At 34.6% G+C, this 72,089-nt stretch overlaps 1 protein-coding gene across 1 annotated transcript; it reads left to right on the top strand.

The window, feature by feature from the left end:
• The first annotated feature begins 19,387 nt into the window (after positions 1–19,387).
• LOC129234480 (leucine-rich repeat-containing protein 20-like) lies at positions 19,388–40,365 on the top strand. Its single transcript, XM_054868481.1, has 4 exons — positions 19,388–19,493; positions 32,688–32,831; positions 35,637–35,804; positions 39,727–40,365. Exons 1-4 carry the CDS (start codon positions 19,388–19,390, stop codon positions 39,921–39,923), a joined length of 615 nt encoding a protein of 204 aa, XP_054724456.1. The 3' UTR covers positions 39,924–40,365.
• The last annotated feature ends 31,724 nt before the right edge of the window (positions 40,366–72,089 follow it).

The raw sequence follows: 72,089 nt of genomic DNA on the forward strand, positions 1-72,089 counted from the left end.
GATTCATTGATCGAGGGCGGAAAATTAAACAGTAGATATTTTCCTCTCAGTTTATTTTGTTACTCAGAAAATTGATTTTTCTTCAACACTAGTGTAGCAAACTTTCAACAACCGCCGTCCAAATTGCAAAGGGATTTTTTTTTTTTTTTGCATATTAAACATCAGGGTCTAAGTATGGGAGCTCAGTTCATGCACTTCTTTTTTGCACCGAATTTTCGCAATTTAGTAAGGCAAATCTCATTAATATTGCTCTTCGGAGCTAACTAGTACGTCAAATCAGAAATTGATGAATTACTTCCTTCCCACAGAGCCCTTACCTTATCGAAATGTTCACGCATGTAACAAGAATTGATTCTCAACTGAGAACTTCCTTCTATTACATGAAGTTACACACGCAATATTTTTCTCTTTCAGACCAACAAATTTGAACCAAAATGATTTGTTCGTACATGTTCGGGTACATGTACGTCTGGAGCAAGTTTTACCCAAAATGCGGTGGTATACAACTTTGTACGAACAGCGTTTACTATAACTACACTTCTTGACTCAATTTTTAATTTTAGCTTTATTGGAAGCTTTAGAATTAATCTTAAGAAGAAGATTTTAGGATTAACTACAATTATTGAGTGTTGTAAGCAAGAAATCATGAACTGATTTTATTTTGAACTTTTTAGTGATAACAAAGCTTTCTTAGATAAAGTCTTTAGATTAAAAAAAAAAAAAAAACATTTTATCGGATCTTTTGGATTTGCGATTTCGGACCAAGCCAACACTTATTTGAATTCACCAAGCACCTTCAGTAGTTTCCCGACTTGCTCAAGCGATTCATACATTTCTTTTACTATTTTATAACTGAGATCGAGTTAAAAAATATATTATTATTTTTATTTGAAAGTGATTACTTAGGAAATGTTAGGCAACAAACTGTTTGCTGACAGTTGCTATCACTTAAATAAAGTTAAATACAAGCAAACTAGGAGACGGCGTAGGTAGCTGTTACAGAAAGCTTTATAAACAATCAAGCCATCTGGTTGCCACAATGACAAGCATTTTCTTATTAGTAGTATGTAATCAAATCCGTAGGTAGTCAGTTTTTTAAAAAATGCAAGGAGAGCCAGTGAAAATTAAAGACATTAAAAAACCCGGAGTCGGAGTCGGCACGTTTTCGGACTACTCCAACTCCAACTCCTTTACCCCAAATCAGTCCGACTCCGACTCTACAGCCCTGATTCGTACAGAGCTATAAAACCGCCTATTTTTTCTCTCAAATTTTTAATTTTAATTTTATTGGTAGCTTTGGAATTAACGTAAAGATACATATATTAAGATCAACTACAATTTTTGGGTGTTGCAATTAAGAAATCATATGCATCGTTTATTTCCTATACGAAGAGTCTTTAGAATTTAAAAAAAAAAACATTTTTACATTTTATGAGAAATCTCTAATTTTATTTCATTCTTATTGTAGTTCAAAATAAGACCTTTGTTTTCCAAACAGGGTCTCGTTTGTTTTGCTGAGATTATTTGGTTATATCTATTTTTTCAGCAAAAGGTCACCCTAAAAAATGACTTTCAGCATAGATATGTGAATGTTCCCATCAATGGGCGAGAGCCCAACATTTACGAATCTTCACAAAAACATCTTGTTTGGCCTTCGCGTCGGACAAAGAGCCTTGAAATGAAGACGCATCCCAATGCTGGTACAAATATTGGGTGATAGAATAGTTGTTAAGAAATTACGCACATAAACGTAACGAGAAAAAACACTTCCACTTCCACCCGAGGTTTGTTTGGCAAGGGTCCACAGTGCTGTTGCGATTTATTGAAGTTTCGTTCTCCAATTGCAGGACTCTGATTTTGTAAACATTTCAGCTTAAGACACTGTTAAACAAGAGAAGAAAAATATTTTAGAAGGAGATTTAATTTTAGAATATTTTCATGCATATGTGAATCTATTTTCAACTTTTGGAAGACTCAGTTGCTAAAACATCAAAGCTGTTTCACTATTTTCGAAGGTTTACTATGTTCGCACACCTAGTACAACACTGCTACACCTGCAAAAACTACTTTCCGAGAAAAATTAATTTAAATTTAATATGTGCCTTAGCTGAAACTCTTACAGTAACACACTGACACATCTCAAAAATGAGGTTAGGGTTTGTTTTTTTTTTCGTTTGTAGCAGTCTTGCGTTTTAATAGAGCTAATAAAAAGGCACCAGGACATATATAAACTCAAAATCGACAGTTTTTGACTTGTGGCGGTGTTGTATTCTTCTTCATCAGCACAACAGCCTGGTGCAGGCCAAGCTTTCTCCGTCTGCTTCCTCCAGGCGGTACGATACATTACCAGGTTTCTCCACCTGTTCACTCTCAAAATTTCTTGGTCCTTCTCAACACTATCCAGCCACCTTGTTGCTGGTCTTCCCCTTTTCCTTGTACCCTCAATCTTCGAAATAGTTAGCTTTTTAACCGGGTCCAGATCTGCACGCCTAAATACGTGTCCCAGCCATCTGATTCTGTTGGCTTTAATTCCTCTTAAGATGCTGTATTAGGTGTGCAAATTATGTTCACATAAATACACTGTAACATGAATAGAAACATTTAGCATGACACCATTTTAGCTGTCATTGGTGCTCATACAGTTCCTGACTATTCTTGACGATGATTTTTTAATCAGAATATAATTTAAAACCCTATTCATTGTGGATATTGAGATATGTGCGGAGATTGAGATATGGCAAGTTGGCTATTATCAAAGGTACCTATTTTAGACCTACGAAGAGCTCGTCTTAAAAAACGTATGTCATTAAAGCTTGGTATGGATGTTAGATGGAACCCAGAAATAAATATATACAACACAAAATACAGTAGAACTTCGTTTATCCGGCTCCCGTTTACCCGGATTTCCGGTTTATCCGGATCAAATTTAAAGAGTTTCAAATAGTTTTATATTCCCACAAATAATAATTTCAAATCATGATAGCTGAACTATTAGTGCACCAAACATTTGATTTTTATTTTGATTAAATGTACAATTTCTGCAGAGATCCCGCAATAAATCATCATGGCGTACTTCGGAGCGTCAGCCCGTCACCACTGAACCTGAAGTATAAATAATAGTAGGTTTGCTTGAGCAAATGATCAAGTGCGGATTGTGTACGAAGCAATCCTACTACACTTTGTTACACAGCATTGTTTTTTATAGTTATAAAAGGTACGTCTGCTCAGTTCAGAATTTGCTTTGCTTATTTTTCATACCACTCAGATATTTGTTTATTCGAAATGCCTTTAGTCCTAGTTAGTCCGGATAGATAAAATTTTACTGTACGAGATCAAATTTTTACTAACAAGTGGGGGCTTCTTGTCTCCTTTAACAGTAGCAATTACAATCTCAAAGTTGTTGCAATGAATCAAGAAAGCTTTCGCAGTATTATTAATCACGCCATAGCAAGCTTTGAACATGTTAACGGAAAAACTTTTATGTACTTTAAGTGGCAAATCTGTTGGCCAAGCAGCTCGGTAAGCATACCCTGTGAATTTATATAGTGGGGCCGTGGTAGCCCGATCGGTAGAGTGTCGGATTCGGGGCCGGAGGGTCCTGAATTCGAACCTCGATGGTCGAAGACCCACCGTCGTCATTAAAGGGGACTGGGCGACGTTAAATATGCTCGTGGTCCCAATGTCCTCCAAGTGAAACGATACCTCTGGGGGTGCTAGCACCAGGTAGCTATTAGCTCCTGGACTAGTTCTAAATTCTAATTAACTGTTCGATCCGGTGATGGTGCTGCCATCTATCGGTATAAAAAAATAATGGAGGCAAGGCACTTATTATGCAGTCCTCGACATAAATACAGTTGTAGTCAGATGTGACTCGAAATCGAATCGAACTTTATATAGTAAGTTCTGTTACGTTATGTTCTGATTCTAACTTTAGCTCGTTCATTCAACTTATCATTTAGTTCATGCTTTTTCTTTAATAAATGTTAGGCAGTTAATATTGGTTTCATGTGTCTGTTCTCACCGCGTGGCAGAAGTTAGTTTAAAATTAAGTTTCGCGACACATGTATTGATGCAAATAGAAAGCACGTTGAATAAAGATTGTGGTAGAATTAAGTTTATGTTCCTAAATGGCGGTTTTTCTTCATGCAGGGAAGTTAGAGACTTTTGTTTTTTATGTTTTTAAAAAAACATTTTCAAAGAACGCCAAAAGTAGTGAATGAAAGTAAAAAATTCATCCCTTGTCCAATCTTTTAGAATTATCCTTCTGACATTAGCCACAAGGGTAATTGTGTCATTGTGTGGCATTTTGTACTTCGGAAAAGTTTAAAATCAGGGAAATGCTTTCGTGAATTTCACTGCAATCATTGGTTTTAGAATGCAAATTCAGGGTCTCCCCCTTCCCCACAAAGCGATGGCGCACCCCTTAAGTGTGACGAAGTGCCCATCCAGAATAAAAGCCCTCAAAAAAGAAAGTTGAAAAAACTGCCATAAAAATTTCAGTGACGCAATTTGCGCCATTGACCCCCCCCCCCCTCCCCGTCTGTGCACTCCAGTTAATTAGATTTTTTTCTGTGAGAGTTTATTGTTTTACTATTATAGAGTGTGGTTTCTGCGAGTTTTGAATATTTTTTATTAAGTAATAGAAATTATTTTTATTTAAAAAGAGGATTATCTCGCCCCCCCCCCCTTTTATCCCAAAACCCGACGCACAAAGTGCTGGGACTTTTTACCCCTTTTTGCTGGAAGGGTAAGAAGTAATTTGCAACAGGTTTCAACTTTTTTTTTTTGATGTTTGAGCTTGGACATTTTTTGACCTAATTTTATTGTACTATATGCATTATACTCCAAATTTTTGAGAAAAATATGTAAAGTATAATGTACTTACTAAAATGATTGTTAAAAAAAAGCAATAATTTTATCATGGAAATACTCCTTTTTTTTTTTTTCTTTACATAATTGCGTGAAAATTTCTACTTAATAAATTATTTTTCATATATTTTAAAATTAAAATGAAAAAGTAGTTAATCGACTTACCTTTCATAACATAAATATTTTGATTTCACTCTATATTCTTTATAGCAAGAGGAATGATACCCGATTATGTCGTCATTCCAATTTTCCGGGAGTGCGACATTACAATATTTGTGATTATGATGCTTTCGAGCTGATAGAAAATTTCGACATGAAAGCAAAATATCTTGAGAAAAGTTCTTGATTTCTTTGCGTTTCTCTCGAAAGCGAGGGTTGTCGCACAATAAATTGCAAAAAAAAAAAAAAAATATTTTGTAGCAGTTCCCAAAGTAATTGAAATTATTTCAGAGCGATAAACACGTGGTCAACATAAAATAACTTAGCACGGTTATGGTCGACTCCAACGTAAAATACCTAATACACAGTAAACAATCATGTGCGCACGCGGTACTAATATAACTGAACTCCAATAGCAAAATGTAGTGAATGAATCTATTTTCAGTTGTATGAATTTAAAATTACATTGGAGGAGCGGCAAAACGTACCACGCAATTTGTAGGACAATGTGGGTGTTAAATCATATAAATATTAACTAACTGATGAAATAAAATTAAGCTGGTTAGTAATTATATTTCATGACCTCGTTAATGACACATGTTAGAAAGGGAGGACCTCGTTGATAAAATCTTGAATTTTGTAGGACAAATATGTTTTCGGCTAATATCAATAATTATTTTGAGAATTAAAAAAAAACCCAGTTAGTAATAATTTTTTTATTATCATCAAATCAACATATTATATACCTGCTCCTCCTCTTAGTTACCACAATCGAGCATTTTCGCAAAGGAGACTGTTGGGCGTCTCATTGAAACGTAACTACTCACGAAGATTCAACTTGATAGTAATTATTTTTATATTTGGGACTTGTACTACAACTGTGGAGTGTCGGACCAGAAAAAGCATACGACGCAATTTGTAAGACAAGGTGTGTCTTAAATTACATAAATATTAACTAACGCACCAAAAAAAATTCAGCTGGTTAGTAATTATATTTCATGTCTTCGTAAATAGTACATGTTGCAAAAGTGGGACATCTTTGATCAAATCGTGCATTTTGTAGGACATTTTTTTTCGGCTAATTTAGATAATTATTATGAGAATTGTAAAAAAAAACCAGTTAGTTATAAATATTTGATAACCGCCAAATCAACAAGCCCCTATTCCCTTATTACCTCTGTTAGCTACCACTTACAAAATTTTTGTACTGGCTAATGTTGAGCATCTCGACAATATGAAGCTACTAACGGAAGATTAGCTTGTTAGTAATGAATAACGAAAAAGGGTGAGGGATCCCGGTCTAAAAGGTTTCGAAATTGAAAAACATTTGCGTTTAAAAGTTACGTTTTCTGAAGAATGACCCCTACAAGCCACGATTCGTTTAAAGAAACGCTTATTTCAAACTTAAAGAGTAATTAGTAAAGACAATCCAGTCTGATAAATTTGGGCGAAAATATATTTTCTTAATTAAACCTGTAGAATGAGTTGTTCAATTTCATTGTTGACGGGTATGAAAATCTAATTTATTCAATCATTAATTTCAAGCATTTCTTCCTTAGCTTTCTTCTTCAATTTTGAAATCTCGTGTTTTTCCATCTTGCTTTTACACAATCTGCTTTTTTTCTTCGTCCTTGCTTTTATTGGATCTTCTTCTTACTTGTCAAGTTCATTTTTTGGCAAAGATATAGAAGGTTTTTGAAGCCTTGTGGCAATTACTGTTGGCATTTTTTATTGCACTTTTTAAAAAACTTTAAAGTGCGCATTTTTAACTATGAGCCAATAACCATGAGTTGTTTTCCTGTGTGTGTGTGTGTGTGTGTGCAACGTCTGCAGTTGGAAAAGAAAAAGTGTAGGAACTCACCTTAGAGTTTGGAGGGCGGGAAGGACTCACGAAAAAAAATTTTTTTTTGAAACCAATTTACATTAAATTTTTATTATTTTCACCAATTATTTCAAAGGCAGTGTTCCCCACGTTCCATAACGGCTGTAGCACTGGATATATATATATATATATATATATATATATATATATATATATATATATATATATATATATATATATATAAAAGACAAAATACAATAGTAGACCCTTGTTTTACGCCGGGATTACGTTCCACGGAAGTGCCGCGTAAATTGAGATCTAATACTAGTGTTAAAAGAGGAGTTTGGTTCCGTAGATGATCACTTCCTATGATCACTTGCGTCATTTCCGTGATAGAAGCTTCCTCCACTAACAAATCAGAAAGATCATTTCTATTGTCTAGAATGGCTCAAAATTTTCATTGTGAACGTTTTTGGTTGTGCGTCACCGACGTCGGTATCCTCATTGATTTTGGTCTCCTTTGTCACTCCTAAAAGCTCTTCTTCCAGTAAGTTCTGAACTGTGTGAGTTTAATAACTTTACTTCTGGAAAGAGCTCTGGAACCAATCGCGTAAAATGTCTCCAGGGGCCCAAGCTCGATTATTGGTACTCCGAAATGCATTTGATTACGCGTAATCTGCAATCTTTTGTTGTGAGTTATTGTGAGTTTAAATTTTGAAAGAGGGGGAAATTTTATCTGTTTGCTTTACCACATCTACGTAAAACCGAAACTCATCCGCGAAAAATAAAATAAAGGTGTCAAATCTTAAACCGCGTATAATCGAAACCACGTAAAATAATCCCGCGTAAAACGAGGGTTTACTGTAATAGGAACACCCAGTTAAAATGAAGTCTTTGTTCGACCATCCACTAAACAACCGCCACGTGTTGCAACAGTTTGCCACCTAGTGCCGATAGTAGGGAAGGTATCAACTAAGCATTTGGCAGTCTGAGGATTGTATAGAAAAATTCTGTATTTAGCAAAAACGTGATTATGTCCGACCTCTCCGACGTGAAGAAAAAACATGATAATTGGAGCTCATCTCGGTGGAGCGTCAGTGTCTATAACAGCCAGTCTTGTGGATGTTTTAAGGACCACTGTATCAAGGTTTATGACAGCCTATACAAATCTGGGGAGATGTCTTCTGCAAAGCTCAGCAGCGACCAAAAGTCGAAATAGAAGGATCGTGATAGACAAGTGTTGAAGAGGAGTGTCCCTCGAAAACGCTATACTACACTGCCTCAGATAACGTCGAAAAGCATACAAACCTTCAGAGCCCCCTATCAATGAAATTTTATCTACAGGAGTTGCATGATGCCCCGCATTCATGGCAGAGTAGCTATTTCAAAACAGCTAGTTTCGACGCAAAGTGCTATGAAGAGACTACAGTGGTACAGAGACCACCTAGTGCCGATAGTAGGGAAGGTATCAACTAAGCATTTGGCAGTCTGAGGATTGTATAGAAAAATTCTGTATTTAGCAAAACGTGATTATGTCCGACCTCTCCGACGTGAAGAAAAAACATGATAATTGGAGCTCCTCTCGGTGGAGCGTCAGTGTCTATAACAGCCAGTCTTGTGGATGTTTTAAGGACCACTGTATCAAGGTTTATGACAGCCTATACAAATCTGAGGAGATGTCTTCTGCAAAGCTCAGCAGCGACCAAAAGTCGAAATAGAAGGATCGTGATAGACAAGTGTTGAAGAGGAGTGTCCCTCGAAAACGCTATACTACACTGCCTCAGATAACGTCGAAAAGCATACAAACCTTCAGAGCCCCCTATCAATGAAATTTTATCTACAGGAGTTGCATGATGCCCGCATTCATGGCAGAGTAGCTATTTCAAAACAGCTAGTTTCGACGCAAAGTGCTATGAAGAGACTACAGTGGTACAGAGACCACCTAGTGCCGATAGTAGGGAAGGTATCAACTAAGCATTTGGCAGTCTGAGGATTGTATAGAAAAATTCTGTATTTAGCAAAACGTGATTATGTCCGACCTCTCCGACGTGAAGAAAAAACATGATAATTGGAGCTCCTCTCGGTGGAGCGTCAGTGTCTATAACAGCCAGTCTTGTGGATGTTTTAAGGACCACTGTATCAAGGTTTATGACAGCCTATACAAATCTGGGGAGATGTCTTCTGCAAAGCTCAGCAGCGACCAAAAGTCGAAATAGAAGGATCGTGATAGACAAGTGTTGAAGAGGAGTGTCCCTCGAAAACGCTATACTACACTGCCTCAGATAACGTCGAAAAGCATACAAACCTTCAGAGCCCCCTATCAATGAAATTTTATCTACAGGAGTTGCATGATGCCCGCATTCATGGCAGAGTAGCTATTTCAAAACAGCTAGTTTCGACGCAAAGTGCTATGAAGAGACTACAGTGGTACAGAGACCACCTAGTGCCGATAGTAGGGAAGGTATCAACTAAGCATTTGGCAGTCTGAGGATTGTATAGAAAAATTCTGTATTTAGCAAAACGTGATTATGTCCGACCTCTCCGACGTGAAGAAAAAACATGATAATTGGAGCTCCTCTCGGTGGAGCGTCAGTGTCTATAACAGCCAGTCTTGTGGATGTTTTAAGGACCACTGTATCAAGGTTTATGACAGCCTATACAAATCTGGGGAGATGTCTTCTGCAAAGCTCAGCAGCGACCAAAAGTCGAAATAGAAGGATCGTGATAGACAAGTGTTGAAGAGGAGTGTCCCTCGAAAACGCTATACTACACTGCCTCAGATAACGTCGAAAAGCATACAAACCTTCAGAGCCCCCTATCAATGAAATTTTATCTACAGGAGTTGCATGATGCCCGCATTCATGGCAGAGTAGCTATTTCAAAACAGCTAGTTTCGACGCAAAGTGCTATGAAGAGACTACAGTGGTACAGACACCACCTAGTGCCGATAGTAGGGAAGGTATCAACTAAGCATTTGGCAGTCTGAGGATTGTATAGAAAAATTCTGTATTTAGCAAAACGTGATTATGTCCGACCTCTCCGACGTGAAGAAAAAACATGATAATTGGAGCTCCTCTCGGTGGAGCGTCAGTGTCTATAACAGCCAGTCTTGTGGATGTTTTAAGGACCACTGTATCAAGGTTTATGACAGCCTATACAAATCTGGGGAGATGTCTTCTGCAAAGCTCAGCAGCGACCAAAAGTCGAAATAGAAGGATCGTGATAGACAAGTGTTGAAGAGGAGTGTCCCTCGAAAACGCTATACTACACTGCCTCAAAAAACGTCGAAAAGCATACAAACCTTCAGAGCCCCCTATCAATGAAATTTTATCTACAGGAGTTGCATGATGCCCGCATTCATGGCAGAGTAGTTATTTCAAAACAGCTAGTTTCGACGCAAAGTGCTATGAAGAGACTACAGTGGTACAGAGACCACCTAAACTGGACACAACTGCAATGGGAAGAAGCCATATAGTCTGACTAGTCATCATTTACACCATTCCAAGACCACTGGACGTGTGTTCGTCCGGTGAACACCGGCGAAAGCATATCATATTGGCAGCTTGGTTCCTACCGTAAAGCATGGAGGGGGTTCTGTGATGGTGTGAGGAGCAATATCTTCCAGTGGATTTTGGCTTCTTGTTGCCCTGAGATAGAGAATCACAGGTGAACACTATCGAATCATTCTCGCCAATCATCTTCCCTCTATGCTTCAGACTCTCTTTCCGGAAGAACGTCTAATGTTCCGAGATGAGAACGCCCCTATTCACAAGAACGACTCTGTTCAAACGTGGTTACATGAGTATGACGTTGAAATGGAGCATTCAAAGTGGTGTCTCCAGTCGTCTGATCTGAACATCATTGAGCTTTTGTGGGTTTTATTAGAGAACTAAGTCCGTGCCCGGTTTCCTCCTCCACGCACTCTATCTGAACTCGTGGCGATCTTGCACGCGAATTCTAATGAACTATATTTAAGGCCTTTATTTGTCAATCACACTCCGAATACAAGCAGTTATTTAGGCAAAGGGTGTCCCAACTCTTTATTAATGAAAGATTTTCATTTTTTCGCAGGTGTTCTTATTATTTTGTCCTATAGCTGTATATATATATATATATATATATATTAGGGGTGGTTTAAAAATACATGTAAAAATAAGTTTCTCTTAGATAACAGGACTTCCCTCAGTACTATTTATTATTAGACTTGTGAATTGTAATATACTGGAAGAATTTTAGCTTCCTATTTCAAATGAAAGAGGGTGCTCAACCCCCTCCCCCAAACTTTACAAGTATGGGGAGTGGGGTTAAAAAATACATTGAACTGAAAAAACAATGCTACATATTATAACATACACGAGTAATATGCATATACGTTGCAATAAAATAATTTTTTACAAAAAAACAGCTGGGGAAATTAAAAGTTTCTAAATATGTGACATTTTCTATGATATGGCTAATGTTAAATTAAGGGGTCATTAAGCACCCGCTTAAAATTTGAGTAAGAAGTTAAAACTTTTACAGCATAATACTACTAGTAAGTCTAACAAAAAATAGAGCGTGTCCTGAACTATTGCAGAAAAAAAAAGTTTTTTTTGAATCACCCTAATAATTTATATATATATATATATATATATATATATATATATATATATATATATATATATATATATATATATATATATATATATATATATATATATATATATATATATATATATATATATATATATATATATATATATATATATATATATATATAGTCAGGCTCATTTCTACGCTTTGTACCTTATATCGTCGCCTCAGAGCAACAGTAAGATATCTTAGTGTTATTTCTGGGATTATTCATCTTACTGTTGCTCTGAGGCGACGATATGGACATTTTGCATTGTTGAAAATAAGGAAAAAAGCAATTTTCGTTTCAAAAATCCCATTTGGATGTTTTTTTAATTTCGTTAAAACTTAAAATATAAAACTTTCTAAAGAGTAAAAAATCATAATGCTACACATCTTTTCTTTCCCTCCCATCTTCCGTCTCGTTCTTAGAAAGCGAATTTTATGAAATTGGTCACTATTATGTTCTTTACTGCTTTCGAGGATTTCTCTCCTCCAAATTGAATTTCACTCCTATGAAAAATCTCATGGGTTTTTTCTCACCAATATCATTTCCATTAATAAAACTTGTTCAACAGAAACCAATAATGCATCGAGAGTTAACAAACCCATTACTATTTTTTCAATTAGCTTTTAAAAGAAATAAGGAAAAATGTGTGCCTCATGAAAAAAATTTTCAGTTAGCCAGTGGAAAAGTAATTTTTCATAATCGCTAAGCAATATTTAAATACACTTAATGCGTCAGAGCACATTGAAAGGAATTTAAAAACACCAGGCGGACAGTTGAATGCTTAAAAAAAAAGAAAAAGAAAAAGAAATTGATTAAAATAGATTTAAATTTCATTCTGGTTCTTTTTTTTTCTTCACAATTTCTTTGACGCTTTTTATTTCATCGGTTTTTCAAATTCATCATTTTTAATCTGCGACTGGAAATATTTTCAAAAATTATTTTACCGTCGTTGCCGAAGAATGAGGCGTGAAATATTTTAATCCAAAAAACTGTAAATAAAAAGTGGAGAATTCGTTAGAAAAATGTTTTTACCGCTAAGTTTTTATTTTTTATGTTTTTCAATTGGTAACATTTTCGCATTATTTACGCTGATGAAAGTGAAATGCATGTGGATTCGCTTAGAGAAAAAGGTATGAAATTTAATTAGATTCTAAAAGAAAAAGCTTTTTTAAAGAATTTTAAATGGATCACCACTTTTTAAGAGTGTTATATACTCATTAGAAAAAGAAGGTTTTTAACACCTAAATCTGTTTGTACTTGTATTCTCTGGTTTAGAAATGGGTTATGTAAAATAGAAATCGTTTTGTTAGCTGGTAAAGCAACTGAAAAGCAGTAATATTTTCCCCTGCAGTTTTAGTCATAGTTTCGTATCGGCACCTCATTTTTGCAAATTATTCTAGGAATTGAAATAAATGATAAAATAAAGAACTTAAATAAGAAGAATGTTCTTCCGTTATATCCAATTCCCAGGAATACGAAATGCATCACACCATTTTCTGTATTATTGCACAATTATAAATAATTATTTATTGTTGACAAAAGATTTTTACTTCCTGTATTTAGACCAGAGATAAAGAAGTTTCTCTTGAAAAAAAAAAAAAAAAAAAAAAAAAACATGCAGCCTTCTTGAAGTTTGCTCTTGTATTGATACGAAAAAATGTTATTGCATTTTCTTTTCTCTAGTGTTTTGTTTATTTTTAAGTTCTGGCTTTGCAAAAAATTTAGTGCCGATATTTGATCAAAAGATCTCGAGTTCTAATCTTAAAAATTTATTCAAAACATTTGCTCGTAAAATACGTATCTCGCGTGGGGGGGGGGGGGGGGTAGTAGTACTCGTTCTCTTTTAAAATTCAACCAATATGTTACTATAAGCAGAGTCTGAAGGCTAATTTACAAAAAAAAGGGGGGGGGGGAATAATAATTATTTAAATATTGTCATTGTTTTCTATTTGATTTATTTTTGATAAAAATACTTTTTAAAATCTGACTCTTACTCAATTTTTTGCGAATTCTAAACAGCTGTAGAACATTCTTCCACACGTAATCATACCGTTGTTTGGCTCCTATTTGTTAAAAAATAATATGCTATTGAAAAAAAATCATTCATTTCAATAGTGTTTTTTACTCTGTTAGTTCCTGGGAGAGGTATTTAAAAGGTGAAGTGAAGGTGTTCGGAAATTTGTCCATCCCCCCCTCCCCGGAATCCCTTGGTTTTTCATTTTTACTAGCCGAGTATGCATAAATGCATGTAGGGACTCTATGAACAATTGCCCCCCCCCCCCCCTTAAAAAAGCTGACTGCGATGTTTCGCCGGATATATTTTAATGTTTCTACATCGATATTTGTGATGAGCTAATAACCCATTCCTTACTCACAATTATCGAAATAAGTTCATAGAAAATATGCAAACAATTTTAAAATGAAACTGATAACGGAGAATATTTATAACTTACCACTGCAAAGGAATCGCTTGACAGCAATTAATCGATTTTATAGCGATGTTCAATGGTACTCAAAACGGTTTTGTATTTCGCATTCCTTAAGTGACGTTTCTGAATATAGCGATAGTAATTTAAGACATTCTACGAGAAAAGGTTAAAGCACGCAATTCTTCCCGAAGCAGCACGTAATCACAATTAGCGAATTGGAATGCTGGGAAATTATTTCAAGTCATAAATCGCCCGCTTTTATGTAATTACATTAGCAGGGTCGGATTGCAGTTTTTGATTCAGACTTTAACGAAATTAAGATAATGACATACCTGCTTTAAAATGCTAAAAGTATATTCCTGTAATGGGATCATTAAGGTTCGCAGCGTTGGTTATTGTGGTTACAATGATTTTTATGTCACACATGGAGCGAATAATTTTTAAACATTCTTTTTAAATACTTTGATTTAAAAATGATGCGTGTAGTACTTTCTCATTCATCTAAGTAATTATACGTTACGGTTCTAATTTAAATCAGTGGCTAGATAGGTAGAAAATTTCAGTGCAGCAAAAACGCTAGGCTGAACAACCAAGCTTGATAATTGAGTGCCTTTCCTCAAAAGCAAGACGTCAATATTTTTAATGAAGATGAAGATCGCCACATCATTTTCCAAAAGAGAACCTCAGAATTTTTTTTAATGTCCATCAACTAAATAATAAATTTAAAAATTAAATAAATAAATAAATAATAGTAAAATAAATAAAACAAAATTAATTAAAAAGAAAGTTTTTTTAAACGTTTGCTTCTGTTGATGTTTACTTTAATGAACCTGCATACCTTAAATAGTTCATAAAATGTACGTTATCCAGTTTTAATCTGATATTTTGTGGAAGGTTTTTATTACAATTACTGGATTTTTAAGAGTAACAAAGGAAAAGCCCGCGTAATAGTTCGATAATACTAATGGAAAACGTCTATGAAGTATCAGTTGATCATCGATTCCAAAATTTAAACATTTTCATAACGTGAAATGTAAATAACGTGTTCTACGTAGACAATGTTAAGCAGGCTTGCCCACCGGGGGTGGGGGCGTTATGGCGCAAGTTGCGCCATCGAATTTTTTCAGGTGGATTTCTTCAAATTATTTTATTTTATTTATTTTAATTCATTTATTTTTTTAATTTAAGTTATTTATTTTATTTTATTCTATTTAAATTTAACTTCATTTATTTATTTAGTTTTTTTTGTGTATGTAATTGACGTAGCACAGAACTTTTCAAATAAAATAATAATAACAATAAAAAATTAAAAAAAAATGTTTTTATAGAATAAATTAAATAAAAAATATTTAAAAAAAAATCATTAAAAAAAGAGAGCTAAAAAACAAAAAAAGGGAAAGAGGGTTGATATTTGGGGGGGGGGGGGTTGGAGGGGAATTTGCGCCGTTAAACTTGGGGGAGGGAGTACCCCTAATGGTAAGTAAGTCAAGTAAGCATTTCAGTATAAAAATATGCATTATACACGAACTATAGTGTTATATAATGGGGCACGACTATAGATCTATATTCACGTGGTGTGTCCTGGGCAACATTTAATACGGCTAAAAGATCTATAACTTTTTGGCATGCGACTTCTTCGCGTTAGCAGTAAGTGGCGACTCCGCTGAGTTACGCATCTTGCAGTGGAATGCTTGTGGGTTAACCCAACCTAAGAGACTTGAAGTTCTTCATACGCTCTCTTCCCATAATATAGACATATTTGCAACACAAGAGGCAAATCTTACGAAAGAAACTCTGAAATATACCCTTTTGCGAGGTATAGCCTTTATCTCCTCCTTAAATTCAAGCAAACTGCCAGTGGCATTGTAACTGGTATAAGAAATCATTTAACTGCCGATTTCATAATTATAAAAGAAATGGGAGAAAGTGAGGATAAAACAGAGATAGGTTAATTTGTAGAAAACTGGGCTTTCCTATACAATTTACTCGCTTTACATCCCTCCTGCCTCCAGGTCTAATCTCTCAATTCATGTGTCGATGGTAGAACAATTTTAATTGGTGACTTTAACCCATATTTTACTATCGTCCTGTATATAGGACAGCTCATATTTATTGCATTTTGGCAAATGCTATCACGATTTTAACTCCTGGTTTGGTACTTTCATAATCCCTAAGTTTGATAAGTGCCATAGACAAAATTTGAGAGTTCAACTATAAATATTTTTATTTTATATTTATTTTTGAACTTGGCGATTTTTTGCAGTTTTATATATACATAATTTAATATTTAATTAAAATAACAGCGTGGAATGTATGCCAAAATCCTTTTTCAATTTTATCATTACTAATCATATACATTAGTACTGAGTAAAATTTGCGAAGATAAAACCACATTTATATAGATTTTATGAAGGTTTTATTAGCCGTCCTGTAAATAGGACAATGGTAAAATCCCCTGCTATGCGCGCTCCATACAAACCTATTTGAACTTTTGGAAAATAGAGTGAAAAACTTGATTGTTCTCTTTCAAAACTCAATACTATGTAGTTTTCTCACAACAAGAGTTGAAAGAGCAGGTTTTTGGGGGTTGTAGAGAGTTTTTTGTTGACTAATTTATCATGAGCATTTAATACGTTGTGATTATATTCTGGAGTGAGTAAAAATATTTGCTGCTCTAAGTGTGAACGCTGATCTCAAAAGCAAATAATGTAAATGAAGAGTACATGTGGCATATTGAGTAAGAAATTATTAAAAACTGAAGTAGCTGTAGAATATGTAATGTCTTAGGAGGATGAAGCCATGAGAGTGCCTTGAATTGAAAATATTGCCACTTGATCTAAATATAGTCACTGATGATGAAGAAATTCATGAAAATAATTCTACCATTCTGTATTGTCACGCTGATTTTGACGAAAAACTTCAAGACTCCTTGAGCAATAAACATTTCAAAAGGAATCAACACTAATGAAGAAATGAATATATTAAAACAAAAACGGCCCAAGTGTGTACCAAAGTTTGCATAGGTTTGTGAGTCATTTTCAAATGAAAATCGTCATAAGATATTGTTGGGCATAATTTCAGGAAAAAACTCATGAAACTTTTTGAGATTGTGGTCGAAAATATGATGAAAGCAGTAAAGAAAAGTAATAAGTATTCCTGTCCTAAGAATAACCACAATTTTTGTTTGCAAACATCAAACGTGAAACACTTTTTGGGCATACTGTTATGTAGCGGATATTATATAATGCTCAGTGAAATGAGGAAGATGGTCCCGATAAAGGAACAATTTTTGTTCGCTAAATTATATCATGAAAATAGTTCTTTCATATCAAGCTATTTTTACATTTTGATGATAAATCTACTATTGATTTAGATAGCTACTGTAAAGTTCGCCTAATTTATAATTTGTTGAATGAAGCTTTTCAAAAAATTGATGCGTTTTTTGAGCATTCAATCATTGTTGAAATTATGGTCTTTTATTTTAAAAAATAAAGATGAAAAATTTACGCCAATGGGGAAACTCGTGAAGTTTGGTAGTAAGCTCTCGATAGTAATTTTTTTTTATGGCTACCCCTTCCATTTAATACTTTTAAAAAAGCATAAAAGAGGTCCGATTCTGGAAATTGTTTTGTCTGTTATAATAAAGCTAAAAGGATGAAAAATGAAAAGAATTACACTTGGGGTAACAACAGTTAGTAAATAATACAGTTGTTGATGATTTGCTTTCCATTATTAAAAACTCCAGCAAGGCACAAAACATACATTTTTTAGTCTTATAATATTTTTGTTCATCTCAGAAACAAACAACTATTTGCAACAGAAGCAGTAAGGGAAATTGGAATGAGAAAATGTCCCTTAGAACCATCCGAAATCTTGAAAATTATGGGATCTAAACATTCACATGAATCAAAAGATCGCAGCTGTTCGTTGAGATGATGACAAAGAAGTATCACTCATGAGCCATTTTGAAGATACAAAGTTTTTCAATACTGGATGCTGCTTGGAAAGTATCGAAGCTCTTTGCTTCGGAAGAAACCTTGACATGTATTGAAGCCTGTAGAAAAGTCACTATAGCTAAAATGGGTTTGTGTGTACCTCTAAACGTTGCAGAAAAGCAACTGTCTGTTCATCAAAAAAGAACTCTAACCATACAGAAGAGCCTTTTGAAGCTGCAGACTGACAACGTTATAGCAAAAACTTCAAATTGGAAATAACACCGATATAAGTTGAAACATTATGCTAAGAAAAACAGTGGTAGTTCATGAAAAAGTGTTTTCTACCATTTCACACGTACCAGAAAGCTCGAGTAAAAAACCAACTATACAGTAGTGGATTGTACCATTGTCCTATATATAGGACAGCTTGTATAATGGACACAAACGCATATTTGGTAATGTTTAAAATTTTATGTGCATTCCTGAGATCTCCTTAGTCTGTAATAGTAATTTTTATGAAAAATATTAAATTTTTCATAATGTGGTAAAATATGGGTTAACGCACATTCAAGACGAAGGGGAAAAATAGGAAAACATTTATAATCATTAGTAAAAGCAATCTGATAATTTTGCAGCTCACACTAATCAGACTTGAAATGCATGCAGTTCTTGCAGTTACATAGCTTATACTTTTGATTCATCACATTTTACTCAGTGGGAAGTTAAACCAGGTTCAACAATTTTGTTGCAGATCCGACACAGCATGAAACTAAGGTTCAGTTTCAATGAAGTCTGCCGATAAGGTTGTCAATTTCAATAAGGTCGAAACCTTAGAAAATGTACTGTAAAGATGTACTTTTCAGAAAAATGTCCTTTTTTAGATATAATGACTGTGACGTAGCAAGAAAAAGGTGCTCATTCATTTGTAGTTTTTTAGTTTATTTCTTTTAATCCCTCAATCTTATTAATTAATCAACTTTCATAATCATAGACACTAAATGTTCATGTAACAGCAATCACTGAATATGAGCGATGGGAATTCATTGGAATTAGCAGATCTTGCGAAGAACCTCTGTCGCTAACTCTCAAATAAGAAGAAACGAGATCAGACTCCGATAATGATCACGTGACACTGTCGTTCCCTCTCTGTCTGGTTTATTGAGGGTTACTGATCTCTTTAAAGGTAAGTTACGAATTGTGCTTCATCCTTTTCCTGAAAGACCCTACCTGAAGAGCGAAGAAAAAAAAAAAGGAAAATAAAAAAAAGTGCCAAAAGATACTATTCTGGTCGTGTCGTAGCAAGTACCTTAACCCTCCCAAACAACCCCTTTCTCTTTGTTGTCATCGTCACTTTCCAGAACCACGGGCTTCCTGGGATATATTTTGGCGAAATACTGGACACGTGGTCCCGGTGACGATTCTAACGCACAGTATTTATAGATCCGATCCGAGCAGCTTCTGCAAAACTTCAGACTCTCCAGACTTGCCCGAAATAAACTCGGTGTTCTGTTTGTTGCTCTTTTTTTTTTCATCGGAGGAAGAGTCTTCTATGATGTGCGAGGTGATACCTACGCAGATGCTGGGAGTTGCCATGGCGGGAAAGGCAGTCACCAAAGTGGTCCACAGGTGCTATTCAGCTAAGGAGGACAGAAATCTAAGTATGTACATCAATATAAGTCATGATTTTGGTTCAGGATGGAATTTACTTAGAAATACAGTGAAATCCCGTTACAACGAACCTCAAGGAACCACAAATTTTCTTCGTTGTGACGGAAATTTCATTCCAATGGAATTCAGGCAAGGTAATGGCAGTTAAACTGGAACTGAGCATTTATTTCGTTGAAACGGACATTTCGTTGTTACAGGATTTCACTGTATTACATTTGTCGTTATGAAAAAACCAGGTACATAAACTGCGATCGTCTTGATCAAACTATGAATGAAAATTCCGTCATGGTTTTAACAGGAGTGCGAAAAACCATCTCTAGCTTTTACAGTCAATTCCCTAATTACTTTTCAATGTAGTAGCAGTGGTCGGAGATCACGCTAAGAAATTTGAAAAAGAGTAAAAATACTTCTCCAAAATTTTTGAAAGAATATTTTTCTTCTCAAAGGAGTAAAGCACTTGAAAAAGAATTATTGCATTAAATTATATCATTTTGCATTCAAATGCATTTGTGCCAATTAAAACGATAATTAAAATTACGTTTCCCATCAAAGATTATATAATATTGAGCATTCGAACTTTCTTTTTGTTGGCTTGCATATAGTATTTAGCTATCAAAACATGTTATTATTTTTTTTGTTGAGACTTTTGATTTTTCTTAGTCGACTCTCAATGAAGATCGCTTATTCACGCACCTCTAATCGATCCCTTATTTATTCATCCAAATTTTAAGTGAACCTGGTCTTTGGTTCTACGGTAATCGAGTATTATATCTATGTTATTGTGTTCGAACCTACGCTTTTTTCGAATGAATATGCAATAGATACCTGAAATCTAGAAGACAAAGAGGCAGTGAGAAGTAAAGGGATGTAAGTGAAACTTTCAAGTTTTGAGTAAAACGCGTGTAAAGACAAGGTCCTAGATAGGCTTTCATTTTAGTTTTTCAAAATCATGTTGTCTAGCAGAACCTGCCAGGCCTATTAGTACTATCCCTAGCCCCAAGACAGAGGAGGGGTTCACTTACCATTTGTACTGGTTATCTCCAAATTTTTAATTTTGCCACTTACATCCCTTAGCTTCTCACTGCCTCATATAATATAATAATAATTACCTAGTTTTCCTTGACTTAGTTTCTGTTCTCATAGTGTCTAAAGGCATTACAATATGTATTGATTACCAATTTGTAGTTCATAATAGTGAAAAAATCCTCTATATCAATTGGTGATTAGAAATTATCATTATCCAGTAGGAAAACATCACAGGCCATTGTATAATAAGATCCATTGCGACCAGATGTATAAGCTATTTTATAATTTATTTTATTTTAATGGTTTTTATCGAGTAAATTTTGACATTCTTAACTGCAAAATTTTTCATTAACACTATTTTTTAATACAATACAATATTTATTTTGTAATGAACTTATATATTTTTTTTATTATTAGTCCAGTGATATTAGACATTAAAATCGCAAAGTGCGATGTTGTTATGGTTTTTCAATATGTTTTTTAGGTCAGTTAGTGTAGTGTAAATCTAAGTTTGCAATTTTCAGAAACCTGCGTTCGCTGCGCAATTCGCGAAAAACTGCGACATTTTCCGACCTCTTTTACTTTTTCTTTATAAATCCTTAACTATCCAAATTTTGATACTAAATGTGTGTACCCCTTTTAAAGCACATTAAATTTTAAACAACTTAAGCTTAAGTGGCGTTCAGTACGACCAATAGTTTTAGAGGTATCGTACTTCAAAAATTGGACATTTTTTGCGAAAAAAAAACATATATATGTTTTGATCACGTTTCTCGCAAATATTGACATGAATTTCTACTCTACTAGAAAAAACTGGATATAATGCTTCAGAAAATGAAATTGGTTTTCATTTAAGCTAAAAACGAAGTACCTTTCATAGTTCTTTTCCAATCGCAAAACAGACAAATAATCGGAAAATTCGATTTTTGAAAAAATGAGACAAAACACTTTTCAAAACAATATGGAAGGCCCTATTAAAAAAAATGTGCAAAGAATGATATCATAAGACTCTAATATTTGTTTATATAAGTTATTTGTGCTAGCAAAACAGGGCGGCTATAAAAAAAATAAAAATAAAGAGGCTAATAGTTGATAGCCCTATGCAGGTAAAGCAGAAATTCCTTCCCCTATGAATTTTCGGCCGTATTTCATTTTTCGACTGGAAAGTTATCTACAGAGTTTGATTTTGAATAGATAATATTTTTGAACAAAAGACTTCCAGTACAAAACACTTCCCATTAGAATAAGAGAGAAGGGACAAAAGAAAAAAACCAAATGATATTTCGTTTTTCAAGTGGAAAGTTATGTACCGAGTTTGATTTTGAATAGATAATATTTTTGAACAAAGAAAAAAACAGAAAGATATTTCGTTTTTCCACTGGAAAGTTATTTACCGAGTTTGATTTCGAATAGATAATATTTTTGAGCAAAAGACTTTTCAGTACAAAACTCTTCCCATTAGAACAAGAGAGAAGGGACAAAAGAAAAAAAAACATAATGATTTCAAAAGAGTGAAACTGTATTTACATAATAGTTTTATCACCAAAACGTATCTTAAAAATTAACTACACTTAATTTCTTGGTTTTTATGATGTATTTGATGAGCATGATCGTACTCTCGAACTGAAAAAAGAAGGTGGTGATAGGTCGATTTTTTCCATTTTTCTTTTTTTCATTTTTGTCGATTAGAATGGAAAAGATGTTGTGGGCTTTCTTTTCGAAAAGCAGATTGCACAAAGCTGAGCAGCTAAGATCAGTTCTACAACAACAGCATACTCTCATATATCCCTTCTTGCACTAAAATGAGAGAAATCTGAAAAGGAGGGGTGAGGCGGGATCGTTTAATGTAGTGATTGGTGACCAACCAATCTCAAAATTTATGTTGATCTTCGACCAACTACGCTTTGAGGCATCATTCTCCTCTACCAACCATTTGATTACTTTTCGGTACCTGCGATACGAATGGAATGAAGCTACTATTTTCGTTGAAGACTAACTGAAACGGTTCACTGTTGCATCACTTGCTGGTTTTGAGGTACAGCTGGAACTAAATACTTTCGCTGGATTTCGGGGGATGCCTAATTTTCATACAGAGCAATCAGCTCCATCTCTACAGCTTTGGGACTCACTTTAGGAATTAAAGCTATGGTGGCCTGGTCAACCTTATACCAGATAGTTTGAAAAACACCGCACAGTTTTGTTTTTCTTAGCCAGACATGGGAAGATGGGGTATCACATCCACTAACTGCGTGAAGAAAAAGTACGAATCTAAGAGTTATTCCATTTTTCCTGGGTTGAAAAAAAAAAATTATAGAGCTGAATACGGATTAACTGGATTTTGGCACTTTTTTGGAAGGAAATGTTTTGAATGTTTGAGACAAAACAGTAAAAAAAAAAGTAAATCTACATCCTATTCATCATCGATCACGATCTGTTGAGATGTACTTTTTTCGATGGCGGTTCGGATAATGTTTCAACCAGTTTCTCAAGTTGCTTTTTTTTTTCTTCAATGCCCTCAAGTCGAAATTTAGGGAGCAACTCGCCATTCTGGTGTCGTTTACTACACGATTTGGAAAATAGTTTTCTCAGGAGCACTCTGATGTTAAGAAATCAAATATAATCATATTGCTCTAGCGCGCAGTCGTTCTCATGTATATGAAGACAGTAAACACGTCCCAGAGTCATTCCTGTTCTCCAGTAAAGTTTAACATGAACTTCATTAAATTCAAAGAAAAAGCACACAGCTGAATTGTTTAATATGTTACAACTATAGATTAGTTCCTTCAGGCTCTCCTTTAGTTTCATTAGAATCAGTTCATTCAATACACAAGTATGCTCACAAACTAGGCGAAAAATTATTGATTCGCAAAACAATGAAGTTTCTTCCAGTGTACATAAAAATATAATTCATTCCGTTTTTTTACATCTCTTTTAAATAAAGGCGAGCATTTTTTTCGTAGAAATCGAGACCTGCTACGTGAAAAAATGGAAGCATTTTGGTTATTGTTTCTAGGTGCATCCCTATTTTCCATACTTTCTACTTGAATGATTTTTCAATAAGTATAATTATTTGATAATATTGTGCTTAAGGTGTACATGGGGTACATTTTTCATTCTCGGTTTCCGGCTGAAGCTTTACGTTTGATATGATGAACCTGGATAGTTTAATTTGCTTTTGCAAAAAGAATGAGTAAACTTTCATTTTCATTTACTCTTTGCTTCTCTTGCTCGTTCGTCTTCGGTTAATTGAATCTCATTACAAGTTCATCTGATAACAAAACTATTCTTTATTCAAAATAAACTCGGTAGGTAACTTTCCAGTCGAAAAATGGAATACGGCAGAAAATTCATCAATGTTAAAGGCAGAGATACGTAGGGGAAGGAATGTTTGCGCTACTTGCATAGAGCTGTCAATTATTGACATATTTAAGTTTTCTGTAACCACCGTTTTTTGCCAGCACACATAACTTACATAAACACACATTAGAGTCTTATTATATCATTCTTTCCCCCCTTTTTTAGAATAGGATCTTTCATATTGTCTTGAAAAGTGTTTTGTCTCATTTCTTCAAAAAATCGAACTTTCCGATTATTTTGTTTGTTTTGCGATTGTAAAATAACTAAGGAATCTCGAGACTTCGTTTTATGGCTTAAATGAAAGCCAATACTTCACATTAGACGTAAGGGGGTGTCATGTAACTGTATGTATGGAGGCACCCTCTCTTGGTAGAGAGACTGATGCATGCGTAACGTTTGATAGTGTACAGCGACAGTGTAGTTTCACGCCGAAGAGAAGGTGGTCAAACAAGTTATCGTCTGCTACGGAACAAGCAGGAGAGTAAGCAGGAACAACGAGGAGGGATTCAATTTTTAGCTGTGGAGGGAATCGGAGGCTATGAAATGTATTGACGAATGAGGGCTGTGTACGGTGAGTACAGTCTGAATCAGTCAACTGCTGTGGAATGGCGCAAAATATGCGCACGAATGACGGTGAAGATGACAATGCAGCAGTTTCGGTGGGAAAATCTGAAGCATCCAACGTGCAGTCCAGACCTTTCAGGATGTTACTATCATGTTTTTAGACCTCTAAAAAACTATACACGGACATCGATTCACAACGAACGACAAAGTGTGTGACTGGGTCCAGGCCTGCTTCTGTGTGATTGCAGCCTACTAGCTCTTTCAAAGTGGAATCGACCGACTAGTGCCGCAATGGGATAAATGTGCCAACAGTTTTGGCAACTATTTTTGAGTAAATAAAATCGTTACCGTTTCTTTACACTAGTGACCGGGTTTCATTTGAATGCTCCTTATATAATAGGCTATTTGATACATATAAAAAAGGAAAAGTCAGAGCACTCTAATTAAAATTAACATATAAGATACAGAAAAATTATTGGCTGCCCTTCATAATGAAGAATTGGTAAATTTTAAATAAATTAACTCAACCTAACTAAATTTTTCCTTGAATAAAATATACGGGAGTAATAATACGTATCCATGATAAATTAGTATGAATATTAATAATTTAATTAGAATAGATAAATTTGAGATTTATAATCAACTTCTACTGATCATGTTTTGTTGATATCCAAAATTTTCAGAAGCTAACAAATAATCTTTCTGACAAGTTATATATTCCGAATCTATGGTTAAGGTAAAATCTTTGTTTGGTTCCTTTTATTTCACTGGCACTCAGTAGGGTTTAAAGTTGCTCCTATTATTATTGTTGGCCCTGTTTCTATTGTATTTGGGTAATTAAAGTACTGTAGGGCTGACAAAGGATAAAATTAACGTTAATCTTAAGAAAGTTTTCGAAAACGTCGCATTGCGCGTCGTTTGCGGTTACGAAGAACCTCGTACTCAAATTAGAAAATGACTTGCGCTTACAAACAGCAATCACAATGAATCGTTGTGATTCGTATTTATTTTTAATTACAACGTTTCATTGAATTCTAAACTTGTTTTTAATGCAAAAAATTGTCTTTTGTGATTTTAAGAAGCAATCACAATAAGGCGTTGTGATTCATTTCTATTTTGAAATTGATGAGATATATCTTAGTGCCCCCAAAACTGACAGCTCCAGAAAGATATAAAAATCTTATTTCTGATTAGATACGCAAGCTCAATTGAAATAAATGTTTGAATTGAGGCAATGAGGAGCAAAGGGATGCAAGTGACAAAGTTTTGAAATATGTAGTTAATCAGTGCAAATAGTAGGAGAATGGGGTCGTTTCCAAAATTTTAAAAGTATTTTTTTCTGAAAGAGCATGCTTAAAAACATAGAATCTGACCATTTTTTAAATAATTTCTTTAAGTTTAATATTTTTTAAAAAATACTTTAATCGGTGCGCTTTCATTGTCTACGCTTCTGCTGATGACATCACAAATGATGAAATGCCATTCTGTGTTGCCATTCACGGTCCAAAATTTTTAATTCGCATCTTTACTCACGTGTATTGGCAACGATATGGTTGATAGCAAGCGTAGAGCGCAATTGTAATAGGCTTCTTCATTATCATAACGTGGAAATACGGTAGAAAGATGCGCCACATAGTGCATCATTTGTGACGTCATCAAGACCACGCCTTGTTTGAAAAATTGGACTTAAAAAAATAATTAAAAAAAACTGTTGGAAAAATGAAAATATTTTCTGGGTCGATGTTTTTTTTTTTTTTTTTTTTTTGCTCATTCTATACATTTCAATGACTAAAAGTAATACTTTTGACTGAAGGAAACCACCCCATTCTTATCTGCTTTAGAGAAAGAAATAGTAGCAGTAACTTTGGCAGGTGCTGTTATACAGCGTGATTTAGAAAAAAACTCAATGAAAGCCTTCCTAGGACTTGAACTTCTAGCACGTTTTACTCAAAACTTTAAAATGTCCACTTACATTAACTTGCTTCTCACTGCCTCAATTGTTCAATGAAAAGGTTTTTGCCTCAATTGTGCAATGAAAAATTATTCAATGCAGTTTACATTTCCTATAACCATACCAAAATTCCTGCTAGAATATTGAAATAAAGAATTCATTTCTTGAAACGATTTCTTTATCCTTACATTATGGGTACTGGTGAAAATCGAATTCGCATACTCTCCTTGCTTTTTAACCCATTCAACTTCACTCAAGTTTGACAAATTTCTCATAATTGCAACACTGTTAAGAGGACATGTCCCCCGTCTTTTCGGGAGAAGAACTCATTTCTTTGAATACGTAGAAAACGTCGAGGTTCTTGTGCGCAGCGTTCATCAGACTCGACTCTTCGGCTCCTTGCCAAGCAACACAAGCAACTTCACTGACGTGTTGACTTGTGACGGATGTTTTTTGAACTTACGTAATCACTGCAGTAAAATTTCGACACATCGTGGATGTTTTCGTTTCTGAGTTGCCCTTTCATAAACGACGTCTAAGTTTCTTTTCGCCGTGAAATGAACCGCAATGCCAGAAAAACAAGATGTGATGACTTGTTTGCAGCTAAGAGGACCCTTGCGTTGCTATCCACGACATTTTCACTTTCTTTTGTAGCTTTCAGATACCTCTCATTATTGCTATTTGTCCGTCTGTTGAGATAACATTAAATATAGTAACATATTTAATCGTTAGTTTAGCACTGTACTAGATCTGATCATAAAGTTTCAGGGAAGAGATGTTTTTTTTTAAATAATTTATTGTGGACTATTCAATGTGATCTGCTTCAAACAGTGGCGGCAATTCAGAGGGGGGGGGGAGAGGGGTCTCCCCCTTTCTGAATTGCCGAATGAATGAAAGTGGGGTCCTCCCACTTTTCATAGTTCATTTATGTATTTTTTTTTTCAATTTAAAACTCAAAACTAGAAATCATAAAAAAAGCAGAAATGTCAAAATTTTCAGAACATAATTATTTTTTTTTTCCCACGGAAATATAAGTTTGTTGCTTGAGGCACCTTAGTACGTTATTGGTTGGAGGGTTGCAACCCCCCCCCCCCGAGCAAAGGCGCACCCCCTAAATATCGCGAAGACCCCCAAGAGTAAGATACCCCTAATACCCTAACCCAGCCGTAGGTGGGGTCTGGTCTTTAGGGGCCAGGCCCGTCCCTATGCCGGTCCCAAGCCCGGGTAAATGGGGAGGGTTTTACGATGGTGTAGCATCCACGTATGTAAAACGACCACTCTTTACTTGCGTGTGAGCAGATTTGTATCTGCCCAACGGCTATCGAGTGGGACAGTGAGTAGGCAATGGGCACCACCGGAGTCAGGTCCGTACCTGGGTCCACGGTGTCTAGAGTCGTAAGTGGTTTAGATCTCGTTCCCTTACGGGTAAGGGGGCCCCGGCCGAAAGGTCAGTTCTCTGGAAGCCACAGATGGCATAGCAGAGCGGGGTTCCCTGTTTCGTACCCCTAATACCCTACACAACAACGCCCCTAAAATTTAAATGGCGCAATCTTGCGCCATGAACCCTCCCCCCCTTCCGCTCTAGGTGGGCACCCCAGTTGGTTGTGAATAAAGTGACTAAATTCGCCCTTGTTTCTTTACTTGCTGTTCATTATTCCATCATCAAAACTTATTTTCTTTCGCAGGGTCATGACTGGGCTATTGCAATATGACGTAATATGCGTTGGTGCGGTAACCATAGCAAGAGTGTATTCCAATAGACAGTAGGGGAAACCCGGCTAAAGTGGATACCCCGGGCAAAGCGAATTTAGCCTATAACTCCTAAATAATTAGTTGGCCGGCTGCCGCGTTGTCATAGCAACGGTCGCCTGTTGTCGCTCCGTGTGGGGCAAACACGTCGGGACGAGTTCCCCTCACGCGACGCCAGTGAGTGAACAAAATATGTTTTGGGGAAAATAATATTAGTTAACAGAGGTTAGTGTTTCATTTATAACTTTAATACTATTTGTGTCATGTTCTTTGTTATGAGTAGGATTTGATGTACGATTATGTAGCTTTCAACTATCCGTAGACGACTAGTTTAGATGCTCTGGTTTGTTAGTAATTTTTAGTAACCTCAAAAATGTACCTGAAGGGCAAAGCGGATTGGGCAAAGTGAATACAATATTCACTTTGCCCGGTCATAACCATACTTCAACTTCTTTACTAAGTTAAGTATACTTCTTTACCAAGTTACTTCATCCGAACCTGGAAGTTCCTCAATATTAAGATCCGAAGACAATACTACCATTGAAGACCGTCCTTATACTTCCAACGGATCTGAAACAACAGAATAAATCCAAGGCAATGATGTTCCCGCCGCTTCACCCAAATCTGGATGTTCTACGAACTGCTACAGTCATTCAGTTTTACTACCTATTCCTCAGCCTGTTAAACCAATAACAACACGTAAACAAAAACTACAGATATCTACACTTCAGACAAGTACTCCAGTAAAGGACAGTCAGAGACAAAAATTTGAAAAATCCAAAAAGACTGTCATGAAGTAACTAGATGAAGTTTCGACTAAAGCTTCTCAGAAGACTATTAAAAAGACCAAGTACCAAAAAGACTAATAAAAAATCTCTGCTACAAAACATAGGACTGCATAAGAGAATGATAAGAATAAGGAAGTATAGAAATTGGATGATGTAAGGTGCATTTTCTGTGATAAAATGTTCATTGAAGATGATCAGTCAATGGAAAACAAGATACAATGTGTTTGTACTCAGTGGTGTCATAAAGAGTGTTCAGCATTCGAATATGGTAATGATTTTGTTTGTGTAACTGCAATAATTAGTATTGTAGATGAAAAATGTTTTTTTTTTCTTTTTTATATGTTTCTAAATTTTAGATATTGACTTTTTTTAAAAATTTCTTTGCTTGTTACAATAATTATTGCAATAATTAGTATTGTAGAAAATGCATTTTAATATGAGCCTTTAGTTTTCAATGCTTATTTTATTCTTAATTTTAGTTTCTTTGTTTGTAATAACAACAATAATTAGTACTGCAGCAAAAAAATGTTTTTAAATATGTTCCTTATATTTTCGGCGTTTATTTTATTGTTAAATTTAATTTCTTTGTTTGAAATAACTACAATAATTACCATTGTAGCAAAAAAATGGTTTTCGGATATGTTCCTTTAATTTTCGATGGTTATTTTATTTTTAATGTTTAGTTTCATGACAAATAATGTTGCTGTTCGCTTTGCCCTAGTAACGAATCCACTTTACCCGGGGTGTTGTGCAAAGTGGATATTTATGCCATCGTTGAAAACTGGCCTTATATCTAATAGCGTAATTAATATTAAGGACAACTGTTATTGCATTACGCAAGTTCATTAAATGAAGACTGATTATAAACATTTGTTTCAATTTCTAAAGTTATAACTAAACGACAATAATCAAGAAAAGCTTAAGGTATTCACATTGCCCAGGTTTTCCCTAAATGTCTTAGTTATTAACGTGTAATTTTCAGTCATCGAATGTGTCCCTTAGACACTTGGAGTTTCACATCAGTCCCGAATATTTTTACTTTTACTGCTACTTGCCATTCAATTTCCAATTTAATTCTTCTGTAATGTTACAAAATCTGCATTTTTGTTGCATAATTAGAACCATCAGTAGGTTGCTTTCTCTTTCTACCATGTCTATCATACTGAAGGTGATAAAAAAGTAAGAGTTTTCAAATGTATAAAACTTTGCAAGAATATATTGTCAAACTTTCAGCGAAAAATTCCGATTAATTCCGATGCTAAGAGCACTTACAGGGACTGTGGGGACTCGGAAACGTTCACAGCATTTTTTTCTCGAACGCATTTTTCTCGAAACAATTTTTTTTTCAACTGGTGGGCATTCTAGCTCAAAGAGTTATTGACCAATCGTACTGAAAATTTGCGTGAATATTCTTTATTCAATTATACTCTATATGAACCTAATTCGTTGATGATATTTTTAATAAAAAAAATTTTTAATGCAAGAAATGTGAAAAAAATGTTATTGTAATGACTACAGACAAAAATTTTGGCTTCGAAAATGCACACCAGCAACGACCACTGATGGCGACCGCCAATAGACAGCAGTTTCTAACTCCACTAATTCTGATAGAAATGATTTCAAAAAATTACAAGGTGTACTTCAAAAGATGAATAAAATATCCTCGAAGTTTAAAGAAATTCTGATTATTTGTCTCCTGTTAAAAAAAATCACGAAAAACACTAAAATTTTGGCCTCCTAAACTGGTTTCCTCCCATAAACTTCAAAACAGCTTTTGGTCACTAGATTTCTTTTTTCGTTGTTGCTCATAGCTATCATGCTCAGTGTTCTGCTGTGAAGAAAGAAAGCATGACAATATGACTGTTCAAAATCCGAGCTGGCAATACGACGTGAATCAAACTATTTTACGTCATGTTACAAAGAAAAAACAAAGTGACGCAAATTAGTTTTTAAAACGTTTAGGATGGAAGTTTACTTTGCTTCTCCTAAAGAAATTTCTAGCTCCAACCCCTATTGCGCCCATCAATAAAAGAAACTATCAACGAGAGACCTTTCACTTCCTGCGCTTGAGGTTTAAAGATAAATATTTTTTTCAAAAACTAAAACTGGCAGGAGGCCTTGATGTATGTTACTTTCAGAAATAATCTACCCAGTTTCTAATAGCAATGAAGATGGTTGAATTTCGACTGACGTGGGAACTATTTTTTTCCCTGGGATAGCGATCGCGGATTGCCATATTTTTTGGCACTTGCTGTGGAAAAGCGGCAAGGGGCAATCGCTCTTGCCACTTCCTCAGCCTGGCCCTGGTCCAACTGCGCCTTCAAGAAGCCGACACATGATGGAAAATTACGACTCTGAAATAGAAAAAAGAATCTATGGTTTTGACTTGTAAACAGCGTAACCCTTATTTAAAAAAATCACATCAGCGATTGATCAAGAGGACGGCAAATTGTATTCAATTTTTCCAGTTGAACTTTTCAGTTCGATTCAAAGATATCAAATACAACTACCAAAATGAACTGGGCATGATTGAACCAAAGTAGAGAATAGCACTTCTTGTTAGAAAGATGGGCAATGATTTGAAATATTTATTTTAATTGGTCATCAGTTTCAACCAATAAGCAGATGAATATGTCAGCTGAATTCAGCTTGGAAGTTCAACTTTTCCTTTAATTTGAAAACAACATTTTGACTTCATGTTATATTTTTTCATTGAAATTCCTAACAACAAAAGCTGCACTGATGAGCACTTGTGCAACGTGTACAGTAGTGTTGGGAACCGAGTTCAGAATAAACAAACGTTTTCGATTCCGAAGCATTGCCCAACTGCACCACTTTGACTTTTAGGTTCGGAACACAGCAACTGTGGCAGGTTAGCAGCCCCCTGGACCTCTTGGTTTTAAGCCATATTACAAGTCAAAGTGAGGTCAGATATAAAGATGTAACGTACTGCTTTGAATTTCAAAAGAAAACTCTGGCTCCGCACTAGAATGCGCCGCTTGTGAGAACGCAACAGTAATGAAACAAAAATTATATTAATGTTGAGCTAACAGCGTAAGAATGAAACGATTGCCAGCGCTCAAAATTGGCTAGTTATTTGTTATTCGTCTGTCAGAAAGTAAACTCAACAACCGTCCAAAAAAAAAAAAAAAAAACTGCGCGAATCTCAACAACTTTAAAATAGATTTTACACGTAAATAGAAATAACAAAAAGGTGTTTTCTGAAACATTTCCGGAATTTTTTTCATATCTTATTTGAATTTTAACTGGTAATGGAAATGTTTACTCATCCTTTCATCGCATGTCGTCAACCAAATAACACGAGAGGTAAACAGAGTAGCCAACCAAATAAACAACCAGAGGAGTTGACAGGAAAACGCCAATGAACAAAAAAAGATCAATTGGTTATACATGTGAGCTTTGTCGGTTAACGTGTCCTACCGTCGTCAACTGGATGTGCACGAACTAAGTTTTATCACCTCTCGATAAGTCAATGCTTAAGAATTATTCGGTATTTATGTACAAGTGCCAATCGACAGATTAGTGCATAACTTTTCTCAAGTTTGAAAATTAAAAAATTTCTGAACCTAGTTTGGTTACTAGTTGAAATAAAACCAAGTTCGACTCCGTTGCATGTCACTTGCCCAGTGGTTATTACATTAAATAATTAAATATAGAAAAACACGAAAACCGATTCAAACATGATAAGGGCACACTTCTCTTAGTTGATTCATCTTTTGGTTTTTCAGATCTCTCCGAATGTCAATTGATGTCCTTCCCAGATGCCGTCTACCATCTGATGAGAAATACTGTCCTTCTCACCTGCGACTTATCTTCGAATGTGTTCAGAAAAATCCCGCCGCAATTGCCCCTCAAGTTTATCAGTATTACAGGTAGGTCATTTTAAAACATAACTGATATCTATCTTCCTTTCCAGTTGTAAAAATCTTATGGTAGAGTTTGACACGTTTTGGTACAGGAACTGGATTCAGGCGCAGATATTTTGCTAAACTCTCAGAGAGGGCCTGATGGTTCAGATATCACTAAATGGTATGGTACCATAATCCGGAACCAGCTGCTTGGGTAAACTCTCCGAAAAGATGATTCAAGTGACAAAGGATGCTTATAATTTAGTGGCTTTTAAATTTGGCGTTAAATCTTTTGCAAAATTATCGAAGAGATGCTGTTGATATAGATATTGCGAAACATACTGATAATTTGGGGACATCTGAACCCAGTTCGGTAGTTGAAAAGTTTTCAGAACTCAAATAAAACCTGCATCATAGTGGAAGTGAAAGTCCTAGCAATAATGGAGTTCTTTCCTTCAGTCAAAAGTACTACTTTTAGACATTAAAATCGATAGAATAGGCCAAAAAAAAAAAAACATGGACCCAGAAAATATTTCCATTTTCCCAACAGTTATTTTTTAGTTAATTTTTTAAAATGTCCAATTTTTCAAACAAGGAATGGTCTTGATGACTTCACAAATGATGCACTTTGTCGCATATTTCTACTACGTTTCCACGTTATGATAATCAAGAAGCGAATTAAACTTTGCGCTCTACGCTTGCTATCAACCATATCGTTGTCAATACACGCGAGTAAAGATGCGAATTAAATATTTTGCACTGTGAATGGCAACAGTAAATGGCATTTCATTATTTTGTGATGTCATCAGCAGAAGGTAGACAATGAAAGCGCACCGATTAAAGTATTTTTTAAAAAATATTAAACTTAAACAAATTATTTAAAAAATGGTCAGATCCTATGTTTTTAAGCATGCTCTTTCAGAAAAAAAAATACTTTTAAAGTTTTGGAAACGACCCCATTGATTACCTCACTTTTGAAATTTACACTTTTCGATAAATATTTAAGCAATAAAAAAAAAGTAGTCAAAACAGAATTAAGTTTTACACATGTAAAAACAACATTCACTTAAGAAAGTGTTTGCAAAATAGCAAGATGATCATTTGTTATAGGAAAAATCCCATACGAATGGAGGTTTTATGACCTTTTTTGAGTTACCTCTAACGCAGATAAAGGAGATGATACAGTGTGAAGGCAAGCTATGGTGCATGAAAGTCTTCTACGGTGTCCTAAGTCATCTCGTTCCGCAGTTTCTTTGAATGTGCTACTAATTCGATCAAACTTGTTAACTGTCAAACTTACCATCCCAAGTGATAACTGATATGCTCGATCTGTGAGAAATGAGGGTATTTAGCGGACCAGAAAAGGTAATAACGTGGTGTAGGAAGTCCTGTGACACCTTATCTGTGTGTGACCGAGCACTGTCCTTGTTGAAAAATGACTCCTGGGAGCTCTTCCATGATTGTCAACATATATGACTGAACCATTTCACGAAAACACCATTAGGCTGTCATGGTGCTGTTCATTAATATTAGGGGTAATCATGTATCATACGCCGATGCATTCGATAGCATCTCCTCAGCTGTGGGTGTGGTGTTCTGCTGAAAAAAAAGTCAAAATTAAGACTTTCATACTATCATCTCCATTTGGCGTAGTATCTATTATGTTCGACGGGATTGTACGGCCACCGAATGAATCCAGATCGTCCTTAGCGACGAATCTAGATTAAATTTGGGCAATGATGACAATCGTGCACGCTTGTGAGATCCCGTTCTGATCGCCCTAATGGCGCCTTTGCTTTTCAGTTACACACTGCACTAGCTGGGGTAATGTTAAGCAGCGCTATAGTATACGAAACGTGGCCACCTCTAATACTGCTCCGCAACATGACATTAAGCAGCATTTGGAAGCTAATAAACCATGACTAAAAGATGCAATAACCAAAAATTGTAATACCAGATTTTTGAGTTTTAAATTATACCGCCTTCTTTTATTAAAATAATTTCTTCCCAAGAAAGATCTTCGATAAATAGGTTGGTATAACTCGGTACCTGAGCGATAGAATAAAAATTGTAAATGGCCTTCAACGCCCAAAGTCATATTTTTTATCGCAGGAGTTTCGTACAGCATAAATGCACCCAAATAAACAAGAAATAGAATTTAATTCAAGTGATTAGTTTAGATTAAAAACCATTTGCATTAACTTCCTTATTAGGTGGATATTGGCACAATAATCTCATTGACATCAAAATGTTCATCCACGGGACATTCTCTGCTGACAGAAAACACAAACGTAGTACTACTTGGCAGTTATCGCTTATTCATCTTTCTAAGCCATGCTCTACTCAAGGCAAATATTGGGGAAATGTGAACATTTCGATGACAAACAAACAATGGTGTCTAACAGATAGAATGTATAGCGTCAAAATACATGTATGTCTGATGTCAGCTCGTATTTTTCAGAGTCTTACGAATCTAAATGATGCAAGTTTTACTCGCGTAAGACTAGCACCAATCAGATTGCTTGAAACCCGTTTTTTTTTTCTTTTAAAACTTTATACAAAAGTAGTTTGTAGAAATTGCTACAAACTACTTTTTTTTTGTAGCGAACCACTCGCTACTCTACTTTTTTTCAAAAGTAGTGCGCTACACTACAAACTACTAAAAAATGTAGCTACTACAGTAGCGTCGCTACTTGTAGCGAGCAACTTTCAACCACTGGGAAACTTCATGATTAAAATAATCGATTGATTGTTTGATATCTGTTCTAAATAAATAAATCCTTTTCCAAGTCTCACCTTTCTAATTTTATTTGTTTCCTACTTTCACAGAGTTGAACCTTTCCCACAATCGTCTGAGCTCGCTTCCGGATGAACTGAAAGACATGAAAGATCTAAAGAAGTTGGATCTGTCTCACAACGATTTCTTGGTCGTTCCCAAAGTAGTGTTGCGAATTCCACACCTCACTTTCCTCAACCTCAAGAAGAACTTCATTAATGGTGAGAAACATGAATTTTCGAGTCCAATGTCAAATATTACACTTGTATTTAAAGAGTGGTTTTCATGGCCACACATTCACATTCCTTAAAAGACTTTTAAAAGCGATAAAGACTTATGTATTCAATACAGTTAACTTTCATGAAGGGATGAATCGATTAATGTTTGCCACCATCTTTCGCCACCCATTATTGCTTCGGCATAATTCAATGAACCATTCTTGCTACCATCACATATTTGTTGACCGACATTTGTCCCAACATAAAAAATTGTTCTCACATAATTGCATTGCACCGCACTTTAATTTCTGATGTGCTATGGCATTTCGTTACAGTAGGTTAATCGTGCCTGTTGGTTGAGAAATAGCTAGCAATATACTGTTGTAAATACTTATCGATCTTTAGTGCTATCTGCCTATTCGATACCATTGAAGTCGTCAGTCCACGGAGGAATAAATGTTTGCTCACTTAGCTCACTAGTTTCGGAATTCAACTGGACATAACTTGGCTGGAGGCATGTTTCTTTCATCAAACGAAAGTTTAAGTGCAATTACGTTTAATTAATGATTATAAAGAAAACTTTTGTTGAATAATGTTCCTCAAAATGTATGCATGATATCGCATTACTCAGGTAGTACATTTTATACGATTTAATGCAAATTATATTTATTTTTCAGTTGCACTCGTTTCAAAACTACAAAATTACAATTTGACACAAAATTTATATAGAAAGTGGAGTTTCTACTCAAGTTGTTATACTGTTGCAGCAGACGCCGACGAGGGATCATTCATAAAGAATGTCGCATTTTGAAGGGGAGGGTTTTCGTGATTGACACGACAGTTTGTGACAGTTCTGACAGTATGCGACAAATGGGAGGGGTGATGTAAGAGAAGTTTGACACTGCACACTTTGGTTAAAATAAAATCATTTATATGATTTTTGAAAAATATATATCCTCATATGTATATAATAGCCAATGATCGAGTAATGCTCCTGACGTCATCAACAATGAAACTCGCGCCACGGCATGATAATCTGATAATATGTTTTGGTAATGTTTAAAACGCAGGGAAAAGCTTTATTGTGACAAGGCTGAACTGGATCCGTAACTTAACTGTTTTACTGGTAATACTGTCATTTCAGGAGAATGAAGAAACGAAAAAGTGGTCAACAATAAACGCTATCTACTGGAATTTGGGGTTCATCCACTAGAGTTAGAGTTAAAATTTCAACTATCGAAATATCACCAAACAGGCAATTGCTTCGATAAAAAGTAGAAGCAATTTTCACCCGTCATATCTCGACGGGCAATTTTCTATTATGTAATATAGATAAGGGGGGGGGGACCTTGCGCGATAAGGGGGGGACAACAGAGCAAGGGGAGTGGAGCTACATTTATTGACGATCTCCTTGACAGGTCACGCCACGGAGCCCTTTCCAGTTTTGTTGATCTTAAGAATACTTATATGCTTATAATAAGGTCTTATATAAAGTGTGATATCATTTATGGACAGCCCCTTAGCTCTTCATATCATAAGCTCAGTGATTGAAATAAAACCTACAATATTGTATTTTGTTGCTGCCTCGGTCGGTGCAAAGTTAGCATTAAATACCTAATAAATGTTACTTGAATATTTAGTTTGAATGTACTAGTTTTTAACCAAGATATATACGTCTTGCGCTTATCTGCAATAAATAGAAGAAACCACATGAAAGGGATTTGTAATCCAGTAAAAGTGGTGAGAAGAATGAAGTGTGCAATTATTCACGCTTAGAAAACCATCAACTGTAATGAAAATAAGTGTTCGAACGTGCACTATCTATACATATAAAGGTGACAGTGTTTCTTTGTTTGTTTGTACCCGATGGCCAGAAGACCCCATTGCAACTACAGCCCTGAAACTTGGCACAAAATTTGAACGTACCCCGGGGGTCTGCACCTCGAAGCCCGAATTCTAAATTTCTAATTAGTTTTTTCATAATTAACTAATTAAGCTAAAATCTCACGTTTTTTGCCTAATTTGGGGGTAAAAATCCCCCACTCCCCAACATTATATGTCATTGGAAAGATTTCCTTTCCAAGCAAGATGATGTTTGTTCCATTTCTCTCAATTAATTAGAACAGGATAGATATTAGCGATTTTAATTGCGATCCTAATTGAGCCAATTTTCAAGGCTAAACTTGATTTTTGCTTCTGCAGTGACGTCATCTTCGGTATACAGATTAAATTAAGGCCCCTATATAGACGAGCCGACACATCAGCTTAAGATCAGCCTTTTTGGATCGGAGCGCGTGTTTGAGTGGTTGTCTTTTCTGGCTAGTTATCCCGTTGGTGATTGTTAACTGTAAGCAATTATTAGCGGCACGTGAATTGTTTATAAAATAAAATATTTTTTTCTGCAAATTTGGCGAAATCCGACACTTTGCTGTGGTAATCCAAGCAGTGTAACAATGAAAAATCCGATCCAAAATGGCTCAACTTAATCTGATGCGTCGGCCTATCTATATAGTGGCTCTAGATTAAATGTGATTGCAGTGACGTCATCTTCGGTATACGGTTGCGTTCGAATAGTAGAACCGGTGAATTCTTGATTTGGTTATTGCGCTGTTGTCATTTTTGTTAAATTTATTGTGCGAATGTTAATTGATTTTCTTTTTAATTTGAAAGTCGCTTGGCGAATTTGGCGATAAACAATGTGGTCGCGAATTATTTGTTTATTTCGCAAAATATTTTAGATTTCAAAGGATTGCATTTAGGTTTTCAAAGGGTGTTCACGCATTTTAGTTAAAAAATATGATTACTGATTAATTGACATCAGACGGGGGGGAGAGGTATTATTTTTTATTCTAGAGTTTTTGTCCTTTTCCAGGACCATATCTGGACGTAAAAGCTATCCATACGATAGCTGTTCTATAGTTAAATTTTTCATACGGAGTGCGGGATTTCTTTTTTGTCCTAAATGTACCGAGTTTGTTTTAATTGTGTTGTTTTTCTGCTGGGGAGTTGAATCCTTTTTCGTACGGGGTACGGGATTTCCTTTTTGTTCTAGATGTCCTGTGGTTCCAGGAAATAGGTATAGAAAATACGAAAAAGATAGATATTGATTAATTAATACAGCTGCCAAATTTATTTAAACAGCCGCCGTAGGCGTCAAACTTGGCGTAAAAACAGGGGGAGGGGCCGTGCGGGTACAGCTAGTATATAAATATATAAACACTATGAGATACGCATTGAAATCCATTAGTTGCAGTAATAAAGCTGATGCGCAAGTCAGCTTTAAAGTTTGTCTGATCTGTTGGCCAGACAAACTTTAAAAACACACACCAATTAAAAATTTAAGATTTAATTTTTTTTTCTAACGTAAAATGCTTTTTTGCAATCTCTTTTCTTTTATTGTCTTCTCGCGAAGATTCTATAGTATATTAATCTGATTAAAATATTACTTCCAAAATATTTTTAATGGTAGGATAGTGTTCAACGAAAAATACCTTCTCGTACTAAATGTTCTGTATGTCTGTCTCTTCAATATTTGTAGACCTAACGTAAAATACGACTTACCTAACGTAAAATAAAGCTAGAAAAATGATTCCGGTTACAGAAAATTGAGTAACAATAATTGTGCTAAGAAGTCGGTTAGTGTAGGTATTATCGGCTTCAATTAATACATAAAATTCACCACGCATGAAAAACAATTTTATGGAAAGTTTATTATTTTCGAATTCAAACTGCACATGCGTCTCAAGCAGTCAATTGATCTTTACCGATTGTATCACTGTCTGGTCACCAAATGGCAATTCCTTGTTCCAGCGAAGCTTCAGTCGCGGTGAAAGAAGGGAGGGTTGACATTTATTACTTTAAATAACATTTGCTTCATTATTTTAGTTCTATACTTTTGCTGATTAACGCAACTTATCTCTTTTAGATGTAGACATTACCAGAATTCGTGGTTCTCCAGCTCTTAAAGAAATTAACATGGAAGAAAACCCGCTGACCAGGACTGCGTACGTCCAGTTGAAATCATTACCAGCAAGTCGGTGGCTAGTACATGTCACCGAGCCGAAGCCGGAAGATGACGATGACGACGACTTCGACGAGACTCCGCCCAACAGCAGCGTCTAATAATCATCATTTCCGTTCGTCTACATTATCCTGAAGCTCAGGGCTGTGATGGTTCAACATGTTTTTGATAAGCGATCTATTTTTTGTACTTGAACATTTTCTTAGCAGAAGTTTGACATGCCTTTTACGGCTGATGATACGCGTGTTCCATGTATTGTTTGTGGAGTCAACAAGTAGTTAATAACACGAAGAGCATACAGTTGATTTTCAATGTTTCATCCTGTTAGTTAAAAAACATCTGTATAAAAATCAACATAGAACTAGGAGATAATTTAAAAAAAAATAGCTAATGGCTTTACAAGGACTTATTTTTCAATGTAAAAAAGGGTCTGAGCTTCAGCCTCTAAGCAAAGACCAGCGAAGAATCAAAACAATTTCTTTGTTGACTATTGTCATTGTCAGCAAACGATGGTAACCGGCAATAAGCTTCTTTGGTGACAACTGTCAGCAGACAGCGCTAACTAAAAGTCCGTTTCTAGGTTAATTACTGTCAGCAAATAACTCTCACCGACAGTCAACTTCTTGCTGACAGATGTTGAGCGTCAGAAACGTCAGACTTGTGGTCTTGTGGCTCTAAAACGCTGGAATGCAATAATTTTACAAATTTTGTGCTTCAAATGTGCTGATTTTTATCCCTTTTTTAATTTAAAAGTTTAAAATTTACGCGAGTTATATTCTTTCTGTCACCCAATCACAACTTCAGTTTCACACCAACAGCGATGATGACACAATCTTTGGCACTGCCATAAAGCGCAAATGATTGGTTCTGCTAAACTTCATTAATACGCCCTCATGGTTGTCATTGAGTCCATCATTAGTTTAATTTCATACAGAGGGCCAAGATCTATTGATGTTTTCTTTGAAACTTAAAATAGAGCACGAAAGATATCGTTGTTCAAGTAGAGCAATAACAACTGTCTGTGTCGGTAGCAAATATTACATCAGTTTTGTGATTGAAGCCAGTGGTGTGAAGTCAGCATAACTTGCCTTCCAGGCATGTCAAATAAATATAAACTGTTCGTGTTATTCTTACCTTATTTTCAGAAGGTATCTATTTAGTAGATACTATAATAGTACAATTAGTGTAGCAGAACCCGACGTTACATCGGGAAAGATGAAATATCATAGCACTGATTTCTAATTTCTAGTCATTGAGAGTGCTCAAGATAGTAAATTCAGATGCAAAAGGAATGATCTACATATTCCTACAAGCATCCAAGATAATTATCTAGAAGGTTCAAACAAATATGGAGAGATTTATCTGATAGCGTCACTAGCGTTAAGAAACAAATTTCCATTGCTCTATAAATGAAACCGATACTAAATGGGTGATTCGAAGGGCGTGAAATTCTAGTAGAATTCATCTGTAGGAATGTTATATGAGCTAACTCATACTTCCAAAAGATTGGTTTAGTTATCGCCTTCGTAAATTTATAATAAATCTGGATCAGTGTTAGCTATTTGTGCAATTGTTAGAAACATATGCTTATTCGCAACTCAAATAAATTATAGGGGCGTTGCAGCCACTGTCTAATAGCGGATGAAAAAGGTAAAACAAAACCAATGCCGTAACTGATAACTTGGTTTGAAGCTTAGTGAATGACAGTAATTTTTTATCGTGTTTGTAGGAAGCTTTCTTTTCTTTTCTTCTAAAAACACATTACACCACGAACTGTCTAAAGCCTGTAATTTACCCCAAAGAAAACACGTGGAATGGAATGTTACCTTTTTCGACAGTATTGTTAATCACCGTAAGGTAGCGTATTCGAGCTCTGGAATTGCGAATAGCTAGCTGCTTAAATTCGTTGCCCAAGTATCCTGAAACATTTAAAATGTTCACTTCAAATTGAGTTACTACTGCATTCCTAAAACTATCATAATCACCGCAAAGGCAGTATTGCATTATTTTTGAATTGGATTAAAAATTAAAACTTATGGGACTCAACTAAATCATTTCTTGTTAATTACTAGCATTGAAACTTCTACTTGCGTATCATTTAAGCTTTTTACTGTGTTAAATACCTTCGTACAGAACTGTCTGAATCGCAAATTTTGCGGTTGTTCCATGAACTGCGCAACCTCAAATTTTGTGTGAGTCTCTTTTTTGCAACGGAAAATCTATTTAGAAGCATCGCGTTTACATTTAAGCCATCGCTATGATATTTCAGATTCTCAAAGAACATGCGTTCATCTAAAAATTTTTGTATTTTGGAAAAAGTGATCGAAGTACGCGTGGGATAAGCTCTGAATTAAATATGAGGATACTGTGTTGTAATATAACATGTGTACATTTTGCTTTGTATTACTTTTCGCAGCATTGTGCTTTGATAGGAAATCATGCTTGCAATTTTAACGTTGAAGTCATCGCCGCCCCAATCAAAGACTGAGAATACACCAACGTCGTGAATTTAATCCGTTTTCCAGGTGCTGCGATCAATTGTTTGTACAATTGGTTAACTCATAGAATATACATAATCAGTTCTTGATTTCATTAAGTATTTTAAACGCGTTCACACTTTTCACTGTAAATTGAATATTATTAAGTTTTCCTCAATCGTCATCGTAAAGGTAATCTCATATAACTTTTGTAGACTAATAATTATAAAGTAAAACTTTTGCAACTCAAACCAATCATTTAGGTTTCATGCATTATCTTTTGTTCTAAGTTCAATTTTCGAATCATCAAAGGTTAATGTGCTATCTTATACAGGAAATTCTGCTTGTCAGTCACTTAGTCTTAATTTGCTTGCCAGTGTTTAAATATTAATGTTAATTATTTCGGGTTAATGCGTTTGTTTTACTTTTGATTAAGAATCTGCATCAATCATTCATAATTAATGTATTGTATTCAAAAATTGTATTTATTAATATTTTGTTTATGAAAAAATCCATTTTAAAAACATTAAGACTTTATCTTGGCTTGCCAGATTTCTGAAATGTACAACCGGGACACAGGAATGCTCCCCCTCCCCCAACATCGCGAGCATTCTAAAAGGGTACACAGCCCTGCCGGGTTTTTAGAGTATTTTACAGGCAGTTTATTCTCAATGTTTTGAGTAAATGGTTACTAATTATGAAATTAAAATAGGGATAGTAAGAAATGTCACAAGCAGATAAATTTAAAACTTTTTCTTCTTGCACGTTAATATTTACAAGTTACTTTCGTAAGAAGGAAGTAGTAAGAAGACATTGGAATGAGGAATAAAAAATTGAAATTTACGTATACTTTTCATTGGCAAGGACGTTTTTTAATCTTTCTTAGTTTTAATCTTGTAAAAATCCTCCCAAGTTAATCCGATATTAATTTTTCACTTTTTTTGGTCATCTGTAATCAAATTTATCTTTTACCGGGACATGAAGTAAACCGGCCGGGACACTGAGATTTTGTCTGAAAACCGGGACTGTCCCGGTAAAACCGGGGCGTCTGGCAAGCCTACTTTATGCGGTTGCATTTGATCAAAATTCTATTTTCACATGCTACTTTCGGTTTACAACTAGATTCAAGAGATTTTATTTAATCAACTCTTTACAAGTAATGATAAAAATTATTTATTAACTGACAAAAGTTATTAGAGATCTATGGTGGTATTTACTCCATTGAAATGTAATGCAACAAACGGATTATAAATAAAATCTTCTCTATATAAATGTCGAACATACAATTGAATGTTCTTGAAGTTCTAGAAAAGCAAACATGGTAGCATTGTGAAGGCTCTGTGGAACATAGGCACACCATTCACTAGCCACAGAGCTACATTGCCAAGTTGGCTCTGCCCCAACTATATAAAAGATCCCTGACCCCGTACTTACGCAGTTGCAAGCACCTTTCTGCTCTCAAGCTCTTCTAAGTTTCATTTATTATTAAAATACTCCCCCCTCCCCCTCAAACAAATGCATCGAATGCAACAAATAAATTTTAGTTTTTATCTTAAATGTATATTAATTTTTCTAAAACACACAGGTTTTATTATCAAAAGGATCTGATCTTTTAGGATAAGCAATTCTCGATGTCACGATTGCGACGACACTTCTTCTGTTTTTGAAGCTTGCCTTATTGTGATACGTAGTACAAAACTGTGAAGTCATTAAAAAAACATATGCTAAGCGCTTTATTTTGCAGAAAGCAGTTTCAAAAGCTTTCAGTGTTTGTTGTTTTGACAATTGTATTTCTTTTTTGTATATATTGACTTTTTTACGAAGAAAATAAACTTTCACGTAAAACTATTTGTCTTTGTCTAGTTTGATTATACAGGGTGTCCGAAAAGTCCTTGACACATTTAAAAAAATCATAGAAAACCAACAAATTGTCGTATGAATTTGCGGTTTGCACCATAATACTTCACAGGTTCAAGAATTTTTATGACATCCAAAAAATAAATAAATAAATAAATAAATGAATAAATAAATAAAAGGGAAAAAAAGAAGAAGAAAAAAGGCATTTCGCAGCCAGGGTGTCAGTATATGCTATACTTGTAATTCTTCGTTTAGTAATTTTCATTCCTTTTTGTGTTTTCCCATGTCAACAAAAACGATTTAAAAGTTACTTCTAGTAATTAGTTACTTTTACAATATAGTCTGTAATTTCATTGCAATTAAAGGTATAATGTCCATGATTATTGAGGATTTGCTGGCTTAGATTTTTGATGATCTGTTCTTCAATCTCCGTTTTCGCATTATTGGGGAAGGGGGAAAAAATTCCCATCAAATACTAATATTTTCACAACATTAGCACAAGTATTTTAAGATTCTAGAACTTGAGCAATAAAATACTTTTATATTTCTTAGCAATGTATTCAACTAGCACCCAGTTTCCTGCAGATATTGTATTTGTATATAAGTTTGGTAGAATAGAAGTTAGACCAGGCTGGTTTTCAGTTTGTTTTTTTATCAGCTCTTGATTTGTCTAGTGGATGCAGGGCATGACTTGTATTAAGTGGTAGGCAAATAATAATTTCATTATCAATAGCATGCTTTACACTTTCATGTGTTAGATCACTTGTGCCTCGAAAAGTTTGAACCATTCTTCAAAGATTGTGTCTTCCATCCAACCACATTTAGTGCCACCATGAGCAACTCCATAACATAAGGATTTCAGAATATAAAACTTTCGATAAAATGAACTTACGAGAAAAAATTCAATGAGAAAAAAATGTTAATTCCACTTCCTATATCATTAAGCCTTATATTATACCTATTTCACCCCACTTAAAAAAATTTAACATATTTCTTAAAAAGTATGGAATTTTCCTTTTTTGATTTTTTGAAGAAAATTATAAATTTTCAGCCTAGTGCGGGACACCTAAATATTTTTTGATTCAAATGAAATTTTTAATGTAATACAGTGGCTCCCAAAAGTGTTCGTACACCTACGACTTTCAATGAAATAGGACGTTTTCGGAGGGATTAATATTTCGGAACAGGTATTTAATTATAAGATCTATGATCAATTTTCAATAAACCTACATGATTTTGTTTTAAAAAACATTAAAACTTAATTTTTTAAAAATCAAAAACCAAAAAATGCCGGAAATTTTATTTCACAAAAGTCATCGTACACTTTAAAATATTATATATTATTGAATAATCTAACTTTTTATGAAGTTATTATTTAGTAAAATATCATCCAGTATCAAGAACACCTTTTAAGCGTCTGAGAATAGATTTCATTCTTTTTTTTTTTTTGCTTTATTTCTGAGCACTTAACTTAAGTTCAACCAAACTCCAAGTCTTACTGTTTTTAGCTCCATTTTCGTTTCCATGCCGTATTTTCTTAATCTAGTCTCCAAATATCTCTAAATATGTTACATTAAGCTCAGATCTGGAGATTTAAGGAGTATTTTCTAAATTTTAGGACAATTTTTGAGGCACTAGACGCAAACTTTGAAAACCGTGTGCTTCTTATTGTTATCTTGATAAAGAAATAAGTTGTTTCCGATAACCAAATTTTTCTCTAAGAGTTTAAAATTGGTTTTTGAAATATATAAATGAACAGCGTGATTCAATGTCTCATCGAAAAATTCCTAACTACTAAGTCCTGATGCTGATATGCACCGAGGCCTTCGAGATAGGAAGGCCATCCAACTAGCAAATGACGTCATCGTTTACCGATCCACAATGATATTTGGAAGTGAGCACTTCGATTAATATTTTGGTTAAATAAACCTATTTGGTTTATTTATTATTGACTTCTGTTATTTTAGTAGCATTATAAGTTCTACTTTTTCATTTGAAAACATAAAAAGGAACCGATAATCATACATTAAAAAATACACTGAGTTTAATTCATAGTATTTGACATAAAAACATTTATAAGTCTTACAAAGTATTCAAATAACTAAACACGATTTTATTTTACAATCATGTTAAAACAAAGTGATAAATAAACACAGTTTTATTTTTCATTAGAAATTGTTTTTTAACTAATCGCATTTTAACTACTCGTATATTGTATTCAAACATTACATTTTTACTTAAGAAAAGGGGAATCATGACTGCAATATGTTTCAAAGACATAACATCAAATTAAAGTACATAATACCAGATTATTAATGTTAACTTAACTGAGCAAATTTATGCTTTTAAAAAGACGTAAATGCTTGGTTGCCATCCCCCAAAGTAGACGGTACCCTACCCCCTTCAATTATAAAAACTTTAAAAAAAAAAAAATCTCCATCTCCCTTAAAATTTCAAGGGCACAGTTATTTATAACTATAGCCGTTGAAAAGCTATCATTACTATGAGACTATGATTCCGACCCCCCCCCCTTCGGTGGGCACTCTCGAAAAATTACAGAGGAATTCAACTTGAAAAACGTTAATTGAAGAATGAATAATACAACATCCTGAATACTGTATGTTGTACATCAAAAAAATGTATTCAATAGTAAAGTCAGACCAAACAACGTAAGTAGAAGCACAAATTTGTAAATTACAGCAGACACGTGTTTCGGCGTTACAGGGAACGCCTTTTTCAATGCAAAAAATAATGAGCTTATGGATGAAAAGACATCCGACAAAAGCCAAGAGCAGATAAGCATGCAGCTTAAAAGATAAAAACAGCGGATTAGCCAAACACCAATGACAAAGTTATAAACCGATCAGGAACCAATAGGAATGCAAGCAAAGGCTAGGAGCTTTCTCTTAGGTACGACCCAGAAAGAAAGAATTCAATTGGACAAGGATTAAGCCGAAGCTTCAACAAAAGGAAAAGAAATTGTCAGTAACCGTGAACCGCAAGAAAGGAAAAGCAGAATGGAAAACCATGAAATAAAATAAACAGAAACAAAAAATATTCGAAAAAAGGAAAAATAAAGATAAATAGAAGAAAATTGGGGGGGGGGGGGTCAATCAAGACAAAAAGGTAAAAATAAACAAAGGAAGATAGAAGAAAAAAAAAAAAAAAAAAAAAAGGGGGGGGGAATGGGGAAAGGACAGTATTAAAGATATGGGAGCCAAATGTTAGAAAAATATGGAACTGCACTAAGATCGTTAACTAAGTTAGAACTGTTCCTCAAAATATGAAAGGAATCCCAAAAGTCAAGATCTGATGAATTGGGGCATTTTTGGATAATCTGATAAGAGTTAAAATCAAAAGAGTGATTCGAATCCCAACAATGTTGAGCAATACTAGACTTATTTAATTGTTGTTTTTTCACATAATTTTGATGCTCTTTCAAGCGAATTTTTAAAGCACGCCGAGTCTGTCCAATATAGGCAAGTTTACAACTACAATTAATTCTATAAATTCCACAACAATTAAGAGGGTGAATAGGATCTTTAAGAGAAGAGAATGAAAGTTTATTAATAGGAGAGAACACCACCTGGAATTGGAAACGTTTTAGAATCTTAGCAACCTGATAGTTTACAGATGGAAAGAATGGCAAAACAACCAAATTCTTTCTGATGAAGGTTCGGTTAAGAACATTAGTTTGGGATTTATTTGAAAGTTTTTTATAAATGGAATCAATCAAAGTTGGCGGATAGTCTCTATCAATTGCCACAGCTTTAAGATAATTAAGTTCCACTTTAAGAAGTTCCGACGAAGAACAAATATTAATTGCGCGATAAACAAAAGAATTGAAAGCAGAATATTTTTGATTTGGAGGATGAGACGATAGTCTATGAGGAGGTAAAGAGACAGCAAAAGGTTTGCGATAAACAGTAGTTTCAAAACCATTTTCAGTACGAGAAACAAGTACATCAAGAAATGAAATGCAATTATTCCGTTCTTTCTCACAAGAAAACTGAATATGAGGATCAATGGAGTTTAAAATAGATAAAACCTCATCACTCTCAAACTGATTCTGGTTCATAAGAACAAAACAATCATCAACATACCGAACATAAAATTGGAACTGCAGTTTTTGGAACAGCTTAACCTCAAAATAATGCATGTAAATATCACTAAGAATGGGGCTAAGTGGGTTACCCATAGCCAGACCATCTAACATAATATAAAAATTCCCATTAAAAACAAAAGAACATTGCTTAAGACAAGTACGGGTAAGGAAAATTAAATCCTCAATTTCCGTATTGGTGAAATGAAATTCAGAAAGTCTTCTACGAAGGCATAACAATGAACCCTCGACGGGGACGTTTGTAAATAAAGAGTTAACATCAAAAGAAGCCATAAAAGAATTATTTGGAACGAAATTATGAATTTTTTTAACAAACTCAACAGAATTTTTAATAGTAAATAAATTGTGACTCCTAAGGGGAGAAAACACAGAGACTAAATATTTTGCAAGTTTGTACGAAGCCGTACCAATATTGGAAACAATCGGCCTGAAAGGAATACCAGCTTTATGCACCTTAGGTAAAGCATAAAATCTAGCACAATTAGCAATAGATGGAACAACAGAGCGTTTAACATTTGAAGGAATAGACTTAACAGACTTGACAGCAGATGCAATAGTTTTTAACTCTTTATCACTAGGATCTTTAGAAATTTCAGCATATGGCCCAGAAGAAATCAAATCATTAGTTTTATCAACATAAGATGATTTGTCAAGAACAACAATTTGGCCACCCTTGTCAGCTTTGGTAACAACCAGATCAGAATTCGAAACTAAGTCTTTAACAGAACGGCTAACAGTATTAGCAAATACAGGTTTAGAAATTTTCGAGTTAAAGTCAATATTAGAAGCTATAAGATGCCGAATCGAATCTTTTTGAGAGGAAGTTAAGGCACTAAATTTAAAAGCTTTCTCAACAGGAGCAATAAGCTTTGAAAAAGAAGGATTAACACTCACAGCAAAATTATCATTACATTTTAGAGCCTCAATTTGAGAGTTACTTAATGGAACGCTAGAAAGATTAACAACAACATTCTTATTAACAACAGGTAAATTATCAAGAGGAACGACATGAGAAGATTTACAAAGCATAGCTAATTTCTTTTTCAAAACAATTTGATGTTTATCAGAGGAACGAAGGGTTCTAGACCAAGAATTTCTGTCAATAATGTCAAAGTTAAGAATGGAATTAGAAACCGAAAGATGTAAATCATAAAGTTCACGTTCAATAAACGATAAATGTTTCCTAGTTTCCTGGATCGAAGCTCTGAGTAAAGCCAATTTCGACCGAAAGATTACTTTGTCAATTTTTACAGAACGTAGTAAATTACATTTCAAAGAAATAAACTTCGGAATAATTTTCTTGCGCCTACCCTCTTGAAGAAATTTCAAATGGTTCAAAAAACGAAATTTCTTAATCCGAAGATTGGCAAACCTATTGATTTGAGACATAATCAAAAGCAAAACCAAAACAAATGAAAATAAACAGAATCAAACAATAACAGAATGAATAAGAAACAAGAAGTAAAAAGTCACGATCAAAATACAACAATAGACAAAAATTCCGAAAACAAAAACAAAAACACAAATTGCAAAAAGGCGGAAAATGTAAACGTAAGGCCCGTTTAAGCCACAAATAAGATAAATAAATACCTTTGTGCTGAATAGTAAAGTCAGACCAAACAACGTAAGTAGAAGCACAAATTTGTAAATTACAGCAGACACGTGTTTCGGCGTTACAGGGAACGCCTTTTTCAATGCAAAAAATAATGAGCTTATGGATGAAAAGACATCCGACAAAAGCCAAGAGCAGATAAGCATGCAGCTTAAAAGATAAAAAACAGCGGATTAGCCAAACACCAATGACAAAGTTATAAACCGATCAGGAACCAATAGGAATGCAAGCAAAGGCTAGGAGCTTTCTCTTAGGTACGACCCAGAAAGAAAGAATTCAATTGGACAAGGATTAAGCCGAAGCTTCAACAAAAGGAAAAGAAATTGTCAGTAACCGTGAACCGCAAGAAAGGAAAAGCAGAATGGAAAACCATGAAATAAAATAAACAGAAACAAAAAATATTCGAAAAAAGGAAAAATAAAGATAAATAGAAGAAAATTGGGGGGGGGGGGGGTCAATCAAGACAAAAAGGTAAAAATAAACAAAGGAAGATAGAAGAAAAAAAAAAAAAAAAAAAAAGGGGGGGGGGGGTGGAATGGGGAAAGGACAGTATTAAAGATATGGGAGCCAAATGTTAGAAAAATATGGAACTGCACTAAGATCGTTAACTAAGTTAGAACTGTTCCTCAAAATATGAAAGGATTCCCAAAAGTCAAGATCTGATGAATTGGGGCATTTTTGGATAATCTGATAAGAGTTAAAATCAAAAGAGTGATTCGAATCCCAACAATGTTGAGCAATACTAGACTTATTTAATTGTTGTTTTTTCACATAATTTTGATGCTCTTTCAAGCGAATTTTTAAAGCACGCCGAGTCTGTCCAATATAGGCAAGTTTACAACTACAATTAATTCTATAAATTCCACAACAATTAAGAGGGTGAATAGGATCTTTAAGAGAAGAGAATGAAAGTTTATTAATAGGAGAGAACACCACCTGGAATTGGAAACGTTTTAGAATCTTAGCAACCTGATTCCTTTTTTCGAATATTTTTTGTTTCTGTTTATTTTATTTCATGGTTTTCCATTCTGCTTTTCCTTTCTTGCGGTTCACGGTTACTGACAATTTCTTTTCCTTTTGTTGAAGCTTCGGCTTAATCCTTGTCCAATTGAATTCTTTCTTTCTGGGTCGTACCTAAGAGAAAGCTCCTAGCCTTTGCTTGCATTCCTATTGGTTCCTGATCGGTTTATAACTTTGTCATTGGTGTTTGGCTAATCCGCTGTTTTTATCTTTTAAGCTGCATGCTTATCTGCTCTTGGCTTTTGTCGGATGTCTTTTCATCCATAAGCTCATTATTTTTTGCATTGAAAAAGGCGTTCCCTGTAACGCCGAAACACGTGTCTGCTGTAATTTACAAATTTGTGCTTCTACTTACGTTGTTTGGTCTGACTTTACTATTCAGCACAAAGGTATTTATTTATCTTATGTATTCAATATCTAAACAGCCTTTTTTTTTTTGGAATTCGGCTACTTTTCCATTTTCAGCTTTTTCTGCTGCTAATGATTCTTGTGTGTGGGGGGGGGGGCTTTAATAGTTCATCATTTTAGGCTTTTAAAAAATTATTTTAAAAAGCATTAATTGATGACAAAGTAACCTTTTTCAAAAAACTTTTCATAGAATGACCATTTTAGCAACTTTCTTTAATACTTAAAACCTCATATATGTTAAATTTAGATCAACATTTTGCTGAGTATGCTCTTTTAGGAAATCAATGTGACAGTTTTGTGACAGGGGGAAGGGAGGGGATAACAAGAAGTATGACATCACGCGTTGTTTATAACAATATACTCATGTTGAACAGCGTTACATGTAACAAGGAGGGGGGGGGGATTTGTTTAAAAGTTTGCATAATACTTTATAGAAAGCCCCTTAATTCAATTTATGTTACAGTTTCAGAGTTCCTGAAAGCTTATTAACAGAAAACCCAAGGAGTTCAAAAAATATGTAGTTCAAGACATTTTGCCCTTTTTAAGCTTAAACAAACAAGCACAGAGCATTTGGCAAAAACACGTTGCATATCCACTGCTCAAAATTAATCTTTCGCAAGCCCAGAAATTATGAATACCGTTAACTTAACCACAATGTGTGCATAAATATCATAAAACTTAAAGACAACAGTGAAAAAAAAACCATATATATTTTTTTTAATTTACGCACAGAACCAGCTTGTTTGAATAACATTGCAGGGGCGTAGTTAGGGGGAAATGTTTGAGAATCGAACGACCTCCGGCGTTCAAATCTAATCTTCTATCTCAGAACTACGGAAGCCCATCAAGGAATGTTTTTTTATCAAAATAACACATGCTAGCGTATAAAACAATTTAATCGAAACGGAAAATATAAGATTAGTTCAGTTAAAAGCCTGTTTCAATAAACTTGTTTACATATTAACTGAATATCAACACCAAGTTACGTTGCTTCTGATAGCAACAAGTATATTTGCAGAAAATTTTGACATATGTATATTGTCAACTTGGAAAATCCATTTCGAATAAATGCGTGTACAAAGTTGAAAAAATAAAGAAATAAAAAGTTGCAAGTTAACCGTTTCAAATATTAAAGCAGTATACTGAAATAACAAATTACAGACAAAGATACCAGAAAGGAAACTGACAATTGTTTGTGCAATGGAGGAAAACCTAAGTAATCTTAACTGCATAAAATGTAAATTTGTTTATCTGAGAAAATGACTTACCTCCGAACTTTAAAATTTATTCCATTAGGCGCCCAGCTTTTTTCTTCACATGCAGGTTGTTCAGAAGCGGAAATCGCTGACTCACTTGCACTCAGCAGACACTTATATTATATATATATTTTTTAATTGCATCTACATTCCGGTACGTGGAAAGGATGAGATAAATCCAACAGTATTGTATTCAAAAATGGGCAGCCGAAGTTACATATTTCCTATTTCATCTATTTCAACCAGAGCAAGAAGCACTATTGTTTAACTGGTAGACTGCACTGCTTTCAAAGTTTCGCGCCAAGTTCATAGATCGACGACTGGTGGCGTAACGAAGCGGGGGGGAGGGGAGTTGTCTGGCCTGTTATCACGTGGGTCTCGTATGCACCCTCACACAAAAACACCTATACTGTCCCGATTAACTGATCCAACTAAGTTCTTAAGATTAGAAACAGCATTCCATTTCTTATCGTTGTTTGAATTCTAAAAACATATATAGAATTAAAAAAAAATATTTCGAGCTTCTCTTCAATGAGCCTTGGCAATATTTTCGTCTATACTGCCATTGTAAAGGGCAGTAGCTGCAAATTTTTCATTTTTCTTTTTTTGCCTTTTTGTCATTTATTGTACGTTAGTTTTATTGTACAAGCTTGATTATTTGGTTTCCGCTAAAGATAAGCCGCGACAAAAACGTCTAATTCCAAGATTTCCATATGGTTAATATTGAATCTGACACAGATTTTTCCAAATAACCTAAAAATTCATTTCTGCAGATACTGCCGTTTAACTGCACATGGCAGTATAGAAGTACTAAATTTTGTCCAAAACCCAATTCGAAACTGTCAAGGGTGGAGAATTATTTAGCATTCATAGAGTTAGAGAGTTGATAATGTAGTTAAGATAAATATCCGAGTTTTTTTTTCTTCTTCTTAAAGCAAATATATTGCAAAGTTTTAACTTTACTTAATTATCATCTGCACTTTCCAAGTATAATTTCTAGCCATTGAGTATTTCTAATTTACTTTTGTTGCAAGTTTTTTAGTTATGAGAGTAAAACAAATTCGAAGCATTATAGCATAATGTTTCAGAGGACGCGCAGTGGGATGAACGTTTTTCTCCATGTTTGGAATTGATGGATACTACTATAAATTTCATGTTAGCATTAGAAACTTAAAAATATTTAATTAATTATTTAAATAAAAGTTTCATTAATTAATTTTAACTAACGGCTTAAAATTTGGATTAACTAATTCATTTCAAGCTAATTAACATACTTTTTAATTGTAGTTTTAATTGGAATAGTACTAATTTATATAATTAGCAGTTAATGCTTCTGATTTAGCGTGCCCCCATTTTTAATGTTCGTGCTAATTGCCCCCCCCTCCCTTGACAAAATCCTAGCTACGTGCCTACGGGCGCAATTAATTACCCCGTGCATAATAGTACTTAAGCTTAAAGTACTTAGATAACGCGAACCAGCCACGTCGTCGACAACAGTTAATATAAACAGTTAATTTTCTTTGAAATTAATTAAAAACTAATCAATCATTATCTTAAAAGTGTCATTGGTTTGTAGATTGCTTAACTGACTTATGTTTTATATTATTTAAAAACTTACTTTTAACTACTGATAAATGACATTCCAAATATTAGATATTTATCTAATACTAGCATTCCCGTACCCGGCATTGCTCGGGTAATGGAATTAGAAGAGGTTAACCGTGCTTGGTGCACCTAGTTTCGAAAATCCCCTATAATAATTACTTATTACCTATAACTTTTTCTAATTTGGGGAGGATCCCGGGGCCCCTGGGCTCCTTATATATATGCCCTTGTCCTTAACCGATCTTTAACTGTTACTAACGATCCTTTTAAAGTACTGATTATCTTTGCAAACACAGGCCATCTACATTTTATTGTTATACCTATGTTTAAGCAAGAACTTCTTTGTATACAACATTTTTAGTTTTTTTTCTGGTGCTAAAATTATTAAGCTGCTTGATGAACTCTGACTTTGGAGCAAGCTACATAACATTGGCCGTGTGAAAAAAGTCTTCTCTTAAATCGATCCCTGCTACTTTTTATGTCTGTCCTTGTGACTTATTAATGGTTATTGCAAAGCAAACTTTAACAGGAAACTGCGCTCTTATAACTTCAAAAGGATAGTCCGCCTGTGATGATGTTCTTAAAACTTCGTTTCTAGTTTTGAAAAAAATGAAAGCAAAAGACAGAAACATTATGATTTGACTTGAGAAAAGCCTCGAAGAATCACGCGAGAAACAAAAACAATATCAAATTTATAGTTCGCTATCGACCAAAAGTTGAGATGAAGTACTGAATAATGATTTGAATGGAGGAAAGCCTTCGAAAATAAGGGATTTGAATTTCAATGACAGGTTTTAATTTCGCAGAAATTAAGAGGTATTAATTAAGTTCTCCCGAACTAATTGAGATTTCGAAAAATCCTTTCTTAGTGGTTACTTTCGTAATCATGCGGACATGCCTGCCAAATTTCAAGTCTGAAGCTTTAGCGGTTTCGGCTGTGCGTTGATATATATATATATATATATATGTATATATATATGTATACATGTTATCTCAGGACATTGATCTTACTACTATTATATATGCGAAAGTTTGTCTGTATGGATGTATGGATGGATGTTTGTTACTCTTTCACGCAAAAACTACTGAACGGATTTTCATAAAACTTTACAATAATATAGCTTATGCATCAGAATAACACATAGGGTAGTTTTCGTCGCGTTATGGGGGGCAAAACCCCCTTAGGGGGGCAATAAAACACAATTTTCGTATAAATTCTCTAATATTGGGATGAAAAAATACTTGCACATATTTACATTATATGTCCATCGAAAGCTCTGATTTTTCTGCTGAAGATGGCACCTGTTCGAAATTTCTAAGTAGAATAAAAAACGAGTTATGAGCTTTTTAGTTCCATGTTCGAAGGCTTTCCTCAACTCAATACAGTATTTAGTGTATCATCTCAACTCCCTGTCGTTAGCGACCATTGTTGTATTGTTGACTCTCTTTGCTTTTCGTGACTGTTCAAGGCTTTTCTCAAGTCAAATCTTGAAGTAAGATTTTTGCACAAGATTGGCAAATAATACATGATTTGGCTGATCATTTTCCACTTAAACGGAACTTTAATGTAATTAATGGTTTTTATTATTATTTATGCTGATTGAACGCTTACTCAATATCCAATCAACCAGCAGATTGCCAAAATTTTTGCAGAAAGATTTCCGTAGCTGATGCATTTGGCAGTTTTTTCAACGTCGCTGTTTTTGAAGCCGAAGACTACGTCATAATGTTTCTCAGCTTTCACCATGTGAACAAAATATCGCCAATCAAAGAATTTTCAAAAGACCTTTTTTACTGTGTTAAATAATCCAGCAACTAAATTAGGCAAATCCATAAACAGCACAAAAACTTCCATTAATATTCCTTTTTGCACAATTTCAAACAATCACCAGATTTTACAACTTATTTTGGAAACATTTCGGATGAAACTGTTTAGCGCCATTTTATGGTGACCAAAAGTATCTCAGAATCTGGCGACGATATCTCTGTAACGAAAATTAATATCATATCGTTTTACAAAGGAAGGAAAGAAGGGGGGAGAATCATCGAAGGTACCCCAAAATGACTCTCGCAAATTCGGTAAAATCGCACCAAGAGCCCACAATGATTGAAATTTCCCAAAATAGCTAAAGCAAGTATAACAGTATAAGGGGATTACGAGCGCAGCTACTTTTTTTAAATCACTTCGTATTTCATTAGCCATACAGAGAAGGTTTTAGACTCCATGTTTAAAAAAAAGTATCAACAGATTAATCTTTTTAAACATGAGAAGATTAATTTCATGTTTTGGAAATTTGTATATGCTTAAATATAGTGCTTTCGTTTCTAAATCAATACTATTTTGTTCTTTATACTTATTGCTATTTTAGTTTTATGGGTAAAGAAGAAACTCGATTTTTAATCACGTCAAAAAGATGTGTTTTAAATTCTTTCCTTAAAACAGAAAACAAAAGCAAGTAAAGATTTTTTCTCTTAATTATTACTGACCCAGGCAACGCCGGGTATTTTCACTAGTTTTTATATATTAAGATAATGATAATATGTAGTTGACAGCAATAAAATAAGGTATCGAATCTGTTGAAAGATTCGACCTTTGATTTACGCCAAACTAGGAGTTTTAGAGTAACTGATCCTTTCCTAGCAACATTTTGATATTTTAAAAAACGAAATGGAATCTTACGTTATAGAATACCCCCGGGGAAGGGGTTTGAAAAATCTTACGTATCCTTACATAAAGGTAGGGCGAGTCAAAAATTGCCGAAATCATCCTTGCGTAATTAATGAATGACTCCTCTTACTATATTCACTCCCACACTGAGCATTTTCAGACTTCAAAAACATTTCCTGAATAAATTTGTTTTGAATTCTAGTGGAGTGTTTTTCTGCATGAACTGATTCTGCTCAGTTTCTTAAGATACACATTATTTAGCTGATTTTATTATCTAGAGGCTTTTTTTAACCAGCAGGATATTCTATCGTTCGAAGTTGGAACATTTTTTTCGATGCGAAATTTAGGGCACATAAGTCACAAGCGATTTTTAGGAGTTTTAAATACTTTTCGAATCAAATCAAAACCCACGCCGTATTTAGAAACTTTGAAAAGTTTTAACTTTTCCAAGTAATTAGTAAGGCAGTAACCCCCTTTCCTCAGACTTCATTAAATATTTAATATCATTCTGAATAAAAATGATCGTTTTAAAATATGCCATAAAAAGTATGTCATAAATATATATATATATATATATATATATATATATATATATATATATATATATATAGATATATATTCCGGCTTCATTTTCATGCAGTCAAAGTCAAAAAGTTTCCCAACTTAGTTCGTATTTGATCGAAAAAAAAAATCGATAACTTCAATATCACATTTTTTTCCCAATACACGATGTTCAAAAGGAAGTCTGAAATCCGGCGCTTATTAACATAAGAAATGCTTCATTGATGACGTAACATGGAAAAGAATTACACAAAAAATCTGACAATGCAGTTGTAATACGTAAAGAACGGGGTCACTTCGTCGTTTTAAAACCACCTGCTCGTTGAGTTTATAACCCATTCAAAAAAAAAAAAAAAAAAAAAACTGGATTCATGTCGTTCGCTGTTGAACTGTCCTTCTAAGAAGCTCGTCTAATTTCTGCTGAGGACATTCCGTAGTCAAGAGTTTTCTGTACTGCAAATTTTGAGAGAACGCTACAAGGGGTAAGCAACTAAAGGCGACCCTCGTATAACACGTTTAATTCGTTCCGTGTAGTATCGAAACCGTGTTATACGAGGCTTTTTTAAAAATTACTTTTTAACTTATTTTTTACACTAATTCATCATATTCATAGTAAAAATCATGTCAATGTGTATCGTGTTGTATCAAAACCGTGCTATACAAGACTTAAAAATAAATTATTTTTAAATAAAAAAAGAACCGACTTCCAAAAACAAAGATGAACTTTTTACGCATCTATTTCTTCAGAAGAGCGAGGCATATTTCATTTCTAGAAATCAGGTGAAAATGCTAAAAAGTTACATCTGAAATAATTTGCGATTTTAGTTAATTTTGAGAGTATTGATCACATATAGAAAGTCGATATAGGTAGATTCGACCTACAACACGATTCGACTCAAGCGAGTGCATTATAACGCGAGTTTTTCTCGAGTAAAGCCCTGGTTTCCTAGAAGCGAAGAGCCGATCTTCGACGTCGCTTCTCGCCGTGACCCTGAAATCAAAGTCAAGTGGATTCCGGCGTGGCCATTCACGACGTCGGTTTAGCTCGGGCGCGCATGCGCAGAAAAATCACGTTTTCCCCTCGGCGAGAAGCGACGCCGACGATCGGCGTGTTCGCTCCTAGGAAACCAAGGATTAACGAACTTAAGAGTTAAGCGAATTCCTAGCAGGCAACACGAAAGTGTTCTGAAGGGAATCGTGGAATGTATTGACTTCGTTATTGACTAATAAATATTGCTTAGTTCCATTTAATGGCTTCGCGAATGGACTTACATAGCATGACTGACAGCAAAAAAAGTTTCCACACCGTACAAGTCAAAACTTCACTTTGTTTTTTGTTTGTATGGTAGTCACTAGGGTGTAGGTAATTTTTTTCTTGAAGCGAAATGAAATACCTGCCAAAAGTGGGCAATCGCCGCGGACATTAGAGATATAAAATTTTAAACGAATCAGATAATATTTTCTGTAAGTAGTATGACCTTAAAATTTCGATATTTTGATTAAAAACTCTGTAATGTTCATCAATTCTTGATAAAGTAAAAAGGTCATATTTTTGCTTTGAAAGATGTCAACTGTGGAGAAATTTGGTGTTCAAACCTCAGAAGGTCAGTTAAGTAATCCTGGTGAAAACAAAAATGCCTCTTTTGGGGCTTGAAATAGGGCGTAAATTCGGTACAAGAAGCAGATACTATTTTAAATTTTCGATAGAAAAATTTTCTTTCCATTTACGTATGGATTACAAATGCAATCGGATCACATCTCACTGCAGCTTGATCCCCCTATCCCCTAATATTCATACTAAAGCAGCACATTCCACCCCTCGCCCCCAACAGTCTGGCCAGAAGAGACGAGACTAGGGTGGGATAAATGGCTACAAAGAAAAATCCCCTGACGCAAACATCAATAACAAACTGTTTAAACATTTACGTAGCAACAGTAAATGATATTAAGTTGTAAATCGAGATTTACAACTTTAAAACGCTTACGAAAGCAATGTTCACCGTGTTTTGCCATGGCATGTTGCAGTAACCTGTACAGTGGTAGTTAAAATTATAAGGACCAAAAAAAATCGACAAAACTTGAGTAACAAAGGCTGAAATATTATGCGAATTTTATGGCTAGAAATCAATGGGAAATGAAGAATATTACCATCAGTTTTAATGGAAACAGACGAGAATTTCATTTTCATAAACTGTATTTCGGATTTAAACAACCATGTGATATAGATAAAATTATAAGGACAACTATATTTGCTTGTTCTAAGAAACAAAGTTTACTTGTTTTTTGCTCTGCACACTGCACTGCATAGCAGTGCAGTGGTTGCTTGAAAAACTTCACAACTAACTGTACGTCAATTAGCAACAAATCTGAATAGATAAAGATCGTTCATTTAGAGCTTTCTTAAAAATTCCGACAAATAAGGACCAAAAAGACGAACGAGTAGGAAATCTTCTGTTTCTGTACGTGTGGTACACATGATAATAAGACGAGTTTGCTCCAAAAAACAAACATAAAGAACTAATAGATGGGAATTCAAGTTTACGATGCAGTTCTCAACCAAGGGCGGATTCAGGGGAGGGTCAAAGGGTCAGCTGACCCCCTGCGACAAAAGTTTTATTATGATTATAATCAAACTTCAATACTTTAGCTCCAAAAAAAAAAAAAAAAAAAAAAAAACGTACATGGAATCAATGGTAACCTCCTTTTTGCTTGGTTCTGTAAGGTATTTCTTCTCAGACCGTGACAAGACTGTCAGCCTAGAGAAATATTTTTGATAAAAGTTTGAATGAATATAATCCATGGTACAGGTTGAAAAATTATAGGGGGGATTTAAAAGGATATTTTTTATCCTTTGGGGGGGGGGAGGGGTTGCTATGTAGCATATGATGGGGGCACCCAGTGGCGGCACGAGAGCAAAAATAGACGTCGGCGAAGCTGTTTTGCGAGGCCTTTTTAATCATAAAATATTTTCAGACAAATAATTGAATTCATGGAATTAATTTTTGTACTACCTATTGGCACTTGAGTTCCTAATTCGCTAATTGCTAGGACTAAACCATTTCGTGACCAGTAGCGCAATCAAAAAGAAATTTTTTTGATGGTGGGGGGACGGGGCGGCACATTGAAGGGGGAAAAATGACCTGATAGGAAGGGGGGTCCGGGGATTCTCCCCCAGAAAATTTTTGAAATTTGTAGTTTAAAAACGCCGTTTAAAGCGTTCTTTGCTGATGTTATGGGAAAAAAAGATACAGAGATCTCGGTGGAAATTTCTAGAAATTGAAGCCTTAAAAACGCAATTATAGGCCATATTTATTGACTTTAGGGTCAGAGACTGTCCCAGATCGATTAAAAAAAAAAAAAAGTCTTCAACTTTTTGTTAATGTAGTTTAAAAAACCCAATTGCTTATGATATAAAAGAAAGGCTGTACGGGGACTCTTGCCCGATTATTTTCTGAAATTAAGGCTTCAAAATGCGATTGTAAGGCCATATTTTGTAATATTAGGATCGGTAATTTTTTTAATTCAAGGTACAAAAACGCAATTTTAAGCGATTTTCGATGTTGTTGAGTATTTGGGGCTTTAAGCTGGAAAGCCTGGTCGCGAAATTAAAGACCAGGAAACGAAATTTCAGATGCTCCATAATGCTTTCGGTGTGTGTGTGTGTGTGTATGAAGGGGGGTGGGAATTCGGAGGAGCAGCATTTTAAATATTTTCTTATTTTTAGACGAACGTAGGAAACAAGAGAAAAAAGAAAAGAAATAGGACGGGGGTGGGGGGAATAGAGTTGGCTGATCAATAAGCAGTAGCTATCGAATATTTTTAATTCAGGCCCCGACAGAATTGGGCCCCGTATTTGCTGAGGCTGGCTGTGTGCAGTCTCCCCTGCACACACTATTTTGATTATTTTTGTGTCTGTTGTATTTAATAAGAGCTTCAATTGAAAACATGGAAATTTCTTAAAACTTCTGAGAATTTACTTCTAAGAATTTTGCGAGGCCCTATCTGCGCGAGGCCGTCGGCAGTCGCCGACGCTTAGCGCCGCCACTGCCGGGGCACCATCACTCTTAGGGGAAATGGCACCCCTGTTTAACTGATATTTCTTTACTCAGATGGTATAACACGCTGGCCATTGAAACTTGACCCCCCTTACGAAAATTTCTGGATCCGCCCCTGACCTGTTCAACATGTTTTACAAAAAGAAAAAAGTTTCATGATGCGAAACTAATGTCACGATAGACTCTTAAAAAAGTTCATAAGAGACCAAGGGTTGAACGTGACAAAAATGCTTTGTTATGAATGAGTAAGTGGGATAATGTAATCTTTTCTGATGAGAAAAAGTTCAATTAGGATGGATTTATATAATACATAGATGTTTTTTGATACTTCTAGTAACGATATCAGCGAAGAAAAAAAAAGTAATGGTCTGAGTAAGTTTCGCAACAAACGAAAACTATGGCAATACATTTTTTTTTTCAGAGCAGAATGAATTCTGAGAGTACTGTTGATGTGCTAAGCAAATTTTTTAAAACAAAAACACTGTTAATTACGAGTTCAAACAATTTGATCCAACATGTTTCTCAAACTTCAAATCAATGCTTGATACGTATTTCGTGAAATTACTGTACCGGCCAGACAGCAGGCTCGATCTAAATTTAATGACAACTTTTGTGAGGCATTCTAGCACATGAAAAAATGGTATTCAATATCGAAATGAGCAAGAATTCATTTTCTCCATCGAAAACTCCAGGATAAAAATTTTCAAGAACGCTCTTTAACTTCCGTGACTTCAAAACTGATAAAAGTGATCGAAAAATGTGGGATATTATTGATTACTATGGTCTTTCAGAGTAAAACGCAAGTTGCCCTCATAATTTTTATTTGTCAAGTTTTAACAATACAATTTTTTATTAATCACGGCAAAACATTATACAGGATGGGGCGCGGGAACTTCTTTTTTTGAACGTAACAATTTATAAACTGGCCTGCACGCTCGCCTGATTTAGCCCCCAGTGACTATTTCCTGTGAAGAAATCTAATAAACTCGCGGGTCTATAACGATCGTCCATGAACACTGGAGGACCTGAAGAACCGCATCTGAGCCGAAACTGCCACTAAACCGGTCGACATGCTACAAAGAGTTGACCCAAACTTCCGAGTTTGACTGAATTAGTGTATTAACAACTAATGGCACCCGCACGACTTTGCCTGTGGTAGAAAATTAAAAGGTCATTTGGTTCGCCTGTATGTTAACAAATAATGGATGGTGAATTTCTTGCCAATTGGCTATATTAAATAGCTCGCCCGTGTTATGGTCCCACGTTATGATGATTTCGTAATTTACTATTCCACGTTGTGATAATTTGCTCGGAAAAATTTTCCTAAAATTGGTATTAAAAAAAAATCGAATTTTCAAAAAATTCGCTTCGAGGTGCACATCCCCATGCTACAAACTAACTTTGTACCAAATTTCATGAAAATCGGCCGAACGGTCTAGGCACTAGGCGCGTCGTGAAGATCCTGGAGACAACCAGACATCCAGACAGAGAGACTTTCAGCTTTATTATTAGTAAAGATAAAGATAAAGATGGAGGCAACACTTACAAGATATTGTTTTCACGACAGTGTAAAGCAAAATCTAAGTTGTTCCCCGAATATGTACCTATCTATGGTGAAAAAATGGTTAAAATCCCTCAAGTAGTTTTGAAGTTTACCCCGCACATCCGGACAGAGATTAGTCCTTTATGTACAGTGGCTCCCAAAAGTGTTCGTACACCTTGAAATTTTATAGTAAAACCAAAATAACGCAAAACAGAATTCGAATATTAAGTCCAATTTTTTTTTTCTCACCATTCCTATGCCATTCTGAATAAAACCCAGTAGTTTTTTCAAAATATTGCCAGATTTTATTTTTTAAATTTGTCAAAAAACGAAGAGAAAGAAAAAATACGCCACAAAAGTCATCGTACACTGAAATATTTTCGAATAAATTCATGATTAAAATTATCATATGCGGGTTTTTTTATTATTTTTGCATTGTAGTGACACTGTAAAGTCATTTGGCTTTAGTTTTTTATTTATTTATTCCCTAATATTCTGCTTATTATTTTTAAATGGCAGGTATGCGTAAAAAACAACAAACACGATTCGAAATTTGATTTTTTTCCCCTCACAGTAGCCGCAAATTGGTTTGAAATGTATCTAAATTAGGTAATTTATACCATTCTATAGTGAAGTGCTTGCTAAAATGCTTTAAAGACAATAATCGGATCGAAAACAAGGTAAGAAAAGGTCAACTGGCAAAGTTAAAAAGTTAACAATGCGTGATCGGAGGTTTACAGTTAAAAAAAATATGAAGAATACACATTTGAGTGCTGAAAAAGTTTCTACAGAACTGAATGAAACATTTTACGTTTAATTTTCACCTAAAATTGTTCGCCAAGTTCTCTGATTAGCTGAATGGGATCTCTTCCCACAGAAATTTTCTTATTCGTGCGTAAAACAGCAAGCTTACGCTTTCCGTCGTAATACCAATGATAAATAAGCTCAAAACGTTTTGGAAGAACGTCTTACTTATAAATGAAAATAAATTCAACATTTTGACTTAAATTGTTTTATAATTGTAAATAGAAGAAAAAATGAGGAATTTAATCTTAAGAACTTAGTTGAATCAATTAATCAGGACGGTGAAGGTGTTCTACTGTGAGGGTGCATTACAGCATCAGGACTTGGAAATTTGGAATTTTTTGATGAAATAATGAATCATGCTGTTCATTTAAATATTTTAAAAAACAATTTCAAACTATTAGCCCAAAATTTGGTAATCGGAAACAGCTTTGTTTTTTTATCAAGATAACGATAAGAAGCACACGTTTGCGTTTGATGCCTCAAAAATTGTCCTTAAGCTTAGAAATATCTCTTCAATCGCTAGATTTAAACTTAATGGAACATATTTGGAGATATCTGGTAGCTAGATTACGAAAATACACCACTGAAACGAAAAGCGAACTAAAAACAGTAAGACTCGAAGTGCGGCTGAACACTTATTCAGAAAAGTTAGATTATTTACTAACTTTTTGACATTTTTTCAAAGTGTACGAAGACTTTTGTGAGATAAAATTTCCGGCAATTTTTGGTTTTCGATTTTTTAAAAATTATGTTTTAATGTTTAATTAAAAATTTTCATGTAGTTTTGTTAAAAATAGGTTATAAATCTTATAATAAAATACCTATTCCGAAATATTAATCCTAACCAATGGATAATGGCCTATTTCATTGAAAGTCGTAGGTGTACGAACACTTTTGGGAGCCACTGTATAAAGATGTGGATGCAATTCCTAAGAAAGCAATGTCATGCTTACTCCAGAGAGGCCTTGATTCAAAATTTACATTATGATTACTTTTAATATTGCTGTTGTTAGGCAACGGATTTTCGAAACAATGGGTTTAATCTCTAATCGTTTGATGTGGAAATTACATGACATTTACTGTTTTCGATCACGACGTTCTTAAACTAAGTTTTCTAGTGATAAATTATAGCCTAAGTTGTTCCCCGATTAGCTATCTATGGTGAAAAAATGGTTAAAATCCGTCTAGCAGTTTTGAAGTTTACCCCGGACATCCGGACAGAGATTAGCCCTTTATGTATAAAGATGAGGATGCAATTCCTAAGAAAGCAATGTCATTCTTGATCCAGAGAGGCCTAGCTGGCGGTGTATTTCACGTAAGCGGATATGATGTTATTACAAACGCATACATTAGCAGAAACCCGAAAATAAGGTTTTACGATCTCTCAAAGCAAGAACTGGAAGGTGCGTTCGATCCGTAGGTAGGAAAGAGTATTTTCCGCTTTACAATTTTTCTGTAAATATCTGCAAATGCCGTCATTGCCTTTGACTCACAACTCAACTTCAATAATTCAAGTGGTGGGAAGGTGAAAAGTTATTTTCTTTATTTTTCATTGTGAACCAATTGCATTCTCATTCTGAAATTTTCCGGACATCTATATATAGTTAAAGGAATGGATTTTCAATTATTTCTTACTAAGTAGCCACTACAAAGAGAAAAATTGCATCATTCTCCAGCATCGAAATAATTCATAATTAATTTTCAGTATAATCCCATTGCAACCACATTCTGAAATTATTACCACGTGTAAACCAAATTAGTAAGCAAAAAAATATATTTTTTCAAATTTTCAAAAATTCACTTTTGAAAATATTCAATGTTAATTAATGAATTATTTTAAACTTGGAAATATTTAATGTCACATAACCTTGGTGGCAAGTGACATATATGAAAGCCTACTCAAAAATACCTAACATATCAAATGACTTGTTTTATGATGATATCAAACAGTACCTACCTTGACTCTTACATTTTAGTGTTTTTTTCCGTACTAAGTTTTCAGTTTTTTAAACTTATTTTTTTTTAAATTAGAGGCTCAATTTGGAAAAACTGCCGGGACCCTAACGTTACCTAATATGGTCTTGCAACCAAGTTTTTAAGATTTCAATTTCGGAAAATATGTGAGCAAGGACCTCCGAACCTCTTTTCTCTAATACCGTCAGAGATCGTCAAAATTTTGGCTTTTAAAATTACTATTTCGAAAATTTTAAGGGGGAAAGTTTCCGCGAACTCCGCTTTCTAACATCATTTAATGTTATTATATAAAAGCTTCGATTTTAGGACTTCAATTTCGGAGAGTATCAGAACCCTTCTTTTGATAACATCGGCCCCAATACCATTGCGTTTTTTGTGACTTCAATTACAAAAAATTGGAAAGGTGGTGGTAGGAATAGATTTCCATCTGCTTTTTAAAAAATTGATCGGGGACAGTTTCGTCGCCTTTGGGTAGCTTGTCCACCACCCTTTTAGGGGTCCCAGCCCGTCCCTGCTGAAGCCGTCCCTGCGAGGGTTAAAATGACGAAAAACGCTTTTTGTTTCTGATGTAATATTTTTCATATTTTTTTAAAAAGGAGATTTTTTAAATTAAACTCAATAATTCCAAGACAAGGACGTAGCCAAGGGGTGGGTCCATGGGGTCCGGACCCCCCCCCCCCCTTCCCGAAAGACCCCTATCCTTTTTTCTCAGTTGTTGCATCTAGCATCAACAAAATTTTTCCGAAAGACAATGATTTTATAAAAGGCAGCATTCTCCCCTTAAATATTCCCAGTAATCGGCAATTTTCTCAGCGCTTGAGTCAATTCAGAACACGAGAACCTCGTGCAACAACTGCAGGTTCCCAATTTTCGTCCGTTTTTTGCTGTGTCACCTACTCCGTCCGAAACGGGGAAATGTCCCTTTCGACTTTCAAACCAGCTGGGTACTGTGACCTTGAAATTCAGCCCCTTTCCTTGGTCCATCAAATTGCCATTGGCAAAGTAAAAACAAGCATTTATTGCCACTTCCGTCGTATCCCACATTCTCATTGGCGTGGTTTTCTTTGTTTCTTTCTCTTGTCTTTTTGGATTTTCGTGGATTTCGTAGACGCATGTTGTACGAAAGACAGTCAGAGTGAGGTGCGTTCCTGGTGAATCAGTAATTGAATTCCGATTCTTTTCTGTTTTAACACGCAGTTTTTATCTACGTCATACTTATAGGAAACATATCTGGAACAAAATAGTATGCAAAAGAAAATTAAGTTTACTCAAACTAGGTAAGTCGCAGTGCTCATTTTTAAAGTTTTCTTAATAATACGAGCAATTTTACGTGTTAATGTGTTTTTCCATTTAAAAACTAATTTTAGATTCTAAATCAGTGGCGAAAAAAGAAATTCTACACATTTCGTGTGTTTGAGGATGAGAAAAAATAATTATTGATTTTTTTTTTCCATTTTAATTCTATATTTTTGGCATGGTTCATTTCAGATTCATTTTATTTTTTGATAAAAATTTTATTTGAACTTTTAGATTACTTTTAACATCTCTCTCCTTTCGGAGTAACAAATTACGTAGATTTTTTACTGATGTTTTCCCCCCAATATTTAAGCATGATCATGGAACATATTAAATGCCCCCCCCCCCCAAAAAAAAATCGTGTTTGAAAGTAAAATAAATAAAATTAATGAATAAATAAAACTTGAAGTTGATGTAGCAAACTTTTTACGGTATAAAATTGTATAGAAAAATTAAATTGAAAATTACTTCAATATTTTACTGTGATCAGTTTATGAAATTACAAGTTCGGCCATATTAAGGCATGTAATAAGTAATTTATTAGAAATTATTACTTTTAAATCTTACGAATTGTGATTCTATGATCCCAAAAGAAAAACAGTTTTTAATTGACGAAAAAAAATCTTATTCGATGTTGTTTCATAAAACATATTTGTATTTGCATCATTGGAACACATTTTCTGATTGTTATTCACTGGCTTTGTACTAAGGAGTTATTTAATTAGCATCCATGCATCCATCTTTAGTAAATTGTGAAGGTAGCATTAAACGTAACAAAAAACAGGCATGTGCATTTAACTATAAATTACTAGGTGAAAATTACCGCTATTTACTGCGTTACAAGCAAAGAAACAAAAAAGGTGAATACGAGGTAAATGTTTTTGAGCTTTTCTTTTGCCTTTTTTTTTAAACACTTATTTTCTTCAAGCTAAAGATATTTACTATTTCTTGCTATAGAGTGTTTTGCTAACATCGTATTGAAGAAAAAAAATCATTACCTGCGTCGTAAAATATGATATGTAGTGTTGTTAAAATTAACAACATGTTGTTAAAATAAAATTACACAGATGCATAATTTAATTCATTAGGTATACATTCCATTAATCGTCATGTAAAAGATCCCTTAGGTCGTTTGACTGTGAATACTCTTGACAAAATTAAATTCCTTTTGCAGTTTCGCATCGAAGAGAGCTCAGGTGTTTCCATCTGGTGGAAACTGGGCATCAAATTTTCCTGTGACATTCACATCCGCGCCTTAAGGGTGGCATATGAATGACTGGATGCCATATCGTTGGTTCGCACTTGTTCCGCAAAAGGCTAAAGCCTCTAACACAGCCCGGTTAGAAAGAAAAAAATAATGATAAAATACGCCTTTTTCGATATTTAAATTTTTTTCGAACAGCTTTCACCCTTTTTAGGAATAGCGACTTCACTTGAGAACACCATTTATTTCTTGCTTCTCTCTTTTTTTTTTTTTTTTTTGTCCAGCTAACTGAAATCACTGCGTCAGTTGGCTGAAGAAAGAAAATATCCATCCACTATAATATTAAAATCTGTTCGCGTCCGTCTGTCTGTCTGTCTGAAGATCGATCTTCTCGAGAACCACTGCGAATCGGGAGTCAAACGAGATACCGATCAATTCGAAATTTTCCAAAGAAAACAATAGGACCAATCTCATAATTGTACGACTTTAATTAGCGGAGATATTAATTAAAACTTTAATTAACATAACGCTATTCAGGAATTTTTATTTCTTTCCTGTTGCCATTTTGCATATGGGTGAGCAAATAAAATTTTAATAATTGTGTCAAAAGAGATTTTTTGGGCTGCTGTCCAAATCTTAAAACAACGTTTCCATCTAGAATTTCATTTATAATTAGTTTAAAATTGGTTGCTCTATTCGGGCATTTATCGTCTGTCCTTTCTTATTTTTTCACATTCAACGTTCTTAACTCTTTTCAGCATATGAAAAATGTTTCTTTAGTAATGTTTATTGATTGAAGTGTAAGTTTATCATTCACCGGCCTCATATTTGGGTACATTTAGGATGTGCGACTAATTATGTTTATTTTGTTGGACTTCTTTCCGTCACATGGGTGAGTTTTCGAATTGTAATAAATCTCTTTTTCCTTCCTGTTTCGATTTTTGCAATACAGTTTGTATCGTTAAAAGAACACGTTAAATTAAGATTGTTTGGATTTCTTTAAGTGAAACAGAGTTGAACAAACAAGATTGTTTTTAAGGATTTTAACTAAAGCTTAATTGGAATCTGATGGCTTGATATTAAATTAATGCTTATTGGTATTTAATAAGTCTTGGTGCTTTAGTTTCGCGTAATCAACAAAAAAGTGTGTGTCATTTTATGTAAAAAGCTGATTGTAATTGTACATAAATATTTCAGATATATTCTATCAGATTTAATTCAGTTTAAAGTGAGCACATATTATAGTTGAAAATGCATATATTTTCATCTTTTGTGCTAATTGAAAATACTCATAACTTGTATTATTGATAAATATGATTAACGTTAAAGAGGTTTTTGCCAAAAATATGCTCTACTGGTGTTTTGCAAACCTTGCATTACGCGTAATTATTTACTCCTTAGCGCTTTAGAAACTGATATCAGAATAATACAAAAACATCAATTGAACAGCTCTTTCATTTTTTAAGTAGCCCGTGCAACGCCGGGCACGCAGGCTAGTATATATATATAAAAAATGGTTGCAACAAAGGAAGCCTCCGTCCCTCAAAGAGTTAATAGTTTGTTCAAGCTTTTAATTGAGGATTAGGAATGATAATTAGAAAACGGATAAGATTGGAAATATCATTCTATTTCGTGTTATCAAAAGAATATTATAAATGTAAATAAATAAAAACCAATTCAAGCTTTTTAAATGAAACCTTGTTAATATTTTCGTTGAGAGAGTTGTGGGATTTTGCCTGAAATGTTGTTCAAATCGGACAGGGTTACGTTATGTAACATTCATATAGTTATACATTCGACTCCATAGATATAGATTTATTTATCCTCATACAAATAATGCCGATGATCGAGTAACCCGCGTGTTTCAACAATGAATTCGCACCACGGCATGATATGTAATTCGATAATATGTTTTGGTAATGTTTAACATGCAAGGAAAGGCTTTATTGTGACAAGGCTGAACTCGATCCGGTAACTTGAACAGTTTTACTGGTAAGACTGTGTCATAACAGAGGAATGAAGAAACGAAAACAATGAACGCTATCTACTGGAGTTTAGGGTTAATGCACTGATGTTAGAGTTAAAATTTCAACTATCAAAATATCACCAAACAGGCAATTGCTTCGTTCAAATGAAGAAGAGTTGAAGCAATTTTCACCCGCCATGCCTTGACGGGTGACTTTCTAGTTTTCAAATAAAATGGCATAAGTACAAATGTACAAATTTTGTTGAAATATATTACAAAGCTTTAATATTTTATTAAATTATCGCATGCATTTTCCAAGTAATTTCTAGAACAGTTTTCGTTTTCCGTTTTTCTTTTATTGTGCCCTTTTTATTAATAGAAAATATATCACTTATTTTCAGGAGGACAAAGGTTCACCCATATTTGGAAACTTTGTATGTGATAACTTTCAGTTCAATGTTAATTTACAAACTGACAATAATTAATTTACCACTTAACATAAACTTTTTGTTAACTAATTTTAACTAATGACTCTATTAATTTCAATTATTTAATTAATTTTAGTTAATTATCATATTTTAATGATCAGTTTTAATTGGATTTTCCTTAGTCTTGTGTAATTATCAGCTACTAATTCTGCTTTAGCATGCCTCCTCTTTTGAAGTTGGTGCAACCTTGGACCCCTCCCTTAACAAAGTTCTAGCTACGTGCCTGTCCAAGAAGTCGTAGATTTAAATTTCAAAATTTTAATCCACATTTTAGAGCGATTTTTTTTTTAACATCGTCATTTTACCCCACTTTCCCTTACTGTTGATTTTCAATCGGTGATATCCTGTCTGAAAGATTTTTATTATCTTTTACAGGGAATGGACATCAGTATGGAAAACGTCACACGTTTTGCAAGTCAAGTCAACAACACCAGTTCTGTTAACTTGATGCGTCCTTTTTTAGTAAGGATACTTGGATCATCTTTCACTATTTTGGTGGGAATAGTGAGCATTTTTGGAAATCTTGTGGTGATCCTAACTGTGTATTCAGACCAGACCCTTCGGAGTCAAGCAAGCAATGTCTTCATTGTTTATTTGTCAATAACTGATATAACAACAGGACTTTTCACAATTTTTCCGTCTGCCATTTCTGTTGCCTATGATTATTGGCCATTAGGGAATTTTCTATGCAAATGCCAGACTGGAATGACATATACTTGTAACTCTAACTCCATGTCAGCTATTGGACTTATCACTTTAGACCGGGCAATCGCAGTGCTAAAGCCACTGAGATATCACAACATAATGTACGCATCAAGAGCATTTCACTTGTGTATTACTCTTTCAATACTTACTTTTACACCACTTATGCTAGCATTTTCTTCCGATTGCACACAATATAACTACGCAGAGGCACAGTGTGGATTTGATTGGCAAATTTACGAAATTAAATTGCTCGCAATATCAGGAACAGTCGTCTTTTATTACATTCCGGCAATACTCTTGGCCATCTGTAACACATTAGTTATATCCACCGCGATCAAAATGAAAAAAAGAAACCTATTTGTAAGACGATTTACAGCAATGTCATATGACAGAAATGCCAATGATGAAGACACAAAGAAAACAATTTTAACTGCTTTAGTTCTGTTTAGTACATTCTACATTTTTGTATCTCCTTTCGTTCTTTCAAAGAATGTTTATATGGTTTTCGGTGTAAACGTTCATTCACACTTAGATTATGTATTTACGGTACTTATGCATATGTCATCTGCAATTAATCCATTTATTTATTCTATTCTCAGAAGTGATTTTAAAAATGCATTCAAGAAAATTCCTCGCAAGTTG

The sequence above is a fragment of the Uloborus diversus genome, chromosome 1 (genome assembly GCF_026930045.1).
Source record: "Uloborus diversus isolate 005 chromosome 1, Udiv.v.3.1, whole genome shotgun sequence".
Classification (NCBI taxonomy): domain Eukaryota; kingdom Metazoa; phylum Arthropoda; class Arachnida; order Araneae; family Uloboridae; genus Uloborus; species Uloborus diversus.

Bases quoted from the DNA above. Each gene is read 5' to 3' on its own strand.
- LOC129234480 (XM_054868481.1), top strand. From the start codon at position 19,388: ATGTGCGAGGTGATACCTACGCAGATGCTGGGAGTTGCCATGGCGGGA. The intron at 32,832-35,636 runs GTAGGTCATTTT...CTACTTTCACAG, and splicing joins CAAGTTTATCAGTATTACAG to AGTTGAACCTTTCCCACAAT. The intron at 35,805-39,726 runs GTGAGAAACATG...TATCTCTTTTAG, and splicing joins CAAGAAGAACTTCATTAATG to ATGTAGACATTACCAGAATT.